The sequence below is a fragment of the Gopherus flavomarginatus genome, chromosome 6 (genome assembly GCF_025201925.1).
Source record: "Gopherus flavomarginatus isolate rGopFla2 chromosome 6, rGopFla2.mat.asm, whole genome shotgun sequence".
Taxonomy (NCBI): Eukaryota; Metazoa; Chordata; order Testudines; family Testudinidae; genus Gopherus; species Gopherus flavomarginatus.
In genome coordinates, this window is record NC_066622.1 from 40,579,981 (window position 1) to 40,652,069 (window position 72,089).

Here is a 72,089-nt window from a genome sequence, read left to right on the forward strand (position 1 = left end):
TTCGTTCCAGGCTTTTTTGGGCCTCAGGACTCCATATTTCCCGTTTCCGTTTGGACGAGAGGGGTTCCTGGATCGTTTCAAGGTCTACGAGGTGTTTATCTGGGATGAAGTGTCAATGATAATTAATTAGGCCTAAAAGTCTCTGTAGTTGCTTTTTATTCTCGGGCGGGTCTTTTACCCAAGGGTCTAGAATTCCCGAGGTGGGTTGGCCACAGTTATAGGGGTCATAATGTTGGCCTAAGAAGGAAAAGCTTTGAGAGGGCACGAGGTGGCTTTTTGTCTCATTAATTCGCCACCCATTGGCCTTTAGCTCGGCTACCACGGTGTTAGTTACGTGTTGGACTATGTGTTCGTTGGGCCCAATTATAATTATGTTGTCCACATAGGCTAAAATGGTGGTGCCCCCAGTGGCTTCTACCCCTTTTAAGGTTTTTGCAAGAGCGGACGTGGCCAAGGCGGGGGAATTACAGAACTCTTGAGGGCACACCTTCCACTGGTACTGTGCGCCCTGGAACGCGAAGTTTAGGATTTGGGGTTTGTCCTTTAATGGGATTTGATAGAACATATCCTTTAAATCCAGGGTGCAGGCCCACCTCCCACTGGCATCGCTTAGCTGCTGCCGTATTTCTGGAATGGTGGTCGGGCCCGCAAATGGAAGGTGTTGGACTCGGCTGTTTGCTTGTCTATAGTCGATGACCAATCGAAATCCAATGGGGTTTCCCCGCACAGGTTCGAATCCTGTTCGTGACGCCATGTTGATTACCGATTTCTCTCGCCCCTCGCTCCACCGATATGGTCACAAGGTGCCCTTTATCTACCGGGTAATGAGCGTTGGGATAGGGCGGAGGTTCGATCACTGGATGTCCTCGGGAGGGGTGACAAGTGCCCCGAAGGTAGCAATGGGGATAACGCAAACAATCAGTCGTGGGGTTAAAACTGAGGGCTTGTCTACATCAGAAAGTTGCAGCGCTGGTGAGGGAGTTACAGCGCTGCAACTTAGGAGGTGTACACATCTGCAGGGCACCACCAGCGCTGCAACTCCCTGTTTGCAGCGCTGGCCGTACTCCCGTTTTGTCTCGGGTGTAGAGGATCCAGCGCTGGTGATCCAGCGCTGGTAATCAAGTATAGACACTTACCAGCGCTTTTCTTGACCTCCGTGGAATAAGCAGGTATCCCAGCATACCTGAGGAAGCCTCTGGTAATCAAGCTGGTCTCCTTCCCCGGTTTGCTCTCGCGTTCCCCGAACCCCGAGCAAGCAGGTCTCCTTCCCTGCGGTTTGCAGGGTGGTTCCGGGAACGCGAGAGCAAACCGGGGAAGGAGACCAGCTTCGCCGCGGTTTGCTCTCGCGTTCCGCGAACCACCCTGCAAACCGCAGGGAAGGAGACCTGCTTGCTCGGCGGTTCGGGGAACGCGAGAGCAAACCGGGGAAGGAGACCAGCTTCGCCGCGGTTTGCTCTCGCGTTCCGCGAACCACCCTGCAAACCGCAGGGAAGGAGACCTGCTTGCTCGGCGGTTCGGGGAACGTGAGAGCAAACCGGGGAAGGAGACCAGCTTCACCGCGGTTTGCTCTCGCGTTCCCCGAACAAGCAGGTCTCCTTCCCTGCGGTTTGCACGGTGGTTCGCGGAACGCGAGAGCAAACCGCGGCGAAGCTGGTCTCCTTTCCCGGTTTGCTCTCGCGTTCCCCGAACCCGAGCAAGCAGGTCTCCTTCCCTGCGGTTTGCAGGGTGGTTCGCGGAACGCGAGAGCAAACCGCGGCGAAGCTGGTCTCCTTCCCCGGTTTGCTCTCGCGTTCCCCGAAACCCCTTGAAGCCGCCCAACAGCGCTGCAGTGTGGCCACATCTAACACCACTTGCAGCGCTGGTTGCTGTAAGTGTGGCCACTCTGCAGCGCTGGCCCTATACAGCTGTACTAATACAGCTGTAACAACCAGCGCTGCAAAATTTTAGATGTAGACATGGCCTGAGGGTTTATTGAATGGGTCACAGGTGAGGATGAGGAACAACTTAATACTAGTTACAACTTGGGCTTACAATATAATACCAGAACAAATAATAAAAATACTGCAATTACAAACAGAAGCTGACCCTGGTACCGCTCTAGGTCCCAGTAGTTATTCAGGTCCTTCCAAGGATTAGTAAGGGTGCTATTGGTGCTATTATTAAGCATAAATGCAATTACTCATCTAAATAAAAACAAAATGCAATAAAGCAACTAAAGCTTGCCGTGAGACTCCGGCTTACAACACAATTACAGGCTCAGTTAGCTAGCAAAAATAGCAAAATCAGCAGCTAGGCATACTCACACACACAAACCACAAAAGTTTCATCACCACCAGCAGATGGGTAGGCTTCTGAGACCACGGAGCCGAGGGAGACTTCAAGTTGATCAGGCTCGGTTTCGGGTACAGCTTTCTGCGTCTCTCCTTGCCCACCCTTGCATGGTGGGCAATTTATAAGGGTAATGACGTGTCCAGTTTTTTGGCCAGGTTTCTCCTAATTAGGAGATTTACAGGTGCCTCGTTACCACCTTCGGGGGGGGGCGGGTTTCCTGGAAATGGCTGACCACAAAATTTGCCTAGCCCCAACGGCAACTTTCGTAAATGTTTCTCACTTGAGAGTACGTGCATGCTCATTTCCTGAACATGGAGGCCAGGGCAAAAGCTGCTTAGGTTTGTGACACTAACATCTATATTATAGAATTTATATATATATATATGGATGTATGTGTGAGATTGACATTTAATCAATGTTTTTATGTTCCTTACAGTGGAACCACACACATATAAGAGTAATTTTTTATCCACTGTCTCTCTGGTACACAGAACTTGTGTTTGCAAAGCTCTCTATTGGTGCACACAAAAATGGAACCTCTCTGTAAAATTTGGTTCTGGAATGTTACTTTAGGGGAAAATTCTGTAAAAACTTGCATCCCATGCAATCCCATTCCTTACAGGGGGATTTAACGGGATTTAGATTAGTAAAGGATTTGGCCTGTAAATGCTAGTGCAATACAAATGAAAGCAGAATAATGTTTGTACATAAACCAGAGTAGTTTTTTTAAGCATGAAAAATTTCTGAGGAGTGAAACTAGATAGGGAAAAGTTAAAGGCAATTTTTTCTATTCCCTCCTCCCTACACACACACACGAGACAAATAGGAAATGACAGTAGAAGGCAATATGCAATGTCGCTACATATGACTTCTTAAACCTGGTAAAAGTCACTAAGGATATGTCTGCACTACGAAATTAGGTCGCATTTATAGAAGTCAATTTTTTGGAAGTGATTTTATACAGTCGATTGTGTGTGTCCCTGTCATGGTATAATTCCCCACTCTGAACCTTAGCGTCCAAAAGATGGGGTACCAGCATGAATTCCTCTAAGCTCAATTACCAGCTTAGTACTTGTAGCGCTGCCACCAACCAGGAATTCCAGTGCCTGATACACTCTGGTCCCCCCAAAACCTTGCCCGGGGACCCCCAAGACCCAGTCCCTCTGGATCTTAACACAAGAAAAGTAAACCTTTTCCCTCACCGTTGCCTCTCCCAGGCTTCCCTTCCCTGGGTTACCCTGGAAGATTACTGTGATTCAAACTCCTTGAACCTTAAAACAGAGAGGAAAATCCACCATTCCCCCTCCCAGACTCTCCCTGAGAGAGAAAGTAATCCTAACACAGAGAGAAATTAACCTTTCTCTCCCCCTTCCCTCTTTTCTCCCCATCAATTCCTCGGTGAATCCAGACCCAGTCCCCTGGGGTCTCACACCAGAATAAAAAAACAATCAGGTTCTTAAATAAGAAAAAGCTTTTAATTAAAGATGGGAAAACAGTAAAAATTATCTATGTAAATTTAAGATGGAATATGTTACAGGGTCTTTTAGCTATAGACACTGAGAATACCCTCCCAGCCTAAGTATACAAGTACAAATTAAAATCCTTTCAGCAAAATACAACTTTGAACTCCTTCCAGCCAAATACACATTTGAACTCCTTCCAGCCAAATAGACATTTGCAAATAAAGAAAACAAACATAAGCCTACCTCACCTTATCTACCTAGTACTCACTATTTTGAACTTATAAGAGCCTGTATCGGAGAGATTGGAGAGAAACCTGGTTGCACGTCTGGTCCCTCTGAGCCCCCAGAGTGAACAACCACCAAAAACTAACAGCACACACAAAACTTCCCTCCCTCAAGATTTGAAAGTATCCTGTCCCCTGATTGGTCCTCTGGTCAGGTGACAGCCAGGCTCACTGAACTTGTTAACCCTTTACAGGCAAAAGAGACATGAAGTACTTCTGTTCTATTAACTCTTACTTATCTGTTTATGACAGTCCCCCCTAAGTGCATTAAGTTGGCGGAGTGTGTCCACAGTACCGTGGCTAGCATCGACTTCCAGAGCATTGCACTGTGGGTAGCTATCCCACAGTTCCCGCAGTCTCCGCCGCCCATTGTAATTCTGGGTTGAGCGCGCAATGCCTGATGGGGCAAAAACATTGTCGTGGGTGGTTTTGGGTACATGTCATCAGTCGCCCCTCCCTCCATGAAAGCAACAGCAATCGTTTTGTGCCTTTTTTTCATGAGGCCACCATATTGCTTTCAGCAGATGGTGCAGAAGACTGCTAACTGTTGTCATCAAACGACCACTTCCACTGCCATTCTGCTTTCCTGCTCTGGCACAGACAGAGCAATAAGTTGGAAAAACTGGCATTCCAACCACTGCTTCCGCTGCCACTCTGCTCTTCTGTCTCGATCAACAGCAAATTTCTCCATGTTGGCTGTCATGGGCTCCCGCTTCTGCTGCAACTCTACTCCCCTGCTCGCATGAATCCACCTCACAGGTCCTCTCATCATTCTCTATAAATATCTATTTTCATGGCATCTCTCTATTAATATCTATTCCATCATCCACCGCTTCCTCTGCAACTCTGCTCTCCTGCAGACATCCTACCACAACAAGCATGGAGCCCGCTCAGATCACTGCGGCAGTTATCACTGTTGTAAACACCTCAAGCATTATCCTGCAGTATATACAGAACCAGAACCTGCAGAAGCAGGTGAGGAGGTGATGGCAGCGCAGTGATGAGAGTGATGAGGATACAGACACAGACGTCTCTCAAAGCACGGTCCCAGGCAATGTGGACATCACGGTGCTAATGGGGCAGGTTCATGCTGTGGAACACCGATTCTGGGCCCGAGAAACAAGCAGAAACTGGTGGGACCACATAATGTTGCATGTCTGGGATGAATCCCGGAGGCTGCAAAACTTTTGCATGCGTAAGGGAACTTTCATGGAACTCTGTGACTTGCTTTCCCCTGCCCTGAACCGCAAGAATAACAAGATGAGAGCAACCCTCACAGTTCAAAAGTGAGTGGTGATAGCCCTCTGGAAACTTGCAACGCCAGACAGCTACGGGTCAGTCGGGAATCAATTTGGAGTGGACAAATCTACTGTGAGGGCTGCTGTGATCCAAGTAGCCAACGCAATCACTGAGCTGCTGCTATCAAGGGTAGTGACTCTGGGAAATGTGCAGGCCATAGTGGATGGCTTTGCTGCAATGGGATTCCCTAACTGTGGTGGGGCGATAGATGGAACACATATCCCTATCTTGGGACTGGAGCACCAAGACAGCCAGTGCATAAACTGCAAGGGATGTTTTTCAATGGTGCTGCAAGCACTGGTGGATCACAAGGGACATTTCACCAACATCAACATGAGATGGCCAGGAAATGTACATGATGCTCGCATCTTCAGGAACTCTGGTCTGTCTGAATGGCTGCAGCAAGGGACTTGCTTTCCAGACTAGAAAATAACTGTTGGGATGTTGAAATACCTATAGTTATCCTTGGGGACCCAGCCTACCCCTTAATGCCATGGTTCATGAAGCCATACACAGGCATGCTGGACAGTAGTCAGGAGTTCTTCAACTATAGGCTGAACAAGTGCAGAATGGTGGTAGGATGTGCATTTGGACAGTTAAAAGCACACTAGCACAGTTTACTGACTCAGTTAGACCTCAGCAAAATCAATATTCCTATAGCTATTACTGCTTGCTGTGCGCTCCACAATATCTGTGAGAGTAAGGGAGAGACATTTATGGCAGGGTGGGAGGTTGAGGCAAATCACCTGGCAACTGATTATGCGCAGCCAAACACTAGGGCAGTTAGAAGAGCACAGCAGGGCACGCTGTATATCAGAGAAGCTTCGAAAACCAGTTTCATGAGTGGCCAGACTACAGTGTGAAAGTTCTGTTTGTTTCTCCTTGATGAAAACCCACCCCCTTGGTTCACTCTATTTCTCTGTAAAACAAGCACCTTCCCCTCCCCCCTTCAATCACCACTTGCAGAGGCAATAAAGTCAGTTTTGTTTCAAATTCATGCATTCTTTATTAATTTGTCACACAAATAGGCGGATAACTGCCAAGGTAGCCCAGGAGGGGTGGAGGAGGAGGGAAGCACCAGGTGGGATGGGGGAAGAAGGGGAGGAGGGAAGGACAGGACGACACTGCACTTCAAAACTTATTGAATGCCAGCCTTCTGTTGCTTGGGCAGTCCTCTTAGGTGGAGTGGTTGGGTGCCCAGAGCCCCCCTCCCCGCATTCTTGGGCATCTGGGTGAGGAAGCTATGGAACTTGGGGAGGTGGGCGATCGGTTACACGGGCTGAAGCAGCAGTCTGTGCTCCTGCTGCCTTTCCTGCAGCTCAACTATATGCCGGAGCATATCAGTTTGATCCTCCAGTAGCCTCAGCATTGCCTCCTGCCTCATCACGCTGCCACCACCTCTCCTCTTGCTCCAGCCTCCTGTCCTTGCATTCATTTTGTGCTTTCCTGGACTCTGACATTGTCTGCCTCCATGCATTTTGCCAAGCTCTTTCAGTGCATGAGCTCAGAGAACATTTCATCGTGAGTGCATTTTTTTCACCTTCTTATCTGCGCTAGCCTCTGGGACGGAGACGATAGGAGAAGCGTTGAAACCTTTGCAGGTGCTGTAGGAAATAAAAAAAGGAGACTAGTACTTAAAAAGACACATTTTAGAGTACAAAGTCAACTTTTGCCTCTTATATTGAGGGCTTGCTGATTTGGTGAGAGAGATCACACACGCAGGGCCAGGCAACAGAATTCGGCTTGCAGGCAAACATGGTAAGCCACAGTCTTTTGGTTTCTTTAAGTCTTTAGGGCAAATTAAGGATTAAACACGCTTGCTTTTAAACCATGTATTATATTTACAAATGTACACTTACCAGAGGTCTGGTCTGACCCAGAGCAGCAGTTTGCCTCTTTGGTTTTTTGATAGGCTTACCTCAGCTCCTTAAGTTTCACAAGGCACTGCTGCAGGTGCCTGTTATAGCCTCTGTCATTCATGCCCTTGGAGATTTTTCAAATATTTTGTGTTTTGGAACGGAATTGGATAGCACAGATTCATCTCCCCATACAGCGATCAGATCCAGTATCTCCCATTAGGTTCATGCAGGAGCTCTTTTGCGATTCTGGTACACCTCTGCTGATGAGATCTGCATGGTCATCTGTGCTGATCAGCTTGCCACACTGACCAAACAAGAAATGAAATTCAGAAGTTCCTGGGGCTATTCCTGTGTACCTGGCCAGCACATCTGAGTTGAAAGTGCTGTCCAGAGTGGTTACAATGGAGCACTTTGGGATAGCTCCCTGAAGCCAATACCGTCGAATTGTGTCCACGCTACCCCAAATTCAACCCAGCAATGTCAATTTCAGCGCTAATCCCCTCGTCGGGGAGGAGTACAGAAATCAATTTTAAGCACCCTTTAAGTCAACAAAAATGGCTTTGTCATATGGACAGGTGCAGGGTTAAATTGATCTAAGGCTGCTAAATTCGACCTAAACTCATAGTGTAGACCAGGGCTAAGTAACATCAGCTTTGCATAGCATGCCTGCTTGATGTCACTAAGTACACAAGGTATTTGGTTTAGAATGTCTGAAGTAGAACTGGTTGTTAGAAAGTAAGTGGAGTGGAGAGTTCTAAAGCTAAATTAGGGGAGACGTCAGTTCAACATATTTGAACTCTAATGGATTGCATGGCAAAAATATGTTAGAAGAATGGAATGTGAACCCACAAAAGGTGACATACACGTTTATATTCCTCCTGTTCCATCATGTTGCATTTTTTCATAAATTTCCCTTACTTCTAATCCTTGATTTGTGATTTTTTTGTTAACTGAATAAGATATTAATGACCTGTGCCCAACTAATCAACAGATAAATAAGGAATATGGGTGTGAAGGCAAGTCTATATTAAGAAAGATCATATTGCCTGAAACTTCATAGTTCCTCTAGTAAATACTTACCAGTAGAAAATAAGCCCTTAAACAGGGAAAGATGGGTTTTGTTTTCATTTGTTTTTTAAGTGCGAGAAAGGTACAGTATGTTAATTTAACATATGGGGAATATTCCTTAGATCAAGAACCAACGCAGATAAATAAAAAATGATCCTCAATTTCATTCACCTTTCAAACACCACACTAATTCAGCTACTCGGCACCATTTGAGGACAAATCTTCTTGCAGAGTAGGTGGGTAGTTCAACTTCTAATATTCACTAAGGAACAGAACAATGATGCCCTCTTCTCTCCCATCCAAGTTTGCTCCTATCCTGAGGGACCCAACAATAACCACTACAATGAGCCTGTTGATCTCCTCTCTTTTATACTTAAACATTTCTTTAAGCTTTGAGAAAATTATGCTCCAGAATGCATTGCAAATTAGAGGAAAAAAGCCTTTCCTAAAGCTTTCCAAACTGCCTCAAGAGATCACACTCCTCTTGCAACAAATGCTAATCTCACAGGATGGTCTCTCACATGCTTTTTGCCTTTTACCATCTCCTGGTATGTACACTGTGCCTTTTAAACTTTAAGGAAATGAGATCATCAGGCTCAGCTTCCCAGCAGGGTATGTAAACAAGGCTGGAAGAGTGTAGCAGACCATTCCTCCTCAAGTGAAGAAGACAGCAGGTGAATAGAGCAAAGATTAGGGAAGGAGCTACCTATAATTTCTGGTAGTTTTAGATAAAATTTTAGCATCCAAACATATGGAAGCTTCTTAAATTGAGTTTCCATTCATTGCAACATTCACCCATCTCTAATCATTGCCCTGTGCTAATTCATTACTAGCAGCAGTGTAGTCTGCAGAAGCATGTGGAGTCTTGCACCACTGTATCAAACAATGTAGACACTCTAGTATTCTGAGGTTTTAGTGGTTCAAATTCTCATACTTTGCAAAATGCCATCACACTTCACAGAGTGCTACCAGAGCTTTTCCATGGAAAGGTTTCCTGTTAGCCAGCAGTTAATCAGTTTATAATGTACTGTTGTCTTGCACATTTCACCCCAGATTGTATTGTGGTGGATCCCATCACCTGAGGCAGCATTACCCAGTTCACAAAACACATGATGTCATGCAGTCACACACAGGCTCATGCAATGTAGTCTAACTCACATCAATTTATATAGCACACAAGACCTCGTCAGATTAGATGCTAGGGGACAGAAAGGTAGCTGAACCCCACACCGGATTTTCAGAATGTAGGGGAGATCTGTCCCTAAAATACTGCCAACACAGAGACAGAGAAAGTGTAGGTGTTTCTGAAACAATTTTGGTGGGACTTTGGTGGGACATCCAGAAATTCCAGGTCTTGGCCAGCTCAGCACAGTTCTCCATCTCCTGTTTACCAAACACAGATTCTAGCCTCATTACTCTCAAAGGATCTGAGTGAATGTGCATGGCTGCATCTTACCATGGATAAGAGTGACATAACTGTTGGCAGGGGGAACTACTGAGGAGTGGGCAGACATCATGTCTGCACCATCTATGGAATTTGCATACTCAAATTTTCTTAAAATGACTTGCAGTCTCAAATTCCTATTGGATTTACTAATGCTCCTGGATTCCCAGATCACATGATATCTTTCAGATGGCAGCCATTCCTTTCAGGCATGAATACTGCACAATCATATCCATCTTGGTTAATTCCAGGTTTGATTACTGCCATGTGCTCTAATCAGAGTTAACTCTGGATTCTGCCTCTGCCTCCCTCCTTAATAAAGCAGTGCATGCCAGCATGAACACAGCATGTGCACTCAGGTTTGCCCTGTATGCCTGTTTATTTCCATTTGGATTTCAAGATGCTGGTAATATTTTTTATAAATGCTGAATACACTGAGACCTGAATAATCTGTAAGGCTGCTTCTTGCCATGTACCCCTGAGCAGCTGTTAAGATTGGCTGAGAAAAACTTTTCAATAAAGACCTACTTGTTAACACTCCATATCCAGTAGAAGAGTTCTTCCACTTGAGGGCCCCATCTTTGGAATTTACTCCACCTGGCAGCTTCTTGGAACCTGACCCTAACATATCCCAGAGAATAAGGCAAGAGTGATTTGTTTTGTTTGGCATTAGAGTAAATGTTTAGTGTAGGGTTTTGTTTTGGGTGGAGGGGGTTGTTTCTAATTAAAGGGTTTAATGCTGTAGATGCTCTAGAAATTAAATAAATAAATATGCCTCTATCCATGAGTTTTCACAGTCCCACTACCTGGTAAGAAGGGATTTAGAGTTACAGATGCTGTTGTTTATGGAACCTTAATTTTAAATTCAATCCTAAGGTGACTGTTTCCTTTAAAAGGTTAGCCTTGAATTAAAATTTACTACCTTTAAAATGTTCTATGCCTATGACATGCTAACATACATTTTTCAAAAGTGACTAGTGATTTTTGGGTGCCTAGTTTGAGGTGTTAAAAGGGGCCTATTTGTCAGATGCTCAGCATTTTCTGAGAAGCGCGTTCTTTTAAGATGTACTCAAAAAACGTAGGCCCCCAAAATCATTAGTCACTTTTGAAAATCTTGAACATCAGGTTTATTTTTTCTTAATAATTGATTTGTTTACAACATTTTTCCTGAAGTTTCTTGATCCAGGAGTAGAAGAAACTTTTTAGTAAAAATATGGGGATATGTGCACCTGCTTTTAGGATTCAGTGCTTTTAATTATTGACTAGAACAGAAACTATTATAATGCAAACTAATTATTTCAGGCGGCATGTGTCAATACAGTGTGAGTATTACATAACCACTGTAGAATTGCACAGAGAAGACAAAATAAAAAGGTCTTATTTATACTGGTGGAAGTTATTGTACTGACATTTGAACCAAGCAATTTCCCCTCCAGACAGATGACCCAAGGAGGAGTGGGGAAGGGGAAAAATGGAAATTCTCTCATTCTAAAGCTGCCTCTCATTCACTTTTACCTTGTGCTTATGCCAAGAGCCTGGAGGACTTTTAGATTAGGCTTCTAAACACTGCATTCTATGATTTTATTCCCAGTGAAGAACGTACTTAAAACTTTTAGTTAACTTTGCCTTCTTGCAATATTTAATTCATGCATGGCAGGCAGGGAGTTGTTCGCTGCATTTGAACATTACATTTTCAAATTTTTTCACTTGCGCTGGCAAGAACAATCTGCTGCAGATGAAGTGGCAACCAGAATTTAAAGAGCACCTTTGATCCAAGCTAATCCTGTTCTCACAGCTCTTTTGCTGATTCTGGAGTGTAGCGGGAGAGCTTTCTATTCCCACATAAGAAATCCAGCTTTCACAGTGACCTCTTACTTGTGATTAATAGACATAGGGCTAGATTCCCTCTAAACTGCTCTCCATTGAGGGATTTACCCTGGTGCTGCTGCATGCATTCCGCCTGGGATTTGGCCAGCAGAGGCCTGTTGGATCCGTAGGAACTCTGCCAGCAAATGTTCTGAATCATCATGGGTGGGATTTTGAAAAGCACTTAAGTAACTTGGGAGCACAATTCACATTGAAAGCCAATGGGACGTGAGCTTCTAAGTCCCTTAAATGACTCTGAAAATCCCACTCCACATCCCCCTACTTGCGTTGACTACTCCTCTTCTCAGCATGTTGTCTGCCACTTTAGAGGCACAGCTGACCCATCTGGCAGGCACACATGGGGTAAAAGAGTTATGATGGCTTTTCGCTGCTGCAGCCTCCTCCCCCAGCATACATTCACCTGTCGGAGTTTCTGCCGTGATCTACAGTATACCAGATGGCACTGGGTTCCACTCAGTATGAGCGGACTTAATTATATTTGGATAATTGCTATTATTTATGGCTCATACAGCACCTCAAGTCCAATCTCTATTGTTCTATTTTCCCACTCTTGCAGGGCTTGGCTCTCTGTTTATAACCATGACAAAACTGTGCAGCTCAGAAGTTTGCCTCTTTCACCAATAGAAGTTGGTCCAATAAAAGATATTACCTAACACCCCCACACACACTCTTGTCTGTCCAGGGCTTTCCAGAGGATTCAGGGGGCCTGGGGCAAATTAATTTTGGAGGCCCCTTCCATAAAAAAAAGTTGCAATACTATAGAATACTATATTCTCATGGGGGCCCCTGCAGGGCCCGGGCCTGGGGTAAATTGCCCCACTTGCCCCCCTCCTGCCCCTGGAGCAGCCCTGTGTCTGTCTGAAGAACTAGGTATGATACAGGGAAGGAAAATAGGGATGGTGAACCAGGACATAACTGTGGTGAAGTTCAAGGGGGATGTAGACAAAGCAACTGTCATGGTATAATTCCTCACTCTGAACCTTAGCATCCAAAAGATGGGGTACCAGCATGAATTCCTCCAAGCTCAATTACCAGCTTAGTACTTGTAGCGCTGCCACCAACCAGGAATTCTAGTGCCTGGTACACTCTGGTCCCCCCAAAACCTTGCCCGGGGACCCCCAAGACCCAGTCCCTCTGGATCTTAAAGTAAACACTTTCCCTCACCATTGCCTCTCCCAGGCTTCCCCTCCCTGGGTTACCCTGGAAGATCACTGTGATTCAAACTCCTTGAACCTTAAAACAGAGAGGAAAATCCACCTTCCCTCCTCCTTCTCTCTCCCCCTCTCAGACTCTCCCTGAGAGAGAAAGTAATCCTAACACAGAGAGAAATTAACCTCTCTCCCCCTTCCCTCCTTTCTCCCCACCAATTCCCTGGTGAATCCAGACCCCATCCTCTGGGGTCTCACACCAGAATAAAAAAACAATCAGGTTCTTAAACAAGAAAAGCTTTTAATTAAAGAAAGAAAAAAAACAGTAAAAAATTATCTTTGTAAATTTAAGATGGAATACGTTACAGGGTCTTTCAGCTATAGATACTGGGAATACCCTCCCAGCCTAAGTATACAAGTACAAATTAAAATCCTTCCAGCCAAATACACATTTGAACTCCTTCCAGCCAAATACACATTTGCAAATAAAGAAAACAAACATAAGCCTAACTCACCTTATCTACCTAGTACTCACTATTCTGGACATATAAGAGACTGTATCAAAGAGATTGGAGAGAAACCTGGTTGCACGTCTGGTCCCTCTGAGTCCCTAGAGTGAACAACAACCAAAAACTAACAGCACACACAAACTTCCCTCCCTCAAGATTTGAAAGCATCCTGTCCTCCGATTGGTCCTCCGGTCAGGTGACAGCCAGGCTCACTGATTATGTTAACCCTTTACAGGCAAAAGAGATATGAAGTACTTCTGTTCTATTAACTCTTACTTACCTGTTTATGACAGCAACTGTATCATGATTCTTGCTAGCTCCCTGGCTAATTAAGCACAGGACCTGCTGCCTGACATTACCACACAAGGGGGCTTAGGGAGTCGCTGACATCTATGCAAACAGAGTGTAAAATGCTACCATCTGTGACAGCAGAGAGTTCCGACTGAGTAGCAAGTTACACTCACTTAGTGATGTAATTGACTACACAAGGTGTAAGGCAATGTCAGTTCAGAGCCAGGGTCTAAATCCTGGAAGGTGTTGCTGACTACACTACAGCTCAATCAAATAAAATCAGAATCACATATTCAACCATGGCTATAAGCACAAAAACAATCATGTTCCCATGTCAGTATTAAAAGCCATGGGGTACAGTGTCCATTTGGGATACTGTAACACCTGGAAGGTCATATTAGGACATAAAGGCCTGGGAAGTAGCACCGCTCCTAAAAGGTTCCATCCAAACTAATGTGTTAAATTTCTGAGTGGAGAGAGCCCTACAGTAGAATACATATAGAGACAAATACTGAGTCTAAGATAAAGTAGTGTTCAGCGAGATCAAAAAGGCAACCACTAAGTCCAATGGTTATTGGCTCAGCTACCTACATATAAACTGGTCAGGTGTCACAATGGGGGGAAGGCTTAGAGAGGCTGTGTGTCTAAATGTGTCTTCCTTGGAAACAGCTAGCTCTGGAGTAAGCAAGAGGAGAGGCTATTCCTGACTCCATCCTTAGTAGCACATAAGAGGGATTTCAAGAAGTAGATGTAGTTGAACCCACTTACTAGCAGTCATCACAGTATAACAAAGTTCAGCATCCTTAGGGGAGGAATCAGATCAAAAACTAGCACTAGATTGGTAATCTGTAAAAGCTATTGGTAATCTGTAAAAAGTTCCCTTAAACAGGACTACAGGTTATTATGGTGGAAACAACATAGCCTTACAGGACAATGAAAACTTCCATTCAGGAGATGAAAACAGAGGAAACTGTGTTTGCCTTGGAAAGTGCAGTGAGCCTGAGTCCCATGGCCTTACTACATGGTTTGAATTTAAAGAAGTGACACCTAAAGGACAGCCTCAAATCCAGGCCTCGATCACAGGGGAAGAAGGGTACATGGAATCTCCTCTCCTGTGTCTCCTGTGCAGGAACCTGTGCCTCCTGTGCAGGGATCAGTGCCTGAGCACAGAAACTACCACACCAAAAGAGGCAAAGACAGGGAGAAAGCCTGGCCCCTCCTATTCCCTCATGCGCCTACCTATGGAGACGGCCAGCTGCAAAAGAGACTGCATACTCAAGGAATGGCAGAGAGCATATGGTCTTTGTGCTGGGGAGCATCAGGAGGGCCTGGGTCTCCCTGCAGCACAAAGTTTTCCTGGTTCATTTTCTGGGTGGCTCAGCTGTGCCTTAATAGCACAGTCTTGGCCTAAATGAATGGACCAGTGTAACAGAGACTTTGAACAGCTCTTCTCTTGCAGAAGAGGATATACCACTGCTTCTTAGGCTGGACCGTGACCCTTCATACATGTTTATATAGACCAACATCCCAACAGAAATAATGAATTCAAAATAACTGCTAGTATTTCAGCAGTATTTCTGTATAGGAGCCTGGAGAGGAGGGCACCACTGATCATATGTAACCATCTTCCCCTTTACATCACTACATAGAAAGTGGAGATGTCTCAGGTGTTTTCCAAGCAATCAAGCATTTGGCCGCTCCAGCAGTGTGGGACTTGAGGGTATGACACCACCAAAGCCATCTCAAAAGAGACAATGTAGGAAATAAATGCTACTTATGTTAGCAGCTCACGGTAATCACTAATACACACTATTTACTTGAACATGATGTACTGTAAAGAATAGCAGTAACTGTGGCGTCTGTCATAAAACAGAGACCCTTGTGAAGTAAGTGAATTGATGGACATTTAATGTGTTGTCACAGCACAGACTCCCATAATCTTCTTGCAACACTTTTCTTAGGGCAGCTTCTCCTTTTGCAGATATTACACAATTATATTTACCTCTTTGTCGGTGTGCTTTTAAAGGCTTTTGCATGTGAAAGCCTCCATGGGCTGGCTAACAGGGACAAGAAAAAAAGGCACAAAGAGTTCTCTCTAGTTATTTTCATTCTGACTCCTAGATGATTTATAAAGCTGTGCACACTGTGAGTAGTTGGAAAGTATATGCCTAAGCTCTAAGGAAGAGCAAAATAACAAAAAGCAAACCATGCCAGAAAAGGGAGACTTCTTAAGTGAAACAGATTCCTTCTTTAAAGAATACTTCCTTAGTTTCCCATGTCATTCCCACATCCAGTCTGTCCCAACAAGAATTATAGGCATAGTAATCGCATTAGAACAATTAAAAATTGAAGATTAGCAAACATTGTCCTTAAGGACCCTATGGCAATGTAACTTCAGAATCAATCTCTTTATTTATATATAAAATCAGCTCCAGCTTTGGCTATTTTTAAAGGACTGTCAATTATCTCTACCACAAATTAGCAGAGAGAAACCAGCATGATTCAAGTCAGCTCCAACAGAGGTCTTATTCTTCAGGGAGATCAGATTGGGTATGGACTTGAATATATTCAGCTTTAAACTCCACCAGGCTGTGGGAGTCTGTGAAGGACTCATCATGCATTCTAGACACACTGTTGCATGCAAATACCAACCAGCAGAGCTGCAGCATAGTGATCAGCAGAAGAATTCTTTTGTATCTTAACCAGTCATTTCTTTTCATTTTTTAAACCATACTACAAAAAAGCAAAGTTGAGCAATGCAATTATCTTTTTCTGTGGATTATCCTTCAAGTGTTCGCGTATTTTAACTAGAGGGGAGAAAACAATCAGGACACTGATACTTACCAGCAGGAAAAAAAAGCAATGCACAAGAGGCTTCAAAAGACCAAAACATCTTGTTTAACTATTTTGATAGATGAGAACTTGCTGTTGTGATTTGTAATTTGGCTAATTTTCCCCCTGAACAGAAGAAATTACCTTACTGAGATTTTTAGAAGTGTCTGTGCTGGGAGGCTGAACTTTCCCACTGAAACAGAGTGCAAATTGTTTTGCTCTATATTAATCTAGGTTTTAGCAGGCCCAATACCCAACATGACCAGTCTCCTGTATCATGTTTTTACATATGACACACACAAAGCATTTGTCTCAGTTGTGGCTACAACAGGAAACCTAAGAGAGATTTCAAAACAAAGGAAGAATAATGGACCTTACTTATTCACTCACTGGGCATGCTCCACTAGCATTTTGCATCATGTGCTTGTTTCCAAGGCAACAGCTATGATGCGGAGTACACAATGTCCCATATTTAAACCAGGGTTTTGATTATGATCATTGTAAAAATGCCCACAAACCTATCATTTTCATTTGTGACTATATACTGATTCATGTACCAATAGCTCATTTTTAGCTCATCCTGAGCACAGTCCAAGATATTACAAATCTAAGTTTTTTGGTACACCAGTTACAAGATATTTAATGAGAACAATGTTCAAAGAGAGTCACTAAATTATATTGAAATGGAATAGTCTCAGGCTGCTAGAGAACAAGGATGCTGCATTATGCTGCATTATGCCTTTATCTTAATTCCCTACACTTTAGCAAAGGGATTATTTGCATGATGACTGATTTATTGTTCAATAACATAGAGTGACTATGCAAATCCCTCTTCTCTGATTAGCTACTGCCTATGGCAAATGTGGCTAGAACACCTTCTCACCCCACCTACCCCCAGATATTAAGCACAATATAATAAGGAATTACTCTTAGGAGGAGGGCCCGGAGCAGCAGTAGGGTGATGTTTAGAAGGCAGGGGTTAACTTGGACAGGATGGAAAGGAGGGCAGAATTGGAAGAGACCATGTTTATGTTCACATTGGTGGGGAATTCTGAAGGCTGGGGTTTATAGAGGCTAAAGAAGATAGTTGAGTACAGTGATAATTGCAGAGGGCTCCCACTTCACTTCCCTGACCTACTTGACAATTAGGTCTTCAGCCCTGGAGTCAAGATCAGAATGCATTTTTTGCATTGTGAGCCCCCAAACTTTCTAAGTACTCTACCATAGGTTCTGATGGAGTTGTGGTAAGTTCTTTGCTCAGTTACTGCAGAGGCTACACTATTTTAAACGTATTTGTTTGTCAACCTGTCAATTATTTTTCTTTGAGCATTACTAATAAAGCCTCATTTCATAATTAAAGCATACTTCAGCAAAGGGACTTCAATAGAAGGCAACAGCTGAAGTGAAGAAGGCTGCCACAGAACATTAAACTGAAACCTTCAAACCTGATCAAATTTCCTTTCTGTATCTGATCAGACCACACATTTTAGGTAATCTCTAATTTGCATTATTGCAAGCACTTACAGTATGGCCATCACTGTGATATGATTTTATAGAGAGTTCAATTAACAACAAGCAAATATAAGGAGCAAACACACCCCACTCCACTCCAGCACAGTGACAAGGCAGAGATGGAGAATACCCAGGAGACTAACTGCCACTGATGGCAGCATCCACAATTAACAAAGAGTGAGGATGTATATTGCAACTTATTCTGAGTATAACCATGTTTGGGCTTGGAGAAATTTCTGATGGGAACAAATGCCAGTGGTGAGTGGTTCTCTGCCCAGAAACAATGTCAGCAACTCCATGAGCACCTCTTTGTGCCCTGAGAGCAGAAGTATTTCTAATGAATGCATATGGTGCTTGCGATCTGATAGGCACATTCTATTAGTACCCTGCAGACAGTAAGAAGTACTTTGATGTAACCAGAAGTTGAATGGCAGCCATTGCTGAGTGCAGACAATAGGTGTAGTAGCTGAAGCTTCTGATGGGTCTGCAAGGTTAAACTATGTATGTGGACTGTGTTGTAGTTTCCCAGCACAGAGGCAACAACAGTGAGGATGATGGTGGTGAGGGCCACATCTGATTGGAAAGGACGTAATCTCCTGGCCAACTCCAGATGGAAAAAAGGCATATCTGGAAGCTAACGCAGTTTGGGAATCTAGGAGCATTGATGAGTCTAAGACCTTGAGACTGCAAATTGCTTAGACAGTAGGTGGGCAAACACCCTCAACTGAGGGAGCAGTTATAGATTCTAACCATTGCTCACAGTGCTTCTCCCAGCCAATCTGCTTCACCTCCACTTAATCTGGGTTAGGTTTAAACCATCTGGTTTTTATCAAAGTTGCAGAAATTGGGACAGCGTGGAGACTCTGGAACCATCTGGAGAGTCCTGTTGACTTCAGTGGGAAATAGATTGAGCCCTCTAAATCTGGGTACAATGAAAATGAGACTATGAGCCTGATTCTGGTCTCAATTTCATGGGTGTAAATCAAGAGAAAAGACTGGAGTTATGTGGGTATAAAATTATGGTGAAGAGAATTGGACTCAGTTGTAATATCCCCTGTAACAGGGGAGAGCCTGGGACTAAAATAACCCTGATTACAGAACAAGCCCCAACAGAGGGAATCAAGTGATTCCAGTATAAAAAGCCCAGGAGACTGCAACTATGTGCGTAGACACTGCAGGGAGTAGTAAGGAGGCCTCATTAGGGCCCAGGCACCAGCTGAGAGAGCCTGAGGAGAAAGGCAAACTCCAGGCAGGAGATGCTGGGAAGCAGAAAGGCTGACCAACCCTCAGAGAGGAGGGACTGTGCCCAGCTGAAACTGAGATGAAGACTCTGAGTTTGTGTTCTGTTTGAAAGACTTTCTTATTTGGACTTCCAGGAAGGAGACCCTGAACTTGTGTACCCGAGGACTCAATACATTGGACCATCGGGAGGGTATTGTTTGACCTATCTTGGAACTGAATGAGTTCTTATGGGACCTGCGAAAGGGGGCAAACGGGCTGGGTGACTGTAAAGTGACACCTGGCCATGAGAGAGGACTCAAACAGCTACACCATTAAGTCCCAGTACAATAATTTGAGAAAATTAGCAATAGATTGGCTCTCCTAAACCAAACTATGGCTTGTCTACACAGGGAGTTATTGTACGGAGAGCTAGGGTGTGAATTTAAAACATACTAGCTATTCTGCACTAACTCTCCGTGTGGACATACTTCTTGTGTGCTGAGTGCCCTCATGTGGTTTAGCTTAATACACTTCCAAAGTGCAATAAGCTAATGAGCACAAAGGCACTCTAGGAGTGTCCGCAGGGGGACTTAGTACACGTCAACTACTGCAGGTTTTTCCCTTGTGTAGACAAACCCTAAGGTGATCAGAATGTATCAGTGTACTGTATGGCAGGTACAATCTTCTGTATTAGAGAGTAACTTAGCTACACACTTTGTCATGTTCCTATACCAGATCTGGACTGGCTAGAGTGCTTACTCATACACACCAGATGTGTTCATCATGCCCTTTTCATGCTCTGCCAGGTACGGCTGAGGTTCGTTTAAATAAGGTACTGTATATTACACACAGTGCTACTTAATGGCTGAACAGTATAATACAATTTAGCATTCTATTACAGCCTTAAAATCCATGTGCACTAAATATATTCCTCTAAATCCTCAGCTGGTGTTAATTGTCATAGCTCTATCAGTGAATTTACACCAGCTGAGGATTTGACCACTGTTCCCTTGCCTTTTGGTGGCTAACATTGTGGGTAACATTTTCATAGCAGTAGGGATTATACTAGTTTGAATTACTTATAGCAACAATCTGGGTCAAAATGAGTGTCAATTTCTCAAAATTAAGAGAATCCATTCAGTTCAGGGCCTAAATTTTTGACACCTATTCTATATCTGTTGTATTTAAAAGTTAGAAGTAGTCTTCTATCTAGACAAGAAGGTCACTGTCAGACAAAAAAAGAAACAATAAAAAATACAAGGTTTAATCAGAAAAGAACTGACTAGTATCATACTTAAACAAGTTAATATGCAGCAGAGAAAAATCCTAGAGTTAATTTCCATTTTTAATAAGCAATTCTGCTTGTATTTGTAGATCACATTCAACTGCAAATGCCAACAGCTTCCTGGGCTTATCTCCAATTTTAAAAATACTCTTCATCTGTCTTTGTAAAACAAATTCTGCCTTCCTGGCCTGGCCATCTCAGCCTTTGAGTCTACTAATTTTAAAAGAAAGTCTGCCCTTTGACCATGGATCTTTTCTCTCAATCATTCATTCTAAGGGTGGAATCTGAGTTCTCTTTTCTTTGAGGATATGATCTGATGAGGAACCCCAATCTCAAAGTTTCAGGTACATTCCTGCATACACTAAAGAAAGGTTTATCAGTGACATTCATCCATCTACACTTGGGGCTTCAGGAATGGCTTAAAGGAAGGGTTGCCAAGCAAGACTGTATGAAGAGGACACTCAGAGGATAGGAGAAGACAAGGATGAACCAACTAGCGAATGTGCTAAAATCGACATGGTCTCAAAATCACATTTTAAGATGCAAAAGAAAAATACAGCTTGCAGGAAAGTATAGTTTGTCTGTAAGCTCACTGTCAAAAGTAAAAAGGCCTGAAAAAAAAAGACACAGCTCACTTGGCAAATGTACAGGGTTCTCTGGCACCCCATCCTATCAGGAAGACTTTCAGAAACCATTGTAGGCCAGATTTTTAAAAAATGTCACTGTCCAGGGCAACTGCACTTGTATTTCCCCACAGTAGTCCAGCAAGGCGCTAGCTGTCAGGCTTCCAGCACCCCATGCTGTTGCCAGGGGCGGCTCTAGACATTTTGGCGCCCCAAGCACGGAGGGTCCACTGGTCCCACAGCTTCGGCGGACCTCCCAAAGGCACGCCACGCTGAAGCCGTGGGACCAGTAGACCCTCCACAGGCAAGCCGCTGAAGGCACCCTGCCTGCTGCCCTAGCGGCGACCGGCAGAGCACCCCCCGCAGCTTGCCACCCCAGGCACACGCTTGGAGCGCTGGTGCCTGGAGCCGCTTCCGGCTGTTGCCTTACTTGGGTGGAGAAGACACACATTCCCCCTACTCCCTCTTCTGAGTTGAGTATCTCCAGGCTGAACCATTATGCCCTTAATTGCACTGTTCCCAGCAAAGGACAGACTGCCTAAGCAGACCTGTTTGCTTTCTCTTCAAAGTCTAACAACTGCATAATTGCCCACAATTAAGATACCACACAGCACTTACTATGAAATTTTATTCTTAGGATAAAAGTATCACAGAGAAAACATCTTAAAAACAATATGAGAGAACCTATGCACTTGCTCATAACCTTCCCAGAGATCACCCCAAATCTCACCTGGGTTCTGACAGGTAAATAGTCCTGCAAACCCCTCAGAAGGGGGTCTCTCCTATGGTCACAAGTGCATAACAGCCTCAGCACAGAACTAGAACCCTAATGAGAAGTTTATTCCCATTTTTATACAGTTTTAGGTCTTTGATTTGAAGTTTCCAAGAGCAAGTAATCAGTAGACAATGGGTTTCTCTCCCCAGGTGTAGCTTGTAAAGGCTTTCCAAGTATGTCTTAGGAAACTCACTTCATATGTATTGTCCCAAACAAGTCTTGGAAGTTCCTATCATTTCCCCAAGGCGTTAGACAGTCTCCTAGAAAAGCTACATATAATAACACAAACAATTGCATTTTAATACAATGGACCCAAAGGTATTAAACCTAATTCAATAAATTTTAACTTAATTCAACAAGATTTGTCCAGGAAATTGCTCTTCGTCACACTTAGCATGCACAGTCAAGACTCACTTTTCAAAACAGCTCAGCTACTAGTTAGGTACTTTAAATAGAGACCAAAGTTTCAAAAGCATTCAACACCCAGCAGCTTCCATTGCAACACCCATGGCTGGATTTTCAAAAGAGCTCAGCAAACAAGGTCCTGCACCATAGATGTTAATTAACACATCTAATCTAGATGTGCTAAATAAGCTAAATTATTCAAGAAAACAAACAAAAGTGTACACAAGTGGCCAGATTTTCAAAGTGCTTTTCATTTGTTTTCTGTAATAACTTACTGCAACTAAAACTTTAAATAATCTAAGTGTTCTGCAAGCATTAATTAGAGCAGCTAACAACATGCTTCTGGAAAGAAGTCTGTCCGCTGAAAATAAAATAGCACCACCAAGGATATGAAGAAACAAATACTAACTGAAATTTCTGCGTGAACTTTCTTTTGATTTTTTTTTTTTATCAATCATTACAAAACTCTTGGATGGATTCATTCTTCAGAATCCTCTTTCCTGTCTTCTGCATTCAGTGAAAACCCTTTTGAGAAAAGGAAAGAGAGCTTGAGATTAAATGAAACAGAGATTTGAATCCAGAGTTTTTACTTCCACATCAGTCTGAGGGTGATATTTAGAAATCATATTCCCATATATTTGTATACTTTTAAAAAACAATCCATAGCATTTCTAAATTTGAAAAATCACTAGGACTTAAACTTTCCATTCCTAGGAATTGTCCTTTTGGTGGTTGTGTTTGTCTTGACCTTGAACATTCCAGACTTGATGGAAAAGTCACCCTCATCACAGTCAGTAGGATTACAGCCTCTTATTAGCGGTATATATGGCTCCATTTGCCTTTCTAATGTTTAGTATATTTACTTTTTCCTGAATAGGAACATTTGGGTCTGATGGAAAATCTTTTCCAAGTTTTAGATTGAGTCTAGCAGCTTAACACAAAACACAAGGAGACAGAACTAGAAAGCATGTTGTTGGTCACTAACCCACAGTTCTGGTGCTTTTCTTGCTGTACAAACTGAGTCCCTGGTTCTTGACGGTTAATTCTGAACAGGATTTTCTACTGAACCAATCTCTGTTTTAAATGAATGAGATTTTTACTATGTTGTTACAAATTCTACTACATAACACTTCTCTTATGTTTCACATGTGCTGCTTTATGTTATGTTTACTTCAAAGAAGTACAAAAAGGTATAAATATTTTAAGCTTCAATACAGCTACAACTGCATTGGGAACTTTATGCTTCAAAAGACTCAACAAAGTAACTAATTGCTCACTGCTTTATGTAAAGCAAACAAAATATATTCCAAAGATTAAGATAAATCATCTTGAATTGATTAAAATCCCATCAAACTATCAAGCAGCCATTTTTCAGCAGTAAACAAGGTTCTATTTAAAATTACAATATAGAATGTTTAGTGACAGTAGCTGACTATTTTGGGCCTACACTATATTATGTGTTCCATATTGATTTACAGTACTTCCATAATTAAAGTTTGAAAATGTGCTCAACTTTAATAATGTATTACCAAAAAGTTGCTGGTGTTATAAAAATGTATAATTTTGGCTATCCTAGTTTCACTAAATTTTGTATCTCAGGTCTGGTTGCATAAATCATAAGAATGACCTCTCTGGGTCAGAACAATGGTCCATCTAGCCCAGTGTACTGTCTTCCGACAGTGGCTGGTGACAGATGCTTCAGAATGAACAGAATAGAACAATTTATCAAGTGATCCATTTCCTGTCAACCAGTCCCACCTTCTGGAAGTCAAAGGTTTAGGGTCACCCAGAACATGGGGTTGCATCTCTGACCATCTTGGCTAATAGCCATTAATGGGCTTATTGCCCATGAATTTATCTCATTCTTTTTTGAACTGAATTATACTTTTGGCCTTCACAACATCCCCTGGCAATGAATTCCACAGGGTGACAGTGCATTGTGCAAAGAAGTATTTCCTTTTGTTTGTTTTAAATTTGCTGCTTATTAATTTCATTGAGTGACCCCTAGTTCTTGTGCAAGGGGTAAATAACAATTCCTTACTCACTTTCTCTACATCATTCATGGTTATATAGACCTCTATAACATCCCCCCCTCAGTTGTCTCTTTTCTAAGCTGAACATTCTCAGTCCTTTGAACCTCTCCTCATATGAAAGTTGTTCCATACCCCTCATCATTTTTGTTACCCTTCTCTGTACCTTTTCAAACTTTCATATATCTTTTTTGAGATGAGGTGACTAGAATTGCACACTCTATTCAAGGCATGGATGTACCATGGATTTTTACAGTGGCATTATATTTACTGCCTTATTATCTATCCCTTTCCCAATGGTTCCTAACATTTTGTTAGCTTTTTCTGCCTGATGCGACACGTTGAGCTGAGTATGAAAACAGTATTTCAATGCAGCTTGACCTGCAGATCATTTACTACTTTAACTTTTGGACACTGATCTGCAGATGGATCCTATAACCTCACAAGTAATTACAATTTCTTTTGGAGGGATATTAGCAGAAATAAAGCATCGAAGGAAGAAGAGAGACAGATTTTCTTTTCCAGATGCTAGGGAAGTGGTGGTTTGCACCCAAGTGGGTGTTAGCAGGGAGCAGTTCCTGTACAGAAGACAGCACAGAGTCTGTCAATGATTTGTCCATTCTGCAGGGGAAGGGTCTCTGGTGCTGTGTGCTCCCAAATGTCCCCCAGTATCCATGTTAAGGCCAGGAAATCTGGTCATGTGTGATTTACATTGGTTATAGACAGGATAAGTAATGCATAATTAGTAGGACTCTCTTCTTGAAGAATCAGGATATCCCTCCCCTTCTTCTGCTCCCTCGGGCACCTTACCAGATTTCTGGGGTTTGTGAAATGTTATCACTAGCATCTCGGCTGTTGGTTCAACATTCTAGGATGCATCCAATCTTAGATTTTGCCAGGTTCTTTCCATCCTTTCAGTTTTTAACTGCTCTCGTGAAACATGTTTTTGGCCTTATGTTTTAGTATGTCAGCCTTTGGAGCTTTAATTCCTTAGGACTGAATCAGCCAAGCATTTCCAAAGTGGCAAAACAAATCACATCCAGATTGGAGCTGAGCAAGCTTGAGAAATGCTCACTTGTGAACAAACCTGCATAAAAAAAAGTATTTTGAATTCAGCTCTAGTCTTGTGAGCTTAATTAGATAAACAGATATTCAGAAGCACAAGTCTCAGGCTGGAAAAGAGCTTGAACACATGAATACAAAACAGCCATAGATACCTGAATATTTCAGTAACAGTTTATTATTCAACCCGTGTTCTCTCTTTTTTTTGGCTCCTTTATCTCTCAATGTCTCTGATTCTTTTTCAGGACAAATATACAACAAAAAGTCAGAGCAGGGGAAAATACACGAGAAGAAAACCCACTGAAGGTAGACTTGCTATTATTATTCAGTGACATCTCCCTTTATAAAACATTTGGAAACTTTCAAGAGTTCTGTGGAGACTTGATTCACCAGTGCATTGTTCCAGTTTTAAACCAGTATAATTCCTTGAATTTCAGTGGAGTTACACTGGCATAAAATGGGAGTAACAATAGAAGTGCATCAGATCCTTACTATTCTGTTCAAGTTCTTATACTGTGTCTCTCTCTGTGGTATTTGAGTTCTTACTGTACTAGTCCTAGTAATTCACATATTCTCTATAGCCCTGATTTTACCTCTGGCACTAGGTTTGCTGCATTAAGCCCCATTTCGGCAAAGCATGTCAACATGAGCATAAATCCATCTCTGTTTGGCAAGCTCGTTAAGTAGGTGTTTAATATGCTTAAGTCCCTTTTCTGACTTCAGTGGGATTTAAGCATGTTGTTAAACTTAAATGCATTGCTATCTTTAAGTAAAGATGGATATAAGTATATAAAGTTTATGTGCTATGCTCAATCTGTGCCTTAGTTTTTTCCTTTCATGGATATTAAGGATCACCTTACTGCTATGCGGGTGGTTAAAGTTTGTGGGCACATTGAATGAAGTTTATTTGTACTGAAAGTCATGTGATAAAATTTTTCTTGTACCTCAAGTGGAGATATGGTAAAATTCTCTTCAGAACATCTTAAGATGCCTTGATTGTACCACAAAGGGGCACTTAAGAGAGGCATTTAAACTTGTAGGCTGAGATGCTCTATGTATTCATTTTGCAAAGCCAATTATTTTTCTGACTCTGTCTGGTCCAAAGAAGAAAGACTTTGAAATCTATGTACAGGTTTGTCTTAAATAAAAACTAACTTAGTCTTTGCTTGTTTAGAAGAGTTTGAATAACTTAAACTTCCAAAGAACATCCCCAGGCTTTTGTTTACTTACCCCAACATTTATTGCAGTCCGAATTTTGGTTGATGTTCCTGGGAAGAGGTCATATTTCCTTTCTTAGCTACTTAGCCCTGAAATAGAAAGGGCATCACATGCAGAGAGGGTATTACAGATAGTGAAAATAGCTTCAGAGCAGGACCTAGCACATCCAGTAGAAAGATCTGGAGACTTGAAGCGGATGAGATTCACTAAGTGGAAGAACAAAAGACAGTTACCTTTTCTGTAATGGTGTTCTTTGAGATGTGCTGCTCATGTCCATTCCACAATAGATGTGCGTGCTCGCCACGTGCAACAGGACCAGAAGTTTTTCCACTAGCAGTACCTGTATGGGAGCACCCCTAGTGACACCTGGAGTGGCGTTGCTATTGCATGGTATAAGGGGCTCTGTGTGCTCCCCGCTCCCTCAGTTCGTTCTCGCCAGACAACTCCGACAGAGGGGAAGGAGGGCAGGATGTGGAATAGACATGAGCAACACATCTCAAAGAACACCAGTTACGGAAAAGGTAACTGTCTTTTCTTCTTCTAGTGATTGCTCATGTGCATTCCACAATAGGTGATTCCAAGCTATATCTGTTGGAGTTGGGTAGGAGTTCACAGACACTCAGGATGGAGTACAGCCTGCTGAACCCGGCGTCCTCTCTGGTTTGGAAGATGATTGCATAATGTGAGGTGAACTGAAGACCATCTGGCAGCCCTACAAATGTCCTGGATGGGGAGATGGGCCAGAAAGACAGCCAATGAGCCTTGCGCCCTAGTCAAGTATGCCCTCACAATTGACAATGGGGGAACTCCTGCCAGGTCGTAACAGGTACAAATAGACAAGGTGATCCAGCTGGAGAGCCACTGAGTGGAGATCGGCCGGCCTCTCATGCATTTGGCCAAGGCGATGAACAGCTGCAAGGACTTCCTGAACAGTTTTGTACATTCCAGGTAAAAAGCCATAGCTTATCTCACATCCAGCATGTGGAGGCAGCACTCCTCACTAGATGGGTGGGGCTTGAGGCAAAGACCAGCAAGAAAATGTCCTGACCCATATGGTAGACAGAGACCACTTTGGGGAGGAACGAAGGATGTGGTTGGAGCTGGACCTTATCCTTATGTAACGCTGTGTACAGGGGTTCAGAAGTCAGGGCCCGGAGTTCCGAGACCCATCTAGTGTATGTGATCGCCACCAGCAAGGCTACCTTCCACAAGAGGTGCGACCTGGAGCATGTAGCTAGCGGTTTAAATGTGGGACCCGTCAACCATGTCAGCACCAAGTTCAGGTCCCATTGCAGGACTTGGGGGCTAACATACGGGAAGAGACGATCCAACCCTTAAGGAATCAGCCAGTCATGGCATGGGAGAGCACCACATGGCCGTGCGTGGGCGGGTGGAAGGCCGATATGGCCGTGAAGTGCACCTTGATGGAGGAGGGTGCTAGGCCTTGGGCTCTAAGGTGAAGGAGGTAATCTAAAATGAGTGAATCAGAGCAGACACAGGCGAAACGCCCAGATCAGCTGCCCACTGAGAAAACCAAGACCCAGGTGGGTCCAAAGTGTGGAAGGCTGTGTGCTTTCCAGGAGGATGCGCTGAACCCCTTCCGAGCAAGTCCTCGCCTCCAGGCCTAACCATTGAGCAGCCATGATGTGAAGTGGAGTGCCACAAGGCTGGGGTGGAGGAGGCAGCCCTGGTCCTGGGATATCAGGTCCGGGTGGGATGGCAATGGCCATGGCGAGGCAACTGCCAGGCTCATGAGAGTCCCGTACCAATGGTGCCTGGGCCATGGTGGGGCAATCAGGCGGACCCGGACCCTGTCCGTTTTTATCTTTTCTAAGACCTTGCTAATCAGCGGGATTGGGGGAAATGCATAGAAAAGCCAGCCTGACTAGGACAGAAGAAAGGCATCAGAGATGACACCCACACCCAGCCGGGCCCTGGAGCAGAAGCAGGGATACCAGCAGTTCTGCTGTGTCACAAACAGGTCCACCTGAGGAGTGCCCCACATTTGGAAAATCCTATCCACCACCTCTTCCCCAAGGATCTGCAAATCTTGCAGCGATCACCCAAACAGCGTAAACAGTCCATGTGCGGATCACTCACGGGCATCAGCCGCTTGCAAGTGTGGCACAACTTAAAGCCCGGGGCATGCCCCAACCCAGGCGCACTAAACTAACTCTAACTAAACTACTTTTAATTACAGGTACTACTAACTATGAATTAACAGAGTTCAAGAGGGAAGCTACAGCAAAGCTGGAGCAGAGCAGTTCTGACGCACCTTCACTGGAGGCAAGAAGGAACCGAGAGCAGGGGGAGCACACAGCACCCCTTATACCATGCCATAGCGGCACCACTCCAGGGGTCGCTAGGGGCACTCCCTTACCAGTACTGCTAGGGAAAAAAACTTCCAGTACCAGTGCACATGGCGAACACGCACACCTATTATGGAATGCACATGTGCAATCACTCGAAGAAGAAATCTATGCAAGAACTTGAAGTGTGGGAGGGAGATTTTGTGTTGAACATAACTATGGAATAAATTGGGATTTCTCAGAATAGGATAGAACAATGGGGAAATCTGACTCAAAACCCAGTTTGGCCAACTTCATGCCACGGATGATTAGCTTCTAATGCACCTTGATGTAAGGGGAAATATGTTGGAAACCCCCAAAACCATCCTGTATTCTCTCTCTTTACTTTTAGGCTGAGCTTAGATACATTGGAGACGGTTGCTATCTGTGTGCCATACCGCAAGTGTGTTGGGTGAGTAGATATAAAAAAAAATGAGTGCTTATGACAGTGAAAGTTGTGTTGCTCTGGGGTGTGTTTTTTCACACCCCTGAGCAACGTAAGTTTTGTCAAAATAATGGATAGTGTAGATATGGCCTAACCCATTCATGGGCATGCTAGTTCTGCGCTCAGGCTGTTACACGCTTGTAACCACACAAAAAAACCATTTGAAGGACCGACTTCTACCAGAGCCCTTGTTGAAGCTGTGGGATGCTTTCTGGTAAGCTTATTAGCATGTGTGCAGGGTTTTGTTTGTTTGTTTGTTTTTAATATGTGTTTTGTATTGCTTTCACCTTAAGGATAAACGTGCTTGCTTAGAAAGAGCTGTGTAGTAATTTATAACTGGTGGCAATTACAGCTGTTCATAGCCTCTGGGGAGAAAGCAAAGCATAGACACTGGCCTGTTTAGTCAGTCTGGCTTGCTGGGAATATCATAGTGTAGGCAGCCTGGAAAGACCCCAGTCAGGAGTGAGAGACGTGGGTCTCTGCTCAAGAGAGGTGACGACTGAGGAGCTAGGTGCCTAGAAAGGGCGCTCTCAAGGGACCAGGGTGGGGAGGGTGATACAGGTGCAATTGCCCTGAACAGTGGCATAAGATAGGAAAAGGAATTTTCACAGTTACTTACTAGCTCCTAGGATTTTTAAGTCTAAGCAGTCATAGATATCTCAGAGTTCTGAGCATTGTACCTGTAACTCCTGTGAAACACCACTACAGCAAATTCCCTCTAGCTCCTCAAGCATCGCTTTCAGAGTAGAACATTACAGAACTGTTATTCAGTGGTGGTTTAAATAAGCCACAGCAAGTCCCACTAGGTCTTGAAAACATCCACTATAAGTTTAAAGTGGGGTCCTTCAGGGATAAGTTCTGGGTCTGGTTCTGTTCTATATATTCATCAATGATTTAGATAATGGCATAAAGAGTACACTTATAATGTTTGCAGACGATATCAAGCTGGGAGGGGCTGCAAGTGCTTTGGAAAATAGGATTAAAATTCAAAATGATCTGGACAAACTGGAGAAATGATCTGATGTAAATAGGATTAAATTCAATAAGGAAAAATGCAAAGTACTCCACACATAAAAAATGGGAAATGACTGCCTATGAAGGAGTCCCGCGAATCCCAGGACCTTGGGATCAGTGGATCACAAGCTAAATATGAGTCAACAGTGTAACACTATTTCAAAAAAAGCAAACATCATTCTGGGATGTTTTAGCAGGGGTGTTGTAAGCAAGACACAAGAAGTAATTCTGCTCTACTCTGCACTGATGAGGCCTCAGCTGGAGTATTATGTCCAGTTCTGGGCACCTCATTTCAGGAAAGATGTGGACAAATTGGAGCCAGTCCAGAGAAAAGTAACAAAAATTATTAAAAGTCTAGATTGAAAAAAATGGATTTGTTTAGTCTGGAGAAGAGAAGACTGAGAGGGGGACATGATAGCAGTTTTCAAGTACATAAAAGGTTATTACAGGAGGAGGGAGAAAAATTGTTCTTTTTAACCTCTGAGGATAGGACAAGATGATATGGGCTTAAATTGCAGCAAGGTTAAGCACTGGACTAAATTGCCTAAGGAGGTTGTGGAATCTTTGTCATTGGAGATGTTTAAGAGCAGGTTAAACAAACACCTGTTAGGGATGGTCTAGAAAATACTTAGTCCTGCCATGAGTGCAGGGGACTGGATAGGGAAGACCTCTCGAGGTCCTTTCCAGTCCTGTGATTCTATGATATCTTGATTTAAATTGTGTTTGCTACGAGTTAATTCACACTGAAAAGCATTTTCTTTGACCTTTAAATAAAGTCTCTGATCTGATAACATATTGTGAGAGACATATAAATGTCACCAACGCAAAAATCAAATCCCAATGCCAGTGATTTATCAACCATCCAGCAAACAAGGAAAACATGGATAATAGAGTAACTAGGAATAAACTACTTCGGTATGAACTAGTGATTAACTCAGCTACTACTATTCTATACAGAAAGCCAATAATAAAATCAGCTAGTATTGGGTTACAAAGAAAATTACAATCTTCCTAGGTAAAACTGGGATCAAACATTAAAGCAATCTCGGGGGGGACCAAACATTTTTTGTTACAGTGCTAAATAAATAAAATAAATAAATGATCTAAATAAATGATCTAGGGGAAAAAACCCTAGTAATCCTTTAAATAATGAATATTTTCCAACTATTATACAGACAGATTTACCGCTGGGTGGCACCTAGTGGTTTAATAAATGTATCATACTGCTAAAATGTGAGTATAACTTGCTATATTCTGAGCTCCTCTGTATGTGTGCAGTACTCCACTGCATGGAACAGATTTACAGCCATGTAACAGAGAGAGAGAGACCTGGACCCAAAAGGTTTGTGCCAGTGCTGTGCATTCCTTTATGATGTGTCGGTAGAGGGAAAAGTTAAACAAGGCTCTCATCGTGCTTAATAGGAAGGTATGAAAAGAATGAGGAATTATTTGAAAGAAATTTGTGAGGTTGTCTTGGCACCAGTAATGTCTTCTGTGAAAAGTTATTTAGGGACATGTTTTCAGCAGAGGTGAAAAAGATTTGCACAAGGGAATATACAGAGGAAAAATAGGATGAAATTAAGAGAGGAGAATTGAAGGCAGAGCTTAAGGAAAGCAAAGAGATGAATTATGCTGCGGAAAAAAATTCCCAAGGGAAGCAGTGTAACCCCTGCCACTTGGAACAATTTAAATACTAGACTAGAACTCTTCCTTGTAAATGTACAATAGGAAACAATCCTGCTTTGGCAAAAAAACGGACTAGATGACTCTCTGTTCTAGACCCTTCTCATCTCTAAGAACATTCTACCTTCATTACTGTGAATGGCCAAATGTCCTTATTGGCCAAAGTCTGATTTCAAATTTACTGCATGTCTTCCTTGTGCTAGTCCGAGTGCTTCAAATGATTGCAACTGTAGCAGTGGGACAGGCAGGGAGAGATGGTCAAAGACAACACTTGAGATTTTGCATATTATTTAACTGGTAGCCACCGAACACAAGCATAATGTGCTCTCTATGTGCAGAGTTGGGCCACTGAACACTACACTTCCTGTCATTTCCAAATGTAGGAGATACTATAATATTGAATTGTGAGATGGCCAAGCCAGGGCTAAGTGTGATGAGGTGTGACTCTGAAAGGAAAAAAACAAAAAAAGACACAGCCTCATTGCCAGGCAGCAGTCATGGCAGCCTCTGATCTGGGTCACCAGGCACAGATAGGGAGCCAATCACAATGAGAACCTTTGAAACAAAAGGCAGATCTATCCCCCCAGTTAGGTGTGCTGCTGTAACCTCTCCCATTTGCGTCCCCAATTATTATGTTGGCCATATATGGGCATAAACAACTTAAATAGAAGTGGGGTTGCAGTTACTGCCACAGTGAAACAGCTAGGCAGTTATTTAGCCGGTGTTTTAATTAAAAAATGAGTGTGTTCAGAAAAAATCGATTTGGCAAAGTAGTTCTTTAAAAGAAAAAAAGTGCTACACCAAAAACTTTGGCCTTCTAAGGAAACTGAGTTATAATCAAAGATCTAGAAAATAGACCCCTTCCATTATGGGATCTGACCTAAAAGCAAAACCCTAGAACAGAGGTTTAAACTTGGGAATGCACTACCTTTCTTCTCAGAACACCCTCAAAAAGTTGAAGTGCAAGAGGAGGCACATTTCATCTTCTGGCTTGGGCTATCTCTAAGGTACATTTGTGTTCACTAAAAATAGTATCTGCTGCAGCAGCTGCTGCTGAAGAAATGTACCATACATGCCTTCAAAACTCAAACGTATCTTTCAGAAATTTGCAAAATCTGCACACCAAGCCAGATGTCAAAAAAATGCTCTGAAGTTATATAACATGTCAGTGTCAGCAGCTCAAAAATGCAAATGTAGGACCCAAGTTCTCTAAGAGGAACAGAAATGAACGAATAAAATTCCATGATGCTGAAAGTGATTACACAGAGACCCAGATATGGCACACATTCTAAATCAGACCGCTCCGATGAGAATTTGAATGAGGACTGCATCCTGGCTCCCTGTGCTTGACGTAGTATGAAACAGCTTCCTTGATGGAGCTCATTACTTGATTAGGAAGTGGGAAATCCTCTTCCAACAGTATTTTTAATATAACTATTCAAAGATTAGACAAGATACCTTTCATTAGACTTTGTGATGGTCTAGGGTGACACTATGTGGCTAATCCAAGCACTGAAATAGCTGCATTTATCTCATGAATTTTTTTATTATGAAGCTGCTAGATCTAATCCCTTTATTTCTAAAATTTAAAAAATGGTATAGCACATCAAGCTTTAAGAATAAAAACTATAAAGTAATAAGCTCGCCTCATCTTTGCTTCCTATCTTAAACCTTCATGCAATTTTCTTCAATGTTAGTGCATAGGGGAAAAATATACATGTGAAAGATGTGATCAGATTGAGAAAGTTAATGTTGTTATCCCTTTTAACCTGAATGGTTAGTAAAGTTCAGAGTTTTGTGGGTTGGTTCTGTTAGGAGAAGATATTGAGGAATGAGTTGAGTATTTCTCTGATGCAATTTCGTGTTTGTTAACAAGGAACAGACATAATGTCCTGCTTCCCTAAATGCAGGAGGAATCATTCAGCAGGACACAGTTTCTTTACTCACAGTTCCAAGCATTTTTCCAGTGAGCACTCTCCCCAAAAACTCTCAGCTTTTTCCTAAGGGTCATCTATGCTTATTTCTCTGGGACTTCCTTGCTGTCTCCTCTGTCTGCTTCTCTAGTGTTTCTGCCCCCTTCTCCCCCACTCCCTCTGTGTGTGTGTGTGTGTGTGTGTGTGTGTGTGTGTGTGTGTGTGTGTGTGTGTGTGTGTGTGTGTGTGTGTGTGTGTGTGTGTGTGTGTGTGTGTGTGTGTGTGTCACTACTCACTCTCCCTGCTTCTGTGGTCCTTCTGCTCCTTCTCTCTCTCATGCACAGCTCCCTCAAATAATACCCTGTCCCCTGCATTTGCATTCAGCACTGTGTGAACACACCTCCCCCCCACACACACCTCAACTCCACCCATCATCTCAATATAGTCCAGAATGGTAACACCCTCTATGATCCATCCCAAACAGAAAGAAAAATAACTTACAATCACAAATGATACAAGCCTTAACTATTTATATAGTGTTTTTCTGTCAGGACATTTTCACATTCATTTTGCTTCCATCAAAATCTCCTTGAAGTTCTCCTCTCCCTGCCTTATTTCCTTTCAGCCACCCAAGAAGGGCCTCTTTCAATGAGTCTCTGGAGAATACATTTTGATTCTGCAAAATCTGCTGGCTGCAAAAGACCCTGCCCATTTTGTTCTAATGAAGAACTCCTCTTTGTCACAGACCTTCCGGCCCCATTTTTCTACAGCTAAATCCTCAGGTTCTTGGGACAGCCATGCTGAAACCCTGTCCCCCAGTACCTTTTCAGCTGCTCCTTATGGATAACTCTAGGTTCAGTCCTGGGACACAATTGTATTCTGTACACCACTTCATTTATTCAGGTCAATACTGTATATGGTTCCTATCAAGGTTTATCCAGCTTAGGGATCAGACCGTTCTTTCTCCTAGGATTGGGAGTCAGTTATACATGTATCAAGGTATCTGATCTCACATGAGACTTCTGATCTGGTGACGAATTCATTAACTAGAACCTCTGCTATTGTCGCAGTCTCTTAATTCTATTTTGGGTGAACTTCAGGCCATTTCTTAAAGTAGTTTTTAGCTACCAACAAATATTCATTGCTAAACTCCATCTCAGATAAAGGCCCAAGCATATTAAGCAGCAATGTGTTTCATTTATGCCTCCAGACATACTGCTGCCTATGGGCTTTCCCTGTCTTACAGGGATCCTGCTTTGCAATACAAACATCACATTTCCTGCATCAGTTTTCTATATCCTGCCTGCATTTTACCCCATAGAAATTCTCCCTTATCTTGGCTAAGGTTTTTGCAACTCCAAAATGTCCAGCAGCTTTAAGATAGTGATGTAACTCTGAACTTCCTTTTCTCAATGTATGTGGTATAACCAGCTGATACCTGTACCCATCACCTCATCACTCTTTGGTTTTTCCACAATCTCTATACAATATTTCATCCTTAAATTCCAAGTTTTCCAACTGTAAGCAGAAAGCTTTTGCTGTGGTATTCAGTGACGATACTACATACTAAAGGGTCGCTGCATTTGCCAAATGATATTCCAGTCACACACTATTCTGATAGGAGGATCCTCTCTTTGGCAAGCTTTTAGCTGCTCTGAACTCCATTCATGCCATCCCACATTCATTGGGATAAACCAAGAACATTTGCACTGATGCGAGTTGTGGGAAGAGAGGAGATAGCCAGTTTTTCCTGAGTACCCTCATTCCCCTCAGCAACCAGCTCCTTGCTGTCCTGCTTAGAGCAGGTTTACAGTTAGCCTCTCAACAAGCATTACTATAAACTATACCATGCCTGTGCCCAGCCTCTGAAAAATCGTGAAATAGCACTGCTGTTTTTCCAACCACTTGGTAAGTTGCTCCTCAGGATTTCTGAATCTAAAGAACCATTGCAGGAATGAAAGGTCTGTCCTGACCACAAACTCTCCCCCAAACAAATATAGGTGACAACGTTCTATAGATTTAACCACTGCCAGAAGTATTTCAAGTGAGGAATAATGATCTCTCTCCAAAGAACATAGACTTTTGCTGTAATGAACTACCATCTTAAGTCCTGTATGTTCATATCAATACTTCCATCAAACCATAAGTGTTAGAATCTGTCTCTAACATAAAGGTGTTTTGAAACACAGGCTAAGACAGGAGCAGTCATGAGTCTTGCTACATCACATTCTGCTGATCACTGAAATGGTTTCTGTTTCTCATCCAACCTATACAATGGTTTTGCAGTAGTGGCAAACCCACAAATAAACCATCTGTAATAGGAGCGGACCACTACAAAATGCTGCACATCTGAGAGTACCTGGGCAGTTCTTCAAAGTGTCAATTTTCTTTTTGTCTTTGAAAATTCCACCCTCACTGATTGTGTGTCCAAGGTAAATTATCTCTTCATAAACAACTAATTTCTCTGGGTTCAATTTTCAGAGTGGCAGCCTTAAGCTTATCACAGACCATTTGTGAAAGCATCAGTTCCTGTCCACGGGTTTTAGTATGTACCAAGACATTATCTAGGTATAACACACAAGCGAAGGATGGGAAGCCATGCAATACCCTCTCCATTAGCCTCTCAAAATGTGACAGGTGCATTGCAGAAGCTGAAAGCCATCACTTGAAATTGAATGCCTTGTTCTGCGGGGAAAGCAGTCTTTTCCTTGGGTCCACTTTCACTTGCTGGTACCCACTTTCAAGACTCAGTGTAGTAAACCAGTTTGAACCTCCGTACAGAATCAAGCATGATAATGGATAATAATCCTTGTGACTTCATTTAGTTTTCTGTAGTCCACCCAGATTCTGGTATTGACATGATTTTTCTTAACCAGGACTATGGGTGAGGCCTCACTGAAGGCTCAATTATGCCTTCCTGATACATTTCCGCAATGGCCAGTAATGCCTCTTCCCTCTTAGCGACAAGTAAAAGCTGAGGTGGCTGTTTAATGGGCCAGTTTCCTTTAGTATCAAGCTTGTGCTGGGCCAATGCAGTCAGTACACTATACTTTGTTGGATTAGGAGAACAACTGCTGATTCCTAACCAGGAAGTTGCTTAAACCATTCTCCTGTTGTTCAGTTAAATTTACAGCACTGTGCCAGAACATGTCCTATAGAAACTCTGGGAATTCACCTTCACAGCATTACCTCTTGTAGCTTTTTTTTCTCTACCAGTATTTAACTAGATCCACTGGTTCATATTTTTGAACCATGATTCTGTTTTTTACTATTTGCTCTGTCCCATATTTGGGGGGGGAGAAACAACACCACACCATGGTTCCTGCTTCAAATCCACAAGGACTTTCGCAGCTAAAATTCCCTTGATATCCTGGATCTCAAGGCAGGTTTCAACAACTTCTTAACTTTTCTTTGCTGAAAAGCTACCATACAATATAGCTGTTATAATTTCTGCCCCTGGAGGCAGAATATCTTGTTTACTGCAAACTGTTTGCATACAAACCATGTGTTTCACATGGGCCACATCTTTAAAGGGAATTTCCACAGACTGAATTTGTAGGACAGCATTCCTGTAATTTATTACACAGTTATAAGCAATAATGAAATCCAAACCTATTAGCTTTCCATTATTTCAGCTATCCAGACTTCATGCTTGAATTCCAGAGGTCCAATTTTCAAACCCAATTTTGGAGCAGGTATGTTCTGCAGTCACTATCTGAATTTGAGACCAATTAGGTGGTTTAATTTTGGATCCCCTATTCCCTAGCATTTTTGGCATGTCTGGTCTAACACCTTGTGTTTGAGCTACTGTCCATTATTCCTATGCATTTCATAGATCTTATCACTCACTCAATAGCCAAACTCACGTTACTGTTGCTTAATTGCCCAAATTTAAACAAAATCAGTGGGGCTGATCCTCCAAACTTTGCCCCTTCAGCTTGGCGTCCCTCTATTTCCCAAACTGGGTGATGAACTTTCATTAGACACTTGTGATGTTCTGTCCTGTCCTCCTTTTATTGATAAATCCCTTTGTGTCCTTTTTTTTCATGGTACCAGCATTTAAAAGAACTGCCTCCCTTAATTTTTGCATTACAGACAATTTATCTTGTTTTATTAACTGAATTTAGCACTTTTCTTATTCATTCTAAAATGTCGTGAACCAGATTAGAATCCTCTTTTCCATCACATGTATTAGACACAAAAGTACTTCCATCTTCTTCACGAATGGCTGCTTCCTCCTCTGGTGAAATGTGACAAGAGTAGATTTAAGTTCCATGTCAAAGTGCACAGCCTCTTGGAGTGTCTTTGGCCTCCTTTTGCTAATCTTGGTTTGTAAATCCAAGTCCAGCTGAGCATCAATAAAGCAGTCCATTGCCAGTTTATCCTGGAAGTCCTCACTGGTATCTGGATATGCCAGGAATACGTGTCTTTGCAGGCCCTCTACCACTTCGGGTGGAGTCTCTTTCCCTCTCCTTCTAGTTAGGCAGTGGCCAGCTCAGATTGATGGCTAGCTCTAAACTGCATGTCAAGGCTTGTACCAGGTGTGAATATGTCCGTCTGCAGCACTGTCACAGCTAGGCCCACTCAAGTTGGGTGCTAGAAACCCCAGTCCTGTTCATCCTCCCAGCTATTCATCTGAGTCAAATAAGCCTTTCAGAGAGTTTTCCTTCACAAATAGTGGGGTTGTTTGATTATTTAAGCTGGAATAATCTGCCCCCAGAGTTACAGATGGAGCAAATGTCTGGTCTTACTGCACATCCTCTGGCTGGCTCAATATCTCATCCAGACAGCAGATTTCCACTTTGGTTTTTGTCCCTTTGATTTCCTTCACAGCATGATTTCTCAGTACTTTAAGACCTTCCAATAGCTCATTTCTGTTAGCAAGGTCCAAGTTCACCAAAGCTTTCCTGGCCTACCCTATATTGTGGAAAACCTTCTGGAACATGGCACTAAGTTGTTGGCCATCTCATTGATACGTCTTGCCCTCCAGACTGGAAGTGTTGCACCTCGGCTTCTCGGTCTGTCCAGACACTTTGTAGTTGCTTCCCCAACAAAGATTTCATCTTCACCTGCAGGCATTTCTAGGGCCTTTCCGGGACACCTTCAGAAGATATTTGAATTCCTTTTCTGAGGGTTCCACCTCTTGATTTAGATTTCATTTTAACTCCTTTCAGCCAAGGATACTGGCTCAACAACTCTCCTGGAAGTGGAATGCCACAGTTGACATCAGTGCTCCCCTTTTGACTTGAACAGTTAGCCAAAATTCAGGGTCTTGCAGGTTGTTTCCAATAGGAAGAGAAATTGATGATGAAGGTATGTCTCTGATGCATGCCTGTTTATATATATGTACAAATAATGTACATAAAGTCCTGTTTCTCCAAACACTGTGGGAGTCAGACAGGAGAAAGTTTCACGCCTCTTTCCAGCCAACACTTTTCTTAAATGCACTCTCTTAGCTTTTTCCTCAAAGTTATGCTACCAGTTCTTCTTTGGAGCTTTCTCTTGCCTTCTTTGTCTGCTTCTGTGGTCCTTCTGCTGCTTCTCTCTCTCATGCACAGCTCCCTCAAATAATACCCTGCCCCCTGTATTTGTATTCACATACTTGAAACCCCTCCTCCCACATTGTTCAGACTCCTGATTGGCCTCATAGATGGCCTGTGGTTTGGGCAGTATTGTTTCAGCTACCTTACTCCCCCAAAAGGAGCATTTATGTTTATCCTGAATGAAGAACAACTGTTACACTCAGCTTCAATGAGGTTTCAGCCAACCCCTCAGAAGAATAATACAGCTAAAAATAAAAAGAATGAGGAGTACTTGTATTTTCCACTGCATGTATCCAATGAAGTGGGCTGTAGCCCATGAAAGCTTATGCCCAAATACATTGGTTAGTCTCTAAGGTGCCACAAGTATTCCTCATTCTTTTTGCTGATACAGACGAACATGGCTACCACTTTGAAAGCTAAAAATAAAGTTTAAAATAAACAGTGACATGAAATACTAAAGACTGATTTTCATCCATGGTTAAAAAGGTTGTGATAAAATAATGTGAAGTGATTGTCTGTCAATGCAGAATTCTAGCCTGTTTTAAATGATCAGGAATGGCTCTATAATTGTTGAGCAAATGTTTATTCAGCTACCTGGAAAGAATCTAGCAGGGTACTAGAGCTGAAAGCATGGCTGTAATGATTTTATGCTGACATAGACCCTGCTCCTGCTACTGGGGCTTCACATTGGCAATAGTTTCCACTCACATGGATCCAGTTTGCAATATTGGGGCCTTTATGCACTGAGGAGCAATTGAGTAGCTCTCCCTTGACCACCTCTTCTTTGTTCTTCCTCCAACACCCACCAGCTTTCCCTGGTCCTACATCTTCCCCTCCATATGTCTGTGGACTGCTCTGCTGCCAATGGCCCATCCCCATTGCCAAGTGAAATAAGAGAAGGACTTTGATTAGTCATTATGTACCATGACTCTTCTCATAAGGTTGGCAGGTCCAGATGATGTATTAGATATATTGTGAATTCACGTGCATGACATTCAATGCTAAAATATAACAAGGTAGACATTAAAATTAATCCTGAAATAGGGTGTGAGAAAAAGACAGTTACTCACCTTTGTAACTGTTGTTCTTCGAGATGTGTTGCTCATATCCATTCCAGTTAGGTGTGCGCGCACGCCGCGTGCACGTTCGTCGGAAGATTTTTACCCTAGCAACACTCGGTGGGTCGGCTGGGCACCCCCTGGAGTGGCGCCGCTATGGCGCCGGATATATATCCCTGCCGACCCAGCCACCCTTCAGTTCCTTCTTGCCGGCTACTCCGACAGAGGGGGAAGGAGGGTGGGTTTGGAATGGATATGAGCAACACATCTCGAAGAACAACAGTTACAAAGGTGAGTAACCGTCTTTTCTTCTTCGAGTGCTTGCTCATATCCATTCCAGTTAGGTGATTCCCAAGCCTTATGTAGGCGGTGGGGTCGGAGTGAAATGTGGCAGAATGAAAACTGCTGAGCCAGAGGCTACAGCATCTCTTGACTGTTGAACCAGGGCATACTGCGAAGCAAAGGTATGGACCGAGGACCATGGAGCTGCGCGACAGATCTCGTGGGTAGGTACACGAGCTAGCAAGGCGGCAGATGAAGCCTGAGCCCTGGTAAAATGCACGATGATGTGGCTTGGGGAAATATGAGCCAAATCATAACAAGTGCGGGTGTACGCCATCACCCAAGATGAGATTCTCTGAGAGGAAAACAGGTAAGCCTTTCCTTTGGTCTGCTACCGTGACAGAGTTGGGGCATTTTACGAAATGGTTCTGTCCGCGCAATATAAATGCGAGCGCTCTACAGACATCCAGGGAGTGCAATTGTTGCGCCCATTGCGTTGAGTGTGGGTAACATGAAAGGCCGAAACCACCTTAGGGAGGAAAGCCGGGTGCGGTCGTAACTGCACCTTGTCTTTGTGAAAACTAGTGTACGGCGGAACCACTGTAAGAGCTCTGAGCTCGGAGACTCGTCTGGCCGATGTAACGGCTACGAGGAAAGCTGTCTTCCAAGACAGGTATGCAGAGAGCAGGTCGCTAACGGCTCGAATGGGGGAGACATAAGTCTGGTTAAAACTAGGTTGAGGTCCCAGGTTGGGGCTGGGCGGCGTACTTGAGGGTGTAAGCGCTCCAAACCCTTGAGGGACCTCGAACCCATAGAGTGTGAGAACACGGAACGACCACCTTAGCCTGGGTGGAAGGTAGAGATGGCTGCCAAGTGTACCCTCAGCGATGACACCGCTAGGTCCTGCTGTTGAAGGCCAGAGGTAGGCCAAATAAAGGGGATCGAGACCTCAGTAGGAGTAAGATCAAGCGTTTCGCCCCTGTAGAAGAAACGCTTCCACTCGGCCAGGTACTTTGACCAGGTGGAAGGCTTCCTGGCACCCCGGTTTAGTCACGCAACAGCCACACCGTGAGGTGAAGAGACTGCAGGTCCGGGTGATGAAGCCTGCCGTGGCCCTGAGTGATGAGGTCTGGGTGGAGTGGCAGGGTAATTGGGTTGGTTATTGACAGGTCAAGCAACGCGGTGTATCCGTGCTGCCTGGACCACGCTGGAGTGATCATAATGATGTGCGCTTTGCCCCTGTGGAGTTTGAGCAGGACCTAATGAACCAGTGGGAACAGTGGGAAGGCATAAAGGAGTTGGCCTTTCCACGGCATCAGGAATGCGTCCGAGATCGATCCTGAGAGACCTTAGAAGGAGCAGAACATCTGGCATTTTCTGCTCTCGCGGTGAGCGAACAGGATATGTGAGGAAAAATCTCCACTTCTGGAAAACAGAACGCCTCACATGGGGCAGAGTGACCACTCGTAAGACAGGAAAGACCTGCTGAGTCAAAGCGCCAAGGCGTTCCGAACGCCTGGGAGAAAGGACATCACCAGCTCCATCGAGTGGGCCATGCAAAAGTCCCAGAGATGGATGGCCTCCTGACAAAAAGGGGGAGGACCATGTCCCTCCCTGGTTATTTATGAAGCACATGGCCGTTGTGTTGGCTGTAAACACCGAGATACCACGGCCTTGCAGCTGCTGCTGGAACCCCTGGCACGCCAGACGGACTGCTCTCATTTTTGGGGCATTGATGTGGAATGCCAGCTCCCAAGAAGACCAAAGGCCTTAAGCTCGGAGGTGACCATGAGCACTCGAGCAGAGAGATGACGCGTCCGTCGTCAGGAGCAGTGAGGGCTGGGGCGGATGGAACCGCATCCCTGCCCATACCAGGGAGGGAGTTAGCCACCACTCTAGGGAGCCTAAGGTGCTCGAGGGAACGGTGACTACCATGACCATTGGTTCCCTGTCTGGGCGGTATGCCGAGGGGAGCCGGACTTGGAGAGGACGGAGGCGGAACTTGGCATGTTTGGTTACAAACTTGCGGGCAGCCATGGACCCAGGAGACTGAGACAAGTGCGAGCCGAGGTCATTGGGAAAGTCTGCAGACCTCGGATGATTGTTGCCATTGCCTAAAACCGCGGCTATGGTAAGCAGGCTCCGGTTAGGTCGGAGACCAGGATAGCCCCTAGGAAGTCCAACCTCTGCGTGGGAACCAGAGTGGATTGCTCTATAGTAATCATCAGGCCTAGACCTGTGAATAAGACCGTGACGATGCCCACGTGCTGAGTGGTTTGTGTCTCGGAGTCTCCTCGGATAAGCGAATTGTCCAGATATGGAAAAACGCATATCCGACATCAGCTAAGGTAGGCGGCGACTATGGCCATACACTTGGACAATATCTGTGGGGCTTTAGAAAGGCCAAACAGCAAGACCGTAAACCAGAAGTACTGACGGTTGGCTAAAAAGCGGAGGTATCTCCTGTGCGGAGGGAAGATGGCGATGTGAAAGTACGCGTCCTTCATATCGAGGGCAGCATAGCAGTCCCCAGGAGGCAAGGATGGGATAATGGTTCCCAGGGATACCATGCGGAACTTCAACCTTATCCTAAACTGGTTGAGTCCGCGCAGGACTAGGAAGGTCTGAGACCTCCGTTCGAGTGGGGGACTAGGGCATAACGGGAGTAAACCCCCTTGCCCCTTTCGTCCGTCGGCGTCTGCACCTCTTGTACGAGGAATTGCTCATGAGAGAGGTCCCTGAAGGGGGACAGGGTTAGAACAAATTAGAGGTGGTACCCATGCTCCACCGTGCACAGGACCCAGCGATCTGAAATTAACTGGGGCCACGCCAGGAGAAAGCGGGATTGGGATCCTGGCCTGTGACTGGTACACCGCCCTCAGGCACACCTTGGAAGGTTCATCTTTGGTCCCAGTGGTAATTGCGAGGGACCTTGACCTTGGCTCTTTAGGGGTCCTGACATTTGTCTGTGACCACCTTGGCCTCGCCGTTTGCCAAAGTCCTGTCTCTGGCTAGGCACAGAGTATGGCAGCTGGGGACAGAAAGGCCTGCGTTTGGTCGCTGGCATATGCATGCTGAGAGAGCGCATTAGGACCCTATTGTCCATCAGGCTTCGCAGCCTGGGGCTGTCTTTGCAGCGAAGAGGCCTTTACCAATAAAGGGTAAGTCCTGAATGGCATACTGCAGGTCCGGCCGGAGGTTTGAAACCTGAAGCCATGAGATGCACCTCATGGCAACACCAAAGGCCAGAGTCCTGGCTGCTGAGTCTGCTGCGTCCAACAAGGCCTGGAGGGATGCTCTGGGTACCTTTTTCCCCCGTCCTCCAAGACGGCAGTGAACTCTTGGCGGGAGTTTTGAGGGAGAAACTCCATAAACTAAACTACCGTCACCCAGGTGCTATAATTATAGCAGCTAAGCAAGGCTTGTTGCTTTGCTACCCAGAGCTGCAGGGCCTCTGCAGAGTACACCTGGCGGCCAAGTAGGTTCATTCGCCGAGCCTCCTTCGGTTTCGGGGCTGGCGCCCGCTGGCCATACCAATCGCTCTCCTTAACGGACTGAACGACTAGTGAGCAGAGAGGAGAGCGGACAGACGAGTAGTCGTACCCCTTAGAGGGCACCATACCGGGTCCTCTACCTCCGGGACCTCCTCCACCTCAGGTTGTCAGGGGACGTATCAGAATCGTGGTCCTGAGCATAAGAGCTGCGCACGTGGGATGACACGGAAGCGTGTCTGGATGGCCATGGAGGTACTAAAAAAGGCATGGGCAGAGTCTCTGACTCTATCGGACCTTGCCCAACTCAGCACCGGGGACCGGCACCGGGAGGCGTACCGGTACCTGGAACGAGATCCAGACCTGCAACCAGAACGGTGCTGGGAGGTCGACTGAGATCTCAAGGCTCGGGGAGAGGCTACGGGAGTCGCGGAACCTGTCGTGGTGCCGGGAGTCGGAACGGTGCCGATAGTAGCAGGTCGGCGAACGGGAGACCGACCGGTGTGGCGAGTGAGACCAGTACCGAGGAGGAAAACAGCACCGGGACTGCAAGTGGTGTCGGGTGTGCCGACGGGACCTGGAGCGTCTGCGGGACCGTGATCATGAACGGTGCCACTCTGCTGTGCCGACAGAGGACGGTCATATGAAGAGACTGTATTACCCACACCAGCGGTGCCGGGGTCAGGCAGCATCGACTCTGTCATGGCAATGAGATCCCTCGCCGTTGGTAATGTCTCCGGCGTGGAGGGAACAGCAGGCTCAACCACAGTGGATACTGGGGAGCTGTCAGGCACCGGATTTGACGGCCCTCGTGGGACCGGGATCGACGGTACCGAGGTTGTCAGAGCCTCGGGAGGTGTCGGTGCCGAGCGATCCGACTTAGATGAGCTCTCTGGCTGTGGTGCAGTTGGCACGGAAGCAGCAGGAGCAGTAAGCTCAACCACGGTGTGTGCCGGGGAGCCGTCAGGCACCGGATTCGACGGCCCTTGTGGGACTGGAATCGACGGTGCCGACTTCGTCGGTGCCTCAGCAGGTGTCGGTGCCGCGCGATCCGACTTAGATGAGCTCTCTGGCTGTGATGCAGTTGGCACAGAAGCAGCGGGAGCAGTAAGCTCTACCACGGCGCGTGCCGGGGAGCTGTCAGGCACTGGATTCAATGGCCCTGTGGGACTGGAATCGACGATGCAGACGTCATCGGTGCCTCAGCAGGTGTCGGTGCCGGGCGATCCGACTTAGACGAGCTCTCTGGCTGTGATGCAGGTGGCACGGAAGCAGTAGGAGCAGGGGCTCAACCACGGCGCGTGCCGGGGAGCCGTCAGGCACCAGCAGGAATTGTAGGCTTTCTTGACCTCGGAGGGAGGGAGCGGTGCCGAGTCGACTTCGATGCCGGCGACGGCCGGTGCCGAAAGGCCTTGGCAGTACCGTCGGGGTCCGGTGCCGAGGAGGCGCTTCTGCCAGCCGCTTGATCATCGCTCGGTGCCAAAGGTGGAGGGGTAAGTGAAATTCCCGCTCCTTTTTGTTCTTGGCTTAAAAGCCTTGCAAATGGGGCACTTAGCTGTCAAGTGTGATTCCCCGAGGCACTTCAAACAGGAGTCGTGTGGATCTCCCTCGGCATCGGCTTCCGGCAGGCGGAGCTCATTTTAAAACCCGGTGAGCCGTGCATAGGCTCCGGCACCGGGTGCGGGGAAGGGGCTACTTCCTGAACCCCGCTAACTATTACTAAACTAACTATGTTAGCAAAGAAAAAACATATAACTATACAAATATATATATAAAAGGATTATAACTGTATACACGAGAACTACGAGTAGCTAGGGAAGTGGAGGTCAGCTAAGCCGCGCTCCACTGTTCCAACGACCGACACAGGCGGTAAGAAGGAACTGAAGGGTGGCTGGGTCGGCAGGGATATATATCCGGCGCCATAGCGGCGCCACTCCAGGGGGTGCCCAGCCGACCCACCGAATCTTGCTAGGGTAAAAATCTTCCGACGAACGTGCACGCGGCGCGCGCACACACCTAACTGGAATGGATATGAGCAAGCACTCGAAGAAGAACTAAGGGCTGCTCTACATAGTGGGGTAATGTGGACTACAGGAGAGTGATTTCTAAAGCACACTAACATGCTGCATATTAATTGGCCCACGTAGACCCAGCAGTGTGCAGTGCTTTAGAAATCACACCTCATAGCACATACTAACCTATCATGTTACCCGCAGGATAATAACGATGCTAATATTTCACTTCCAATGTAATTAAGGAAGAAAGTAGCATATTTATTTGATTTTTTTTTAATCCTCAAGATGAACAAATTCATGCCTTTTACCTTAAGGAGAGATAACTACTATTCCTAGAGACGTGAAAAAAAATTTGTTCAGTCAGACTACTATTACACTTTCTCTGCAACCATATTTTAGCTGGCTATAATACAAGAATCATGAAAAATGTTGAAATGTACATCATTGTCTACTTTGGTAGTTGGCATGGTTTCAAAACACAAAAATCCCTTAAATTGGAATTTAAGCTAATTTTTTAATATTCAAAGCTGCCAAAAAGAAAAAAAAAACTCAGAAGCTAATAAAATCAGTGAAGGAACAGAACAATCTTAAATGCAAGGATGGAAATAAATGTTTTTATGTCTAACAATTACTGTGAATCTCCATTCTCTGATCCAAACAGATGCAGAGTAGCCTGAAAATCTGCCAGCTCTCAGTACATACTATGACAAGATATTTTACCTACTGGACCATGATTCATTTTAGCAGCCAATAAAGTGGCAATCAGAAGAAAACCAACACTGCACTTGGGGAGTGAAATTCATTTTTATTCTGTTAAGAAAGCTTAAACAAATGGGCCGAAGTACTGCGCGCTTGGATTGGATTTATAATGTTTCAGTTATGTTTGTGCAGTTTCGGATGTCAATTGGGTAGATAAAATTCAAAACTCTAAGCATATAGTAAGAACTATAACCTCCAACAGATTTATATTGGCCTACATTCTGAGGTCAAACAATGCCATCTGCCATGATTTTTAAAACATTCTTCAACCTGGATTGCTTCAGTATCCTCAGTCGCTGCTTCTCAATTCCATCACCTAGTTTGTTTTCCTTAAGGGTTTCTTGTTTCTGAGAACTTGAATAGTTTGTAAATAGTCAATTAGTTTGGATTGGCCCTCAGCATAAGGCTGAATATCATTCTGTATGCCTAATGTGCCAATTAGCTTAGCTGACCTCCAAGATGATCAGTTTGAACTGCCTTGTTTTTCTAGGTGAATTGCTTTTATCACTATTAGCTGTAGCTCTGCTCATGACACAAACCTCACTGACTAAGCAGAGAAGAGCTTTCTGATGTCTTTCTGCTTGTTCAGTTAAGCTACCACTTGTGTGTTCTGTCTTAATAGTAATGATTTATTCCAGAAGATAAAAGTGCAGGGCTAAAGAACATACTGTGCCTTTTCTGCTACTGACTTCTGCTTCTAGAAACGAGAGAATTGCTAATAGGTCCAGCAACTCTTCCCTTGGTTGTCTACACAGTTTTGAATACTGCTGCTTATGCTTTAAGAACAAATTTGGTTAATGGAAGACACCTATCCCCCTTGTGGCTGTGTAGAATTAATGCATTCTCCCTGCTGGTTAGGGTGACCAGAGAGCAAATGTGAAAAATCGGGACGGGGTGGGGGAGGTAATAGGCACCCATAGAAGACAAAGCCTCAAATATCGGGAATGTCCCTGTAAAATCAGGACATCTGGTCACCCTACTGCTGGTACATGCCCCTGCCCCCCCATTTTTGAAAAATGATATAGCAAAACAAAGAAACATTAGGATTCCTATCTCTTTACAAACTGTACCTTGAAAATGCTGCTTAGAGCCAATCCTGTTAGTGAGTTAAAGATGGCTGCTACAGAGTAACAAGCTATCTGATCAGTCTCGGACACATTGGTTCTCCATTTGGTTTTTTGCTTTTCTTAGTTTCAAATAACTCATCCAGACTAAAAATGTGTGTTTTGTTCATTATGTTAGCCATCTAACAATAGTAGTTTTTCCCTTTTTAGTGACACCAATAGTGTTCATGTAATATGTATTGTGACAAAGTTCCTCCTCTACCTTGGTGGGTCCTACGCTTATTGGTGGATTTGCTTTCCTCAGAGATCTTCCTGTCTGGTGGAACCCACAGTCTGGGTCAACTCCTCCTGTGTCTGATCAGGAGTTGGGAGGTTTGGGGGGAACCCGGGCCTGCCTTCTACTCCGGGTTCCAGCCTAGGGCCCTGTGGATTGCAGCAGTCTATAGTGCCTCCTGTAACAGCTGCATGACTGCCACACCTCCCTGGGCTACTTCCCTATGGCCTCCTCCAAACACCTTCTTTATCCTCACCACAGGACCTTCCTCCTGGTGTCTGATAACGCTTGTACTCCTCAATCCTCCAGCAGCACACCCTCTCACTCTCAGCTCCTTACGCCTCTTGTTCCCAGCTCCTCACACGTGCACCACAAACTGAAGTGAGCTCCTTTTTAAACCCAGGTGCCCTGATTAGCCTGCATTAATTGATTCTAGTAGCTTCTGATTGTTCTGGAACCTTCCTTGTTACCTTACCCAGGGAAAGGGGCACCTACTTAACCTGGAGCTAATATATCTGCCTTCTATCACTCTCCTGTAGCCATCTGGCCTGACTCTGTCACAGTATCTATTTTGAATCATTCTCACCCAACGTAGTCATTTAGAGGAAAATTTGCAAAGACACAAATGGATTTAGGTGCCTAACTGGGACTAAAAGTCAATAGGAGTTGGCACCTAATTCCTTTTTGGTCCTTTATTCCTCCTTACCTATATGATGTCCAACATTGATCTGGCTTTTCTTATTCTTTTAGGAACCAAATTAACTTTTTTCTCTCCTAGAACAAAAGCGATGGTCAAACACTATTTTAGGTGACATACCCAGGACCAGGGAACTTTGATGTAGTGAATAAAATACTTGAAATGGAGGTAGTATCCCTTCAGAATTCTTTAGGGAATCCTGAGACACAACTGCTAACTGCTCACTTGTCCAGGGTAGTGGTCTTTAAGTACATTTTAAATGAAATCTGGATATACTTGAAGAATTCTAGGGGAAAGACTCATATCAAGAGTACTGCTACTCTGGGTTTTCTTTTATCAACATAAACATGAAGAGGTCATGGTCACACATTCACCAAAAAAATAACGGACCTTAAAAGGCAATGACAATGCAATCTAACTTTATAGCATCACAGTTCCATTGTCATTGCACCATTACATTGTTTAAACTATAGATCCTAGCTCCTTTAGTTATTAAACTGCAAGATTGAAACTCTCAGTTTCCAGGAAGTTTTAGTATTTTCTTGAATGCTGGCTGTGGATCAAACTTTAATTCAATAAGCAAGACCATAGTATCTGTTGAGATGCAGAATCAAACAATAGCAACAGTTAATGCTCCAGCCACACAACCATATTGCCAGATATGTTGTTTGGAATTCAGTTGGAAGTGCCTTCTTTTTATTACTTTACTATCAGCTCAGAATGCTGCAAAGACAGAAATAGAGCTGGCTGGGAAAGGTGAGAAAATTTTCCAAATAATTTCTTCAATCTTTTCTCTCCAACTTCCAAAAAAGAAATTAAAAAAATCAAATCCATTCTAAAATTAAGTCCCATTCTCATTGGAAATAACTTAATGAATCCATTCTTCTGTTAGTTCTGCCAAACTCTTCCACAGGCATGCATGCCTTTACGGACATTTGGAATATAATACAAATTAAGTGCTCTTTCTCTCTCTTTGATTCTTTATGTCAGTTGTTCCCAATATATTACATACTGTCACCCCATTTTACAATCAACCTCCTCTCCCATCTTGTCATACAGAAAGGGAGGAAGGGTGATAGAACTGAGAACCCCAGCTCTGCGCTGTTCCAAATGTTTGGGTATGGTTCCTCCTGACCAGCAGATGGACACAGTACACTGACCCTTATTAAAAATGTCATCACCTGTATATACAGTGCTTGCAAGCTCACCACACTCAGTGGGTGCTCTCTCGAGAAGATGGAGAGATCAGTAACTTCACTGGCTGAGAGAGGAGACTGAGGAGAAGAAAAGCTCCCAAAACTATACAGAAACTTCTCTAGGACTGGAATTCCCAATGGCTGTCTTTGAGAGGAGTTACCAACACCCTTTGAGCTATTAGTCACCTTACTCTGTGGATTTCTTGGTGAGGGGTTTCAGTGTATCTGACTTCCAAAAGATGCCTAAAAAAACTCCCAGAGGCAGACACTGGGACAGTGATACCTGGCTCCTGCTGGCAGTTGCTGAGGATCCTTCTCCTCAAGGGGTCCAGTGATCATGCCCAAGAAACAAAGGGGAGGAGGACAGGCTCCTTATTAGCAAAGCAATCTGATTAAAGTGTAACCCAGCAGCAGTCCCTCCTACCCCCCGCCACCCACATACAGAACCCTTGGCTGGGCCTCTTACTGTTCCCTGCTTTTTGCCTTTGACAAAGCCCCCAGGGCCCACTCTTCTAGCCCAGAGATCAGGTTTGCCTCTTCTAGCTACTCTTTTTCCCCTCTGCTGCCACATCTCTCTTAGCCCTGGAGCCCAGACACACAGCCCCACGCCCTTCTCTTGGTGCAGCGGGAATCTTGGGAGTCATGCCACCATCTTAGGATGGCAACACATCACATGGCCACTTCCTCCTTCCAGGTACACCACTGGCAGCTGGGATCATTTCTTTCCCACTGCCTTACCTCCTACCATGACCCTGTCATCCCCTGTAGAAAGGCCACATCCTCCAGTGGGAACACTCTTGGTCCATCTTTCCTTTCCCCTGTCTGATAAGTGGCTTAAAAGGGGACCAAGAAGCATCAGCTGCTCCTAGCCCACAGTTGCAGGGAGTCCAGCCTAGCCTCTGGCTCTGCATTTACAGATGATATTTCTTGGAAGGCTCTGCACTGACCATACCTAAGCCATTTGTAGTGTTCTCTCAACAGTTTCTAGCACTAAGAAATCTCAACATTCTGATTTTTTTCTTGTTGAAGCTTATTCTCTAGTTATCAAGTTTATTTTAATGGCTCTGCGGTGATCAGTCCTTCTACTTCTGTTTAGGTAGCCATAAACTATATGTGCCTTTTCATCCTAGCGTATGACTTCAGTTCAATTATTGACATTTTTTTCATTTAGTGAGCAAACCATATGCTCAAGGGTACCCGTTCTGTGCTTTATGCAGTTACATTTTGCAATTTTGTCCATGATCCACCAGTACTTCTCTTCCACTGATAGTTCTGGAGTGAAAACAAACTGAGTAGTTCAGAGACTATTATCAGTCCCTGATTTTCCAGTAGAACTAGGAGTAAAGTGGTGTCTGGGCTGGAGTGCTTTAAAGTTTTGACATCTTTAAAACCAACCTACTGACTCGCCAGCATATTACCTTAGAAGCCCCATGCAGTTTCCAGAGCCAATTAACTAATAAAACACACCGAGTGAAGAACTCAGTTCAGTGCCGGTCTCAGTTCCTTATGAGTGATTGATTAGTAGCAACTACTGGAAATACTTTAGTTCAGAGTAGTCTAGAATTGTAAGAATTCTCCTGTGCTCCTATAAAATTGTATCTGAAAATAGAGACACCACCAGAAATCCCAGTGTATCTTGCTCTTAGACCAACTCACTAGCAAATGCTCTGAAATAGCCTGAATCTGATTACTTTGGTGCATGCTTCAAAGCTCAGAATTTTTCCACTCAGCATTTAAATTGTGAGGGTGATTAAATGGTGGGAGAGGAAGTGCTGTTTCAAATCGTGTTTTGTCTGTTTTGCTGGCTGGGAACTCCATAGTCAATCCTTGCATTTCTCTTATAATGGAGTCGGTATATTACATTTGTTACACGTAGAACAGATGCCCTTATTTTATTCTGTATAAATAAACTGAAGCCAGTCTGCAGAGGGGATTTTCTGTAACAGTCATGCATTACATATTCCCCACCAATAAATACTGCAAAAGGTGTGGAAAAGCCCGAAAGTTTTATCATCTGCCCAGGAATAGGCAGACAGAATTGTAATTTGCTTGAAGCTTTTTGCTGATGTCTGCTGTTCTCTCACGCTTACATAGGCTGTAAAGCAGGGGCAGGCAAACTTTTTGGCCTGAGGGCCTGTGATGAAGTGGAACTGTTCTTAATGTTTCCTCTGAATATTGTGTGGGTGCCTCGGTTTCCCCATGCACTTCTTAAGTCTCCAGCATGCATAAATGGCTGATACTCTGTCTCCTGGCAACAAATGTCTGGGGCGCTTCCCCGCTGCAAGGGGATGGCTAAAGATGAACAAAGAGATCAGGTGACCTCCTGGCCTGGGAAAGAGACACAGGCCAGAAAGGAGGGGCTGGAGGGGGTTTCAGTTTGGAGCTGTCTGGGGATGGGAAATGAGAGCAGATGGGATTGTCTGGCTAGCTGGGCCCCAGAATGGATCGGGCTGAGGGGTCCCGTTCTCTATACCTACAAGCTCTATTTTAGACCATGTTCCTGTCACCTAATAAACCTCTGTTTTGCTGGCTGGCTAAGAGTCACGTCTGACTGCGAAGAGGGGGTGCAGGACCCTCTGGCTTCCCCAGGACCCTGCCTGGGCGGACTCACTGTGGGAAGCGCACGGAAAGGCATATGCTGAATGCTCCAAGGTCAGACCCAGGAAGGTGAAGCCATGTGAGCTACTTGCCCTGAAGACAGTCTGCTCCAAGGGAGAGGAGGCTCCCCAAAGTCCTGCCTGGCTTTGTGGGGAGCAGTTCCAGAGCATCGCCCGGGGACTCCGTGACAGGGCTGCATTGGGTTTCGGAAATTGTATGGAGGGCCGGTTAGGGGGAGGGGGTCGTGGCCTGGACCCCACCCTCTATTTGCCCCCCCGGGAATCCTGCCCCACCCATCCCCCCAGCTCCCTGTCCCCTGACTGCCCCAGGAACTCCTGCCCCTGACTGCCCCCCGCTGGTCCATCCAACCCCCCCTCTCATTCCTGACTGCACCCCCAGGAACCTTGCCCCATCCAACCATCTCTTCTCCCTGCCCCCGTAATCCCTACCCCCGATTGCCCCCCGCCACCCCATCCCCCCTCTCATTCCTGACTGCCCCCCCGGGACCCCTGCCCCATTCAACCACCCCTTCTCTGACCACCCCCGGAACCCCTGCCCCTGACTCCCCCCACCACCTCATCCAACCCCACCTCATTCCTGACTGCCTCCCCGGGACCTCACTGTTCCCCTATCTCTGACTGCCCCAACCCCTATGCACAACCCTGTCCCCTATCCCACCCCTCCGCTCCCTGCCCCCTTACCATGCTGCCTGGAGCACCGGTGGCTGGCGGCACTACAGCTGCACCACGTGGCTGGAGCCAGTCACACTGTCGCCACCGCGCAGCGCAGAGCACCAGATCAGGTTGGGCTCTGCAGCTGTGCTGCCCCAGAAGCTCACAGCCCCACCACCCAGAGCATTGTGCCAGCAGCTGAGTGAGCTGAGGCTGTAGGGGTGGGGCCAGGGGCTAGCCTCCCAGGCTGGGAGCTTAGGGGCCGGGCAGAAGGGTCCCATGGGCCAGATGTGGCCCGCAGGCCATAGTTTGCCCACCTCTGCTGTAGAGTCTCAGGCATGAGTTACAACCATACATATTTTCCAGTCTTGCCATCTATTGTTATTCATAACAGACAATCTAGCTTGAACCATTTTGATTATCTGTTTTCAAGTTTTATGGAGGACCTCCTGGTTTGGTGAGAGGTCGTTTATGTAACGTGGACCATCACCAGAAAGGAGAATACTCATCCTCCCAGAAGCACACAATGCCAGAGGATTAGGACTACAATATACAAACAACGAGTCGATTATATTAGAGCATCATATCCGTTTCACCCCTTTAATTGCCATTCTACACAAACGCGGGACCCATGAGGTACTGAGTCCGGTTTGTCACTCTCCCATGCTTAAGAAACATGCCTTACAACTTTCCTACGAGAGTATAAAGTAGCCATAACTCAGGCTGCTTTTAGAGGGCAAGCTCACCAAAATTCACTTCAACAGTTTTTCTTGGGCCAGCTTGATGCTTCTGCCCATGGATGTGGTGGTGTGTTATTAAGGTTAATGAATGGTGTACAAACATCACATCCCTAGAAATCTTTGCAGTGGCAGATAGTGTCTTCCCCTACACTGAGGAAGATGTCAGTAATCAACCCCAAAACTCTGAGGGCTTGTCACAATGTCAGAAGCTCCTGGAGTAATAGTGACCACAACAGCTTCTGGGTTGGAGCACAGCTTTTCTATTCACTTTATAATTTTATATTAAAAGGAACATACCTGTGTACTAGCAGCAAAGAGATGACGAAGTGGGTATTCACCCACGAAAGCTCATGCTCCAATATGTCTGTTAGTCTATACGGTGCCACAGGACTCTTTGCTGCTTTTACAGATCCAGACTAACATGGCTACCCCTCTGATACTTGATACTTATGTACTGTGACCATAAATAGCGTATTTGATGTGAGTGTTTGACAAATATCCCTGGTGCCTGGTATTGTAGTTCTCTGTAACCACTGCCAAAACATATTAGTCTCATTACGGCAATTAATTTCAGGAAACTCAGACTATAGTGTTATGTTAGTTTTAAATGCCACAAGAAGTAATTAACAGAACATGAGTGACATACTTCCTGTCACTGTGAATATTACAGTCTGAAGAATGGGTTGGCATAGCTCCTGCCAAAAAAAGATACTCAACAGAAATAATAAATGTGAGCTGATGGTCTGGGGAGAAGTCTGGTAGCAGTACTCCAGAAGGACAAATAGATCCACTTTGTAAATGGAATGTCTGCAAAACCTCCCTTTGCAGTCATGAAGCTACAACAGCATATCTACAGTACTTTCTTTCACTTATATTGGCAGATTTACTAAGATTAGCTGTCAAAACCAAACACAGATATAGCTATTGGGTGGGGGGAAAGCTCATTTTTATAAAACAGAACACTAAATGGAATATTGTTTGTAAGTCTCCACAGTTATCAAATGCAGCTTGGAGGAAACGGATGTCCTCTTTATTGGGTAACGAGCAAACCACAGTACTGAAAGTCAGGAGGATCTTGCTTTTGCTCCCAGCTCTGGTTTCCACAGATTTGTAGTTTTTAAGATCAGAGGGACCATTATGATCTAGTCTGACCTCCAGCTAACACAACAGTTCCTGCTTCAAGCCCATTTCTTCTTGCTGAACTAGAGTATATCTTTTAGGAAGGTATCCAGTCTTGACGTAAAGACTGCCAATGACAGTGAATCTACCATGTTCTTAAGTAGATTGGTCTGATGATTAATTACCCTCACTGTTAAAAATTCCTTATCTTGGAGTGTGACAGTGGGTAAGCCACTTGGGGCCAGATTCTGATTCAGTTGCTCATGTTAATACCTTACGCTATGAATTATTCCCATTGGAGTTAATTGGAGTATTCACAGAGCAAGATATTACTCAGCTGTAGTAAGGGAATAGTCCACTCCCATAAATTCCCCGCATTTTACATTCTCCTTCTATAAAATGGAGATAATGCTTCACTACTGAGCAGGGATTTATATTTAATTCATTAATGTTTCCAATGTACTTTGAGATCCTCAAATCAGAACGTGATGGAAATTCAAGAGTTATTTTCTTTATACTACAATCTAACAATATTACTAACAGGCAAGATGTATAATTATTTTAACTAGATCAAATTTCCAACCTCCAAAGGATCTCATTTACTTATGATATCTTGTCTTGTAGATCATAAGGTCTTTGAGGCAGAGACTGTCATAGAATTACTTAACCTGCCTTCTCATGGGGGGTGTGGATAGTAGGTGACCTCCTGAGGTCCCTTCCTTCCATACATTTCTATGATTCGCTGTATATTTGTAGAGTGCCTAGCACATTGGGGGGTGGGAATACAACCTGTCCGGCATCTTAGCCTTACAGTAATATAAAATGCTTACAGCACCTAGCACAATGGGCTCCTAGGTGTTACGGTAGTATAAACAATAATTTATAATGCAACACTGGAAACTGCACCAGGAAAATATTTTTCCCTGAGGCCATACTTGGGGCAGTAATGTTCCTGCATTTCCAGAAGTCTTCTGATGCCAACTGGTAGTAATTTAAATCTGTATTTCTAAGAAGTCCTTTCTCCTTAGCTACTGTGAAATATTCAGGTTTTGGCTGATGCAGGCTACAAGACTGACCTACATGAATGACTTCATAGCTAATATTACATAATATGTTAACTGGCAAGATCATGTGGTTCTACATCAACTGGGAAAATAATGTGCCACCAGTGTGTCACATTCCATCTCTTCCAAAGGTACATCTATACGTATGGCAGTATGTAAAGTACATTTACTGCACACCCAGATAGCATGGGAATAAATAGCAGTGTAGATGGTGAGGCACTGCTTAGGCAAGTAAAGTGCACGACATGCCTGAACCCTAGGGGTACGTACTTTACGTGGGTCGCTACATGCCAAGGCAGTGCCTCCCAGGTGTACACTGCTATTTTTAGTAGAGAAGTGTCCCACTGTTTCCTCGCTGCCAGAGCCTTTCCCCACTGCAATGAAAGACTCCAGCAGGGAGGAGGCAGTCGGGAAAGGCTCCCCACTGCTGGAGACTTTCTCTGCTGTCTCCCCCACCAGAGCCTTTCACTGCCACGTGTAAACATTGCAATGAGTGTGGCTGCAACCTGTCTTTCATTACAACACGTAGCTACACATATCCTACACATGCATCCAACGAAGAGGATATTCACCCACGAAAGCTCATGCTCCAATACGTCTGTTAGTCTATAAGGTGTCACAGGACTCCTTGCTGCTTTTACAGATCCAGACTAAGACGGCTACCCCTCTGATACTTGATAGCCTACACACTGCTACAAGTGTAGATGAGGTCTAAGAAGCTGCAATATCACATCCCTATATGCTAAGTACCACAGTGTTATATTCTTTGCAGCCTTCCACCTCCACATGCAGATTTGGTTATTACCCCACTGCACCAAGATCTCATGCTTCTGCTGGCCAAGAACACCTGACAAGAGCTACAGGAGCAAGCTGTAGCATGTTAGTCTTCCTGAGCTCTGTCTGCTTTGATACTGAATGCAAAAGCTCTTGGGCCAGCCTTTGCAGAGTAACCACAAACACTTATTAACCAATATAAAGAGAATCCACAGACTCAATGTGGGGCTCCACCTTAGTTCATGAACCTTGTTTCTCTCTCTTGGTCTAACTACCAGTCTCCTCTTTGTCCATCCGCATAATCTGGTCCAGAAGGAGCTCTCTCATCTACATCTTCTGCCATTTTGAAAAAAAAAAAACCTTCCTATATGCTTATATGACCCAATTGCTTGCTGTAGTACTTGAATATCTCACAAACACTAATGAATTCATTTGCACAACACGCATCTGAGCTGAGGTAGAGAATATTGTCACAGGAAACTGAGTCACAGAGAGAGCAGATGACTTGTCCAGGATCACCCGGTGAGGCTGTGTCCGTTTCCAGTGCCCAGCCTTCATCTCATTTGAAATCATTCTTATTAGTATAACACCAGGGCCCTGTTACTGCAGGCACTGCACACGGACCGTAAAACACAGTCCCTTTCAGTTGATAACATTGTCAACAAGTTCTTAAAATTCAGGAAAGTTTGAAGCCCAGTGACGTGCTCATAGAAGAAATAAAGTGGCCATGGCTTCAGGATACTTTATCCCTGTCAACATGTATTCACAATATACACAATTTGGAAGAGAGCTATTAAATAGTAGAAGTTAAACACAATTTATAACTGAGAGGGTCTGCATAAGAGACAGAGTTCAAGAAAGTGGCAGTGTTTGTCTGTTGCCAGTTCATTACTTTAAGCTGCTTTGAGAAGTCCATTTACTCCAGTGCCTCCACATGATAGCTTGAGTGTCACAATGCTGCAAATATTGTTTGTCCAAAATCTTGAGCTGCTGGTTCAGTTGTCCACCAAAGCCTCAACAAAGCACTTGTTTCTGTCTGAGGTAGTACACCTCTGTGTGTTCCAGCACAGAGTTTTACAAAAGATATTGTAAACCATCATTCTGTATTGTAATTGAGAGGGACTGCATATTGGCTGACAAACACCACAGCAGAGGCTGTCAAATCCACTCTGAATAGTGTAATTTTACAGAGGAGAAAAATGTTGTGTGTCTCAGAGATTCAAAGTGGTACACTCAAATGCTTGAAAAATTCTACTTTCAACATGACTGCTGCTTGTGCAATAGAGTCAATATGAGGAAGGTGCCCAAGAACTCTTCCAAAGCCTTACCAGCCAGCTGTTAGGAAATTCAAATTACCTGAAGTGCAAAAGGCAGCAGTGTCAGTGAAGATAGAAAGCTGTGAAAAGAGAGTAGGCCCCAGGGACAAATTCATCCCTGGTTTGACTCTCTTGAAGTCAATGGAATTACAGCAGGGGGTCAATTTGGACCCGAAGAAAAGTTATGGAATAATAAAACTATTATCATCTTGGTTATCAACTGAAACAGGAAACAAGAGTTACAATAAATGCGACAGGTTTCAGAGTGGTAGCTGTGTTAGTCTGGGTCAGCAAAAAGAACGAGGAGAACTTGTGGCACCTCAGAGACTAACAAATTTATTTGGACATAAGCTTTTGTGGGCTAAAAAGTGGGCTTTAGCCCACGAAATCTTATGCCCAAATAAATTTGTTAATAAATGTGAATTATTTCATCCTAGAGAAGATTCTGGTACGAATTGGAGCAGGTTGGGAGCCAGATCATTTGTTCATTATTTATAGAAATAACTTGGATAAACGGTCTTCAAGTGTAATTTCCAAGTGCATAGATAATACAAAATTGGAGCGAATGTGAGGAATAATGAGAACGAATGATATCAGATTCAGAAGGACAGATAATTGTCTATGTATCTGGGCTAATAGGCTGTAGCTCTCATTGCCGATGATTGTGAAAATGGTGACTCTTGGATCAAAGAACAAAAGTAGTTAGTATTTCCTCAGTACAGTTTTGCTGCAGAATACTGACCCAGAAAGCTGGAAACTGAGGAGAAAGTTTTTCAAAGCTGTCACTGCCAACGAACAGGAGTTGGTGAAACAAGGTGTATTGCAAAAAGGGACATACTGAAGTGCACGTCAAAAGAGGCAGTGTGGGTGCACTATAGGCCATTGTTGACTTCACCTGCCATACTGTCCCCCCCCCTCCTAAAAAGCAGTCATTAGCCCCAGTTTTCATTGCACCTACAAATCGGGTACTTAGCTAAACGGGAACACATGTACCAACAACAATAGAGGGTAAGTTGGGGCTTACGAGTCGCCTCCCGAATTATCCAAACCTTTAAGATGTCTGCCAAACAGGCATTTATATCTATTTCCTGCACCTCATGCTTCCAATGGGATTGGAAATACCATGAAAATAGCTTCTGTCATCTAGGGTGACCAGATATTCCAATTGTACAGGTACAGTCCTGATTTTTGGATCTTGTTCTTCTATAGGCTCCTATACCCACCCAACCCCCCCATCCCCATTTTTCTCACTTGCTGTCTGGTCACCCTACTCTTATCTCTGCAGGTCAACATTTCCACTTCTGGGCTTGAACCCTACCTGGCCATGCAAGGGTGTGCGGAACTGAACAGTGACGGAGTGGTTGGCAAGAGATGAGTCCAATTCAACTATCTTTATATTTGCAGTATGTTGTTTTCACCTGTTTATTCTTCTCTGAAGATGGTTTGTGCTTTGTGTGTTCCTCATAACCTTTAGTTAACAATTTTTTAAACCTACAACTGATTAGCCCATTGTAGATTTCTGAGGTTGCTTAGCTCTTCAACAGCTCTTCCCCTGGTGGTCACAGTAAAAGCTCCAATCTTGTGACAAACGAATGAGGATGCTCCATGCCTTTAAGGTTTATGGCAGAATTCAGCTGAGAGAGAGTCCTTTAAACAAACAACAGGAGGCCAAGTTCAGCCCTTATTTAAACACTGCGTGAGCCTCCTGACTGCAGCAAAGCTGCACATGCTGTAAGATAGGGTGGGGATCAGCCCAGAGAACTTAGCTTTTGAACACCTTTCCCTGTTGGCTTTGTCTTTTAGTGAATTCTAATTGGCTTTGGAAACAATTGCTATTGGGTTTAGGCAATAAGATAAAAGCCAACCCAGACAATCCCTTATCTCTTAAAATAAACTTGTGAGAATGGTTAGGCATTTTTGTTTTTCTTGTCTGGTTTCAGTCAGGCCTAGGAATTAAAGTATGCAGGGCTGTATACACTATGAAAGAGCTATTTATGCAATATTTCTCAGCAACTCATAACTGGGAATATACGTAAAAAAACCTCACGAGCACCTTTTTCAGGGTATTACTAGAATATAGGTTTTCAAACAAGCATCTATGCCTTACAGGTATAGAATGAAACCTGAACGAAATCTGTGTAATATTTTGGGATTTATCCATAACACTAGAAGTATCTTGGTACTGACACAGATATCACACTTCCAGGGACAATCAACACTCTTTTAGCTCCTAGAAAAGCTGTAATACACTCCCAAATAGAGAAGAATGCAGTCATACAGAAACCATTCCTAAATTTAATACAAAAATTCCCAAAGATAGAGCACATGGTTGCACAATCTGCCACAGATACAATCTCTCCTAAACAGCCCTTCTCTAAGCATCATCCTGTCAGATCACCTTGGTATGTATCAAGTGGAAGGACTATATATGCTGGACACTTTCCTCTCATTCTGATGCCAACCGGTTGCAGCAATTGGATATACATAATCCCATGTTGTGGCTGTGATGGAGAGAATAGTAGCATTTTTTTTCTTCTACCCTATGAAATAGCATCTGCCAAGTCTCATTCATTAGAACTGTTCTGGGTGGAAGACAACGTGGTGACTGGGCTGCAATTTTCTGGCAACAGGATTAAATATTTCTCATTATGACAAACTTTGTGGCTGAGATTCAGCGGAGACCATTGTCATGGGAATCTGTCTCTGTAGGGTTCAAATACTAGTGTTTGGGATATTTTTCCTCACTGAAATTTTAGAGATGCTGGGGGATTTTTAGGGTGTTACATATGAGCTAGACTTGAACTCCTATCCATGGCTTATATTAAAACATAGCATGGAGGTGTTGATTCCTTTTATTGGTGGAGATGATTCAGGCATCCTTTGGGATGGAAAGATTGCCAGGGTCCCCCAAATAAGCAGTAGTAAGTTATTTGCTCCATCTCTTAGTAATTAATCATCAGCCTGTCTCTAGTCTTTCTAGCAAGGTCACTCCAGTGCTGCTAGCACCAGTGAGGTTATTGTAAGAGGGACCTAGAGTTCTCCAGTTTCACTGATCTCTCTAGTTTCGGGTGTGGATGTAGCAGAGACTGCACTGGACTTGTTTGTTGATGATGTTTCAATAATAAGCAAAAGTCAGTTGTCCATGCTGATTTTTTAAGATGTCTGTAGACTTTAATGTTGTTGGCCATGAGGTTTTATTGACTCGACTACAGATGTTGGCTGGAATAGAGGGTATCACTCTTAAAAGGCTACTTTCTTTGTTTTTCAGAGAGCCCTCTGAGAGAGGTTTTAGGTAGTTATTCAAACCCTTTGAGCTGTCTTGCAATGTTCTTTTTTATCACCTTTGCTTTTCAATATGTACATACTTTATGAAGTGTACTTTACAGAATTGGGGAACTAGTTCTGCAAGCCTCAGGTTCACAGTAACTCCTGCAGTCTTTGTAGGGAATCAGCTGAGCATGAGTAGTAAGGAGACCGTGGCAGCCAACGGCCTAGGAGACATAACTGGAGGGAGGAAGCTTAGGAATTAGCAGAACTTTTACTGCTTCCCACCCTAGTGGGAACCAGGCAAGAAGAAAATAGCGAGGGACCCTCTGAAGCTTCCAGGCTTTGAATACTCTCAAGAACATGTGTGGGGCATTATTCTTGTGAATCTCCTGAATTATACAGTTGCCCCTGCACACACACAGAAAGTCTGCAGGAATGCTAAGTAATAAGGGGGGGGCAGTAATGCCACAGGAGAGGCAAGGGTGACTGGGGAGCAGAAAGGAGCTAACTTAGGGAAGGCTGCTTTGGAGGCAGAGACGGTCCTTTCCATCTTTGCCCTGGTTCACGTTGCCTTTGAGGTTAAGATCTCTGCAGAGGCCCTGCCTTCCCCTGACTCCAGCGCCTACTCCCATGATTTCTCATGCAAAATAGTGCATTCTTCCTGCTTATTTTGTCATGTGAAATATATACACATTATCCTTCAAGCAGCATAAGCAATTTTGTTTAAATTTCTGCACCAGCTTCAGCCTGCCCCAGGAAGCGGGTGTGTGTATACACGTGCATACTTACAAACAGTTAATTGAAAAGTGGCATTTCTTCCTTTATATGCTTCAAGGACAGGGATTCAACCATTTGTTGGGAACATTGTTAATCTTTGATTTACTATTTTCTCTCTAAGAACCTAGCCTATGCATGATGTAAACTAGTGAGCAAGTGAACCAGGTTAAATTTATCTGGATTTTCACTATATAGGATTACAATGGAACACTACTGACTTCTTAACCACAGAGAGACTATTGATCTCTCCATTTATTAAGAGCATAAATTAGAGTCAATATTTTAAAACATGAGTGCCAAAAATTGGCATGTAAATTCATATTTAGCTCTCTAAACAAAAGTGAACTAATATTCTGTGATGAGGAGCATCTGTGTCTCCAAATGAAGTTAATTGGCATTTTAGGTGCTCAACGCCTCTGCTAATAAGGTCACTTTTATTTAGGTATTCAAAGTTGGCAAATTTGGGTCCAAGCGCCTCCAGGACATGGTCTGTGTGGATGCCTGCAAAGCTGAAGGTTCCTCAAATAATGCAACTTTGGTTGCAACCTTAATTCTTCATAATAAATGAATGCTTAGAACTTGCATAGTATTGCAGACTGGAGCAAAAAAAATTTAGAACGTCTCTAAAATCACGATCCATAATTTATATTTTCCTGCTTTTAAATAGTGCCTGAGGTTAATCCAAACTCTCCGCCCCCTCCCTTTTATTGGTGGGATGGGGAATTTCACAGTGTGTCTAAAGAGGTACTTACAATCTTTGTCAAATCAGGTCAGTAGTAGACCTGTAAACCGTAAACAAAAACTAAACACAAATATTTTCATGAATACAAGCACTGTTAAGTTATGTATGATTCTTGGAGTAATATTATTTGAGGGTATTAAGACAACCGGAGTGCATTTGTGAACCGTAAAAAGGCTTACAGAGTTTAGTGCCAATGTGTATTATTCTTTTCAATTATTGTTTAAATAATATCAGAAGCCATACCAGGTGATGATGGCGATCACCCAACATACACAATCAACAGTCAAAATAAATATTTCTTGAAGGACATCATAGTATTGAAACTGTCATTTCCAATCACAATTGGATTTACTACCTTCAGGATTGTTTCCCAGACCATTCATTATCCAAACAATCAGCTAAAACTCTTAAATATTATTCTCAACAAATAGTTTGCCCAGCTCTGCTCAGCAGCAGCCAATGCTGAAAAGATGCCTATTAAGAAATAGAGTTAATTAACTTAAAAGAGTGGTAACCTGAGATATACAATGGTGCTTTTACAAAGCAATCTTATTCATATGGAACATCACACCTGAATATGGAAGATGTATAAAACTGGTGCTGTCAACTTACACAGAGTGGAACAGAGCCATGAGAGACATTTACTGTGCAGAATTTGAAAGAACAAGAGACCAAGGGAGCATGCTTTAGGCCACGCAAGGTTTACACCTTCCTTAATCAATATTCTGTTATTAAGATGTCAGGTTCAACAATGTACATTTATCAAAGACTTAGCCAAGATTTCTCTTTCATTCCCTACGCCAAATTGTTGTAATTGTCGATGGTTACATTAGCACATACTCACAATCAGATATTCCAAAGATAAGGAGTAGGATTTTCAAAAGCACCTCGATGACTTCCCATGGGACTTGTGCTCCTGTCATGTGGATGCTTTTGGAAATTCCACCCTAACAACATAAAAAGTCAGACCGTGGAGGAAGTGGAGACAGGGACAATATCCCAGATTAGATTTTAAAACAAAGATAGGGCAACCAAAAAGTGTTTCAAGCCTGTTGACTGCAGTCAGGGGAAACATAAGGAGAGCTACAAGAGCAGGATGACACTAGATGTAGTGGCTTAGAGGAACTGAAGTTGTTCTGGGAATGCATGAGTTCTCCAAGGAAGCTACTAGCCTGTCAGTAATTAAATTACTTAGGGAGTTTTCATTTTGAAAGAGTAATTTTCCTCAATAAATTTTTTCAGAACCAAGCATGTGTTTACAGCTTATGGGTAGACATTTGTGAAGTGCCTAATACCCACGGGCTTTCAATGGGAATTGATCTTATAAATCACGTAGATGCTTTCCAAAAAGGTGCTTTGAGACAGCATTGCCAATTTTATTCCCTGCTTTGGTGAGTCTTATTTCAGCCTGCTAATAATGAAAGCCAAAGAAGCCCTTCTCTAGAAAGTGCCCATTATAAAAATGAATAGACTAGCCTGAGAGAGAAAACAGGACACAATTTTTTCAAAGCCTTCTCTTCAAGAGGGAGAGGCACATTTACATTTCCTCTGTAAAGGGATATATTTTTTCAGCAGCTTGGATGAGAATTATTGTCAAGATACTTGGATAGATTCACTTTCTCTGCTTCTGCCACTTGGAGGGTGCAAAGCAGCAGAGTATTCCTCTGGTGTGAGGGAATTCAAAACTGGTAAAGCCACCTTCTATATCAGTTGCCCTCTACTGCTCCTGACATGGGGTACACCAGGGAGTAATAGTCACCCTCTTGCCCTTAAAGGGACATACATTTTCCAACCAGCCAGACAACAGCCCCCACCACTTCATGTGCGGTCACGGTCTTCAGTCAATCACTTGTATTTAAAGTGCTTTGCTGCCTCAGGGCTTTATTCAATTCACCCTTCAGTTTTCCCAAAGTAACAGGGAGTAAGAAAATTGAAAAGTGTTACTGTAAAACCACCCAAATTGGCAAGGAAAGGGTGGTACCTGAACTTAATGTAACTTCCTAACATTGACTAGATTTCCAATTGATAGTATGTCATATATTACTATTCATAGTATATAATCTATACTATAAAAATGCAAAACAGGCAGGTTTGTTTGAAACTAAAATACTTTTCTCAGTTTCCCAAGAGGCATTAATAGCATTGTCAATTTTGAGTGGTGTTTGAATTTTTATAGATCAATTTTGAATATTACTCTGATTATAAAAATAATCAGACTTATCAAAAAAGGTGGCAATCAGGAAAAGGTCAAATACAGGCGCACACTTCAGAAACTGTAATGGAGATTTAAGGCATTTCCTTGAACCTGGGATTGATGTCTGACATTAAAATAATGACACTATAACAGCCTGTTTCTTACATGGCCAATTGCAGGATTTATCAGTGGTCACCTAGTCAGTGTCATTACTATTGCATTCCATATTTCAAAATAAAAATATTTGTTTATAATGAACATTATCTGAGCCTTATAATTACAGTTCCTCTTCTGTCATTCAATACTCCATTTGCAAAGGATAGGGAATTGGTAAAACAATGAGCTGCACTCTTGATTACTTACACACACACACACACAGACACACAAAATAAATTTCACAACACACTCTTGAAAATCTGCAACTGATAATGTATGTCCCCCAAGGCAACAGAATGTTAAAACATGCACTACTCTTCAAAACATATTGAGGAATTCTTTGAATGATCTTAAGCGCTGATCTTACAAACACTTAAGCAAATCCATACTTTTGCACACGATTAATCCTATTGAACTCAATGGGGTTGCCTATTTAAATAAAATTATATTCATTGCTTAAGTGTTTGCAGGACAGGGGGCTGCTAACAGTGACAGAAGGGGATGGGGGGGGGGGAAATCTTCATCCAGGGTACTGTAAGTTCTCAACACAGGGTCACACCAAAGATTTTTCCCCAAATCAAACCAAAGCTCAGTGAATCCAACAAACCTCTTGCCTAGTGATAAATATGTAACTTATGGTAAAAGAAAACACACCGTTATTTTCAGGTGCTCTGTAAAATTTTCAGAGCTTTATTCATTGTGTTTCCCCTTTCCTCCTTCCCATTTTCAGTACTTACTTCTGTTTTACAACTATTGACAAACTTGCCAGAGGTAACTTGTCTTTTCCTAGTATATTTATCAGTTCACAAGAACCTGAGTTCTAGGAAAAGGAGGGGAGGGAAACCTATCACTAGTACTGTACTGCTTTTTTAAAAGTGTGGCTATAGGACAGTTACTTACCTGGAGCTTCCTATATCTAGGGAAGTTTGACACTTGAATTTCCAATCGGATGAGAGGTTAACCTGCATGAATCTGTACCTCAGTGCCAGGTATCTTCCTGTGTCCAATTTGAATGACAAACTCAAGTATTATATTTAATGACAAATCTGGTATCAAAGCTAGTGAAGCTCACGGAGTAGGAAAACATGTAGAACATCAGCAGATGCAGAGAAAGCTTCTACACCAGTGCTTAATTTGTGCCAGGGCTGAGCCTCAAAACATCTAGGCTTGGCAATTCATAGCCCCAGCACCTCTGGTTGCTTGAGCCCCTGCACCCCTTTCATTACAAAGTAAGCACTGTTCTATGCTGTATGTCTGCCATGCTAATTTCAATACTTTATTGCTAACAGGGAAAACAACTGTCATAGAGCTTTCTTACAAAGCAACTTATGCTATGACTGTAGCACTCATTAGTTGGAACACCCCTACCCCCACCCCACTCCATAAATTCAGGGCTGGCTCTTACTCCCAGAATGGCCATATCCCAAAAGCTCGAGGGCCTTTCTTCCAAAGGGAGGGATTCAGACTCTAGATTGAACCCGATGGAACAGAAAAAGCATATGATTATTGGGGCCAATATGGAGGTGAAGAGCAATGAAGAAAAAATATCAAGACAGATGTACTAAAGCTACCACCAAGAGTGCAAAAGTGGTAGGAAAATGTACCTAATTTGTATTAAAATGTATACTCAATGCAGGGCTAATGTTAAACTACACAAGCCTCCTATGCAGGGGCTTCATCACTACCCACACACACATAATCAAAATAATAGCCACCTCTTACTTGTGATTCCCAGCACCCCAAGCCACCACTACATGGACAAAATGGTGGAACCAGACTGCAAAAATCTCAGTTAGGAATTGCAATCTCTGTCACTGACTGCTAGCACTACAGTTTGTTAGGAGCAATGGTGCTCTGGGCTGGCTCGTCAGGGTGTGTAGTGCAGACCCAAGAGTGTCATTGCAAGCGCTGTATGATGAGAGGCTTTCACAATCATTTTCATACCACTACTCAAAAAAAAAGCATGCACGCGTGCAAACATCCACCCCCCCTTGCATTAAAGTATGCCCATTGGGTTCAAGTTATGTTTTATTGATTTAAAGTGAAAATAAAGAAGGATGTTAAGTTCAGACCATTATCGTTCATGCTGCGTTGTGAATTTATTTTTATTTAATTTTCCACTTGTGCTCCTGCCAGGAGATATCTATTAGACAGTAAGCAGCAAGAATAAAACTTTATCATTTTGTTTCAAACTATAAAATAATTTACATCACGTTTTACTTACTTTTGTCTTTTTTTTGTTTTGTTTTGTTTTTTAAACCACAAACATTCCAGCATCACACTGTAGGAATAAGAATAAACAATAGAAAGCATAACCTTTTGCATAGTATTAAATGAACAGAGACAGTAAGTTCTTTATTTACAATTATTGTCTAGATAAAAAAATTCATAAAAACAGATGAATTAATATATAGTAATAACCCCTAATGGGACGGATTGCCAAATGTACCACTGTATTTTTTTCCACAAATCTCATGCTGCTAAGTACAGTATGTAGAGAGCAAGCATTTATATATTGCAGTGAATTTTAACAAACTGATCATTTTGGTTTTTTGATCCATTGTTCCCATCACAGAGAGGTCAAGCAATAAAAGAAATGAATTGTGATGCATGACTTGTTGTTGAAGGTCATAACTATTCTACTTTTTTTTTTAAAAAAAGTCTATCATTTATCATATACATAAAGCACAGTCTCTGCTCACAGAAGCCCAAGTTTTCTATGCATCTCAGTTTATATATGTTTTTACTATATATACACACACAGAATGCTGTGTTCATTTATTTTTAAACAGTTTTTCAAGTCTGCAAATGGTACCCTATTGATATTCTGAATGGGTTCTACTAGAGGAAAATTAAATCGAATGAAAAAAAAAAGAATCTGATGAAAAAGACGGCTTGAAAATAAAAGGCAAATCATCATTAAGTTATTGAAAATTACGTTCCAGTACTGACAGATTTTGTAGCTGCTCAAGTCCAATGCAATGACAGAGGCTCTTCCCTATAAATAGAATAGATAACTTTTTTTTCTGAACACGGTATCCCAAATAGGCCATAGAAACCCAATACACGTTATACAAAGGTCAGTCCCTGTATTTACAATCCAAGGAACAATGCTGACTAAGTTTCAATCACTCTGCTACTAAGAATTAGTTAAATTCAATTATGTGTTCATGCCAGCTTTTACAGTTAAGAAACGGGTAACGGTATCTGTTGAAAACAGTTCTGTAAGCCTTGAAAGATCTGCTGTTCAGTGAAAAGTTTGAATCAGACAGTGAGTTATGAGTCTGAGCCAAAAAAACATTCAAGCTTCTGCACAAAAGTCCGGAAGCTGGCAATTCAAGCTGATTAGAGTTTTACCTGGCTGAATAGTCCTGATGCACCCTGAAAACTCTTTTATTCATTTCAATCTGCAGTTTGGCCATGAGTCTAATATTGTTTGGAGAGTTCTCCGGCTTGGAATAGTTCTTGTGACTGCAGAGATGCACCACTTTCTTAGCCAACTTTCAAACAACACACAATACAACAAATCAATTTTTCAAGCTAGCTTGAAAGTGTTTTTCTGGCATAATTGGTCATGTTATTCAAAATGTCTTTTGCACTGTACAAGATTATGGAAAAGATCATATGCTTGCTGAAAAGTCTTGAAGCAAACTTTGCATTAAATACAAAATTATTTATGAAAAATCTGTGACCCCAAAGTGCTTAGCATTCAAGTGGTTGACATAGCGATTATATAAGCTCATACATTTAAGTTACCAGGGCTGTTACCATCTTGAAAAATATTTCTCATCCATGATACTGAGGTTTTCAAAACGGCTTCCCTTGTAGAAAGCTCAATACATAGGTAAAACAACATTGTTAATTAGCTACAGTATATTTTGTGACTACAGGAAGACAAGCTTGATTAAAAAAAAAATCACACAAAGCACATTTCAATATACACTTCATAAAATTTCATTCAGATCTAAATAGTGCAGAAAATGATTATCTTTTCCTTTTAAAAAGTCAAAGCAACAAACCATAGTGATTTTCCATCCAAAATGCCAACAGCCCCTTCTCTTGTAATTAATAAGGAAATGAATGTCTAAATTACTAATGGAAAGGAATCAACACAATATATCACAATATTTCAACATTAGTTTGATCTCCATACACAAAGCCAAATATAACTTATCTTTGAATTGTTATTCATAAACTAAACTGAGTTTCATATAACAACTTTAAAAAAAATACTTTGAAGAAGCCATTGCAATACACTGAAACAATGAAATGGCCTCCATCATTGAGTGTTGCACCAAAACAAGTTCAAGCAATTTATTAAAAAAAAGAAAGAAAAAAAAAGGGAAGAAAACCTAATCATTTCAACTTTGTATTTGAAACAAAGGAAGCCTGTTCACTGCCCTGTATATAGGATAACAATGCTACATCCAATGTGTTATATTTTGGCTTCTTTTGTTATTTGCTAGCAGTATCTACATTATTTAACACTCCCCCCCCAAAAAAAAAGGCAGGCAAAATCAGAACACGGTTGTAATAAAACATCCAAGGTGCAATATTACAGAAGTTTTCAAAGAGCTGAGCAATTTTTATACTACTTCGGCAGGAAGTGCTTTCTTAACCCTACAAATAGTTAAGGATATTATCTACAGGTTTGTAAACAAATTACATTCTTTTTTTTTTAGGACATAAATAAGTTAAAATAGTCAGAGCAATTTGAGCAGAAACAAGGCAACATGCCAACAAAGAAACTTTATATATAACTAAATATATAGATAGATATATACATATATATGTATATCATTAATTATGTATATATTTATATGTATGTATCTCTATATATAATCTCATAAATGTTTATTAAGTTTCTCTGTCCAACTGGTGCAAATCTACTGTGCAAGTTAAGCTTTGCAACTTCAAAAACGTTATTTAAATTAATCTATACAACTGAATTCATGCCACACAAGCATTTCAAAAAACTCACAGACCAGTGAATTGGATAAATAGCTTCAGAAAAAAGTCCTCTGCATTTACTGCTTAAAAAAAGAGAAAGAGAGACAGTGCGCGTGAGAGAGAGCGGGGTGGGAGCTGGAAGTGCACAGTACATTCATGCAGGAGGGTTCTTTGTTTTTGTTTTTCTGCAAGGGAGCAAAAAGGGGTATGTAAATCAGCCATTCATTCTTTCCCCAAAACCACTGTGTTCAGCAATTCATTCACTTGTCACAAAGTGAATAAGAGTTCAAACAGCTTCTCAGCCAGTACAGTTTTTTATATATCTCTCTCTATATATATACTTCTGTTGCTGTTTTTATTTATATATATTTTTTGCAGTGAACTTTCAGCTAAAGTGATGTCTCCAGGCTATGTATTGGGCTTCCTGGACTAGAAGAGGTAGCTGATTTACTTGTGTCAGTTGTAAGATTTATTCCACTGTCGATAGCACTGTTGTTCTTGTTCAGCGAAGATGGTGGGCTAGAGTTTTGCTTGAGAGCAGGGTCTTCCTCTAGGTCTGTGTCATCAATGAGTGGGATGTGGGGTTGGGAATCTTCTATCCTAAATTCAGGATGAGTCATAAAGTTGTGAATGGAGGTTCTAGATTCTGGTTTTTCTAACCCTTCATAGAGAGAGCTACGGAATGCCTTCACGACGCGGATCTGAGGGGAAAAAGAGGAAGGAGATGTCAGAGGTAACAACCTTTAGAGATCAGTGCTAGAGAATACTTTTTGAAAAATGTAGCATATGGTTAGGGCAGTGCAGGCAGCTGAAGTCCATAGTCCCTGGATGTTATATGCAAAAACGAGTGGCTCAGTTTTGTGCATTTAGAGTGTCTGTACGAACTGCAATATTAAAACAAATTGAGTTTAAAGCCATCAAAGAACTGATGGGAAGCACTGGTTAAAGAAAGCGAACATCCACTCATGTGGTACATCCCTAGTAAAAGACAAGCCATGTTAATTTTAATGCAAATGTAGAACCATGCATGTTGATAGTTTTGCAGTGAGTAAGTAGAAAGGCTTTTTTTTTTTAAAAAAAAAAGTCTCATTTGTATAATAAAAAACCAACATGTAACATATCACACTTCACAAACGGGAAAGCACAAAACACAGACACAGTCGGATAGGTACATATGAGACACACACGCACACAAAGAGGAGCCAAATGTACAAACAGAAAAAAAAATGTTTTCAAAGCAAAATCGAAATGAAGGCAGCCAGGAGCACAAAAAGCCAAGCAGACAAAATACTAGGCAAAACCATGCCACCACAGAAGGGGAAGTCACAGTTACCACATGAACACAGATAACTGGCACACAACAACTACACTTGGAAGCCTGGATAATGTGAAC

At 43.2% G+C, this 72,089-nt stretch overlaps 1 protein-coding gene and 1 long non-coding RNA gene across 5 annotated transcripts in view; both read right to left on the minus strand.

Annotated features, from left to right (window-relative positions):
* Positions 1-6,397: 6,397 nt before the first annotated feature.
* On the minus strand, positions 6,398-54,737 carry LOC127053368 (uncharacterized). Its single transcript, XR_007775008.1, has 5 exons — positions 54,635-54,737; positions 26,559-26,635; positions 25,077-25,353; positions 22,646-22,761; positions 6,398-6,981 (listed from the first exon to the last, which is right to left on the minus strand). It is a non-coding gene; the product is annotated as an uncharacterized LOC127053368 (long non-coding RNA).
* A 13,189-nt stretch (positions 54,738-67,926) lies between these two features.
* The window catches only part of ATP2B2 (ATPase plasma membrane Ca2+ transporting 2), a 428,479-nt gene continuing 424,316 nt past the window's right edge, over positions 67,927-72,089 (minus strand). For 2 of the 4 annotated variants that reach the window (XM_050957750.1, XM_050957748.1), the window contains one exon: positions 71,286-71,397. In XM_050957750.1, the coding sequence (XP_050813707.1) occupies positions 71,372-71,397 (26 nt within the window). In that variant the 3' untranslated portion in view covers positions 71,286-71,371. Of the gene's footprint in view, positions 71,398-72,089 lie in introns of all 4 variants that reach the window. The other 2 variants (XM_050957747.1, XM_050957749.1) reach the window with 2 other exon arrangements.